The sequence below is a fragment of the Salmo salar genome, chromosome 18, assembly GCF_965601325.2.
Source record: "Salmo salar chromosome 18, fSalSal1, whole genome shotgun sequence".
Taxonomy (NCBI): domain Eukaryota; kingdom Metazoa; phylum Chordata; class Actinopteri; order Salmoniformes; family Salmonidae; genus Salmo; species Salmo salar.
Genome location: NC_138308.1, coordinates 83,314,961 through 83,379,610, shown reverse-complemented (window position 1 = coordinate 83,379,610; position 64,650 = coordinate 83,314,961). Strand labels below are relative to the sequence as shown.

At 43.7% G+C, this 64,650-nt stretch overlaps 2 protein-coding genes across 2 annotated transcripts in view; both read left to right on the top strand.

Moving 5' to 3' along the window:
- Nucleotides 1–4,054, top strand: part of LOC145861698 (Fc receptor-like protein 5) — a 5,482-nt gene extending 1,428 nt beyond the window's left edge. The window contains exons 2-4 of the mRNA XM_082964580.1: nt 1,900–2,181; nt 3,461–3,733; nt 4,047–4,054. Coding sequence (XP_082820706.1) covers nt 1,900–2,181; nt 3,461–3,733; nt 4,047–4,054 — 563 coding nt within the window. The remainder of the gene's footprint in view (nt 1–1,899; nt 2,182–3,460; nt 3,734–4,046) is intronic.
- A 28,347-nt stretch (nt 4,055–32,401) lies between these two features.
- On the top strand, nt 32,402–60,173 carry LOC145861697 (leukocyte immunoglobulin-like receptor subfamily A member 3). The gene is made up of 6 exons (XM_082964579.1): nt 32,402–32,631; nt 58,159–58,203; nt 58,353–58,622; nt 58,743–59,024; nt 59,281–59,562; nt 59,665–60,173. The coding sequence occupies exons 1-6, from the start codon at nt 32,601–32,603 to the stop codon at nt 60,171–60,173; spliced, it is 1,419 nt and encodes a 472-aa protein (XP_082820705.1). The 5' UTR covers nt 32,402–32,600.
- Nucleotides 60,174–64,650: the final 4,477 nt, after the last annotated feature.

Here is a 64,650-nt window from a genome sequence, read left to right as displayed (position 1 = left end):
GTCTGTCTGTCTGTCTGTCTGTCTGTATCCATCTATCTGTGCATAGTGCAACATGAAACAAACTTCTGCACATTCTGATGTCAAACCACAGGCTCTGATCTCATCTCTATTCTGGTTCCATCCTCCTTTCCTCCAATAAAGAGGTTGGGGCCATGTAGCTAATGAAACCAACCATAAAAACAAGTTTCTCAGAAAATAACAGATATACATTTCTGCAGAATCTTGTCTCTCTGTTTCTCTGTGTGACGGTAAAGAAGTGTGATCTAATCAGACTCATCATACAGGAAGTAGAGGGGTTTGTCAGAAGAACTGTAGTTCAGAGATGGTCAGAGGGACAGAATGGAGAACACCTTGCTCTGTGTGCTACTCTGTAAGTACTGACGTAGTATTAGTGTTTGTGTGTTGTCTATGAGCACAATGCACTCTGGGTTATATTACTACTCTATTACTACAGTAGTATACACTACTGTATAACTACTGTACCGTAATGACTTTGTCTTGAAGTGCTGAGTATCCTCATCTACTGTGGACACTGTGGTGAAGATGATGGTAGATATTCATTTATTTGATCAAATCTCCACCTCTATGGGTTGGCGCCCCCCCTTGGGTTGTGCCATGGCGGAGATCGCTGTGGGCTATGCTCGGCCTTGTCTTAGGATGGTAAGTTGGTGGTTGGAGACATCCCTCTAGTGGTGTGGGGGCTGTGCTTTGGCAAAGTGGGTGGGGTTATATCCTCCCTGTTTGGCCCTGTCCGGGGGTATCATCGGATGGGGCCACAGTGTCTTCTGATCCCTCCTGTCTCAGCCTCCAGTATTTATGCTGCAGTAGTTTATGTGTCGGGGGGCTAGGGTCAGTCTGTTACATCTGGAGTATTTCTCTTGTCTTATCCGGTGTCCTGTGTGAATTTAAATATGCTCTCTCTAATTCTCTCTTTCTCTCTTTCTGTCTTTCTCTCGGAGGACCTGAGCCCTAGGACCATGCCTCAGGACTACCTGGCATGATGACACCTTGCTGTCCCCAGTCCACCTGGCCGTGCTGCTGCTCCAGTTTCAACTGTTCTGCCTGCGGCTATGGAACCCTGACCTGTTCACCGGACGTGCTTGTTGCACCCTCGACAACTACTATGATTATTATTATTTGACCATGCTGGTCATTTATGGACATTTTAACATCTTGACCATGTTCTGTTATAATATCCACCCTGCACAGCCAGAAGAGGACTGGCCACCCCTCATAGCCTGGTTCCTCTCTAGGTTTCTTCCTAGGTTTTTGCCTTTCTAGGGAGTTTTTCCTAGGGAGTTTTTCCTAGCCACCGTGCTTCTTTCACCTGCATTGCTTGCTGTTTGGGGTTTTAGGCTGGGTTTCTGTAAAGCACTTTGAGATATCAGCTGATCTACGAAGGGCTATATAAATCAATTTGATTTGATTTGATTTATGTTTCATCCTCTTTGTCTCTGTCACTGCTTTTCCTTTCTCACAGTCATTGTTTTTGATGAAATAGTTGATTTAGTTGAAATAGGTGATTTAGTTGAAATAGATGATTCAGTTGAAATAGGTGATTCGACTGAAATAGGTGATTCAGTGGAAATAGACGATTCAGTTGAAAATAGGTGATTCAAATTCAATAGGTGATTCAGTTGAAATAGGTGATTCAGTTGAAATAAGTGATTCAGTTGAAATAGGTGATTCAGTTAAAATAGGTGATTCAGTTAAAATAGGTGATTCAGTTGAAATAGGTGATTCAATTGAAATAGGTGATTGATACACTATTTATATTGAGTCATTCATGATGTATGTGTCAGTATTCGGTTGTATTTGTATGCTCTGTAAAGAAAGTAAAACAAATGTGTTTTATTTGTCTCCTGATACTGTAACAAGTGTAAGGTTGTGTCTATGCAGAGAAACCTGTTCTGACCATCCAGCCCAACAGCACTCTGTACCCTGGAGAGACAGTTACTCTGACGTGTTCAGTAGAGTCTGACAGTATCTGGAACTATCAGTGGTTCAAAGACAGGAATGATAATGTAGTATCCCAGTCTGTCAGACACACTATAACAGGAGACACTCTCACCATCAGTAGAGCTGCTGAGTCTGACCAGGATCTCTACTGGTGTCAGGGAGAGATCCAGTCCAGATCCATATCATCAATCATCAGTGATCCTGTCACTATCACCCTACATGGTGAGTATTTTTGTAGTGCGTTTTTTTGTCAAACAGATAGAGACTATTTATACTGAGTGAACAAAACATTAAGAACACCAGCTCTTTCCATGACATGGACTGACCAGGTGAATCCAAGTGAAAGCTTTGATCCCTTATTGATGTCACTTGTTAAATCCACTTCAATCAGCGTAGATGAAGGGGATGAGACAGGTTATAGAAGGATTTCTAAGCTTTTGACAATTGAGACAGGAATTGTGTATGTCTGCCATTCAGAAGTTGAATGGGTAAGATACATTATTTAAGTGACTTTTAATGGGGTATGGTAGTAGAAGCCAGGCACACCAGTTTGTGTCAAGAACTGCGAAGCTACTGGGTTTTTCACACTCAACAGTTTCCCGTGTGTATCAAGAACGGTCTACCACCCAAGGGACAACAAGCCAACTTGACACAAATGTGAGAAGCATTGGAGTCAACATGGGCCAGCAGCCCTGTGGAAAACTTCTGACAACTTGTAGAGTCCATGCCCCAACAATTTGATGCTGTTCGGAGAGAAAAAAAGGTGGGGGGTGCAACTCCATATAAGGAAGGTGTCCTTAATGTTTTGTACACTCAGTGTATATTGAGTCAATCATGGTCTGCGTGTCAGTATTCTTAGATAAAATAAAAATAGATTCCTTCATTTTTTTCCAATTTCATAATACAATCACCATCCTTCTTTAATTATTATATTATAATAATTATAATCATGAAATAAATAAATATGGTGATCATATTTTGAAAAGATTCAAACAGTAACTGCATTTGCCTTAATGTTTGTGTTTTTCCACAGCTCTGCCCAGAGCCTCAGTGAGTATCTCTCCTCGGGGTCTCCTCTACTCTGGAGATACAGTCACTCTGCAGTGTGACATACCAGACTACACAGACTGGAGGTATTTCTGGTTCTGAGACAACCAACACCTTCCCAGTCAGACCAGTAACATTGGATTCTCTCACACTATCAGTAGAGCTGGTGTGTCTGACCAGGGTCAGTACTGGTGTGAAGGAAACAGAGCGTCTAGACCCACATCTTCACAACCAAGTAAAACTATTATTTTCACTGTAAAAGGTGAATTACTTTGTTCTGTTCTCTCTCTTGTCATACAGATAGACACTGTTGTTGAGTCAATCATGTAGACATTTTCTGTAGACTATTCTGCCTCACCAAATGTTGATCAGTTATTCATCAAGAGGACATATCACGCAGCAGATCAGATCCATGTTTTCCAGATACATCACAACCTTTTCTTGATTCCAACAGATAGTCATCCGACGGCTACGCTGAGTTCTGATAAAGAGGATGTATTCACAGGAGACAGTGTGACACTGAGCTGTACTGTAGAGTCTTCTGGATGGAAGTTTTACTGGTACAGACACAGACCAGACTCTACACCAGTAACCACAACCTCTGGATACTCCTACACACTCAGCTGGGTCAGTGTCTCTGATGGAGGACAGTACTGGTGCAGAGCTGGGAGAGGAGACCCAGTCTACTACAACCTGTACAGTGACCCAGTACAGATAAACATTACTGGTGAGTCTAAAACAGTTGTATGATAAATGGATGCTATTGTGTGAGTCAGGAGAGTACAGTAATGCTGTCAACATCACAGTGCATGGAGCGTCCGTTGTACAACATTCACAATGTTTTTTACATGTATGTGTATGATATGATTTTCAATTCTGTAACTGAATGTTTGCATCTCATAAAATATCCACCCACTCCAAAAAACAGAACTAACAGTCACTCTTGAATTTTCCCCCCTGCTAGCACTGACTTTGCCGATAGCTAATTTATTTAAGAAAAATGTATTTATATGACTGAGATATGTGGTTGTCCCACCTAGATATCTGAAGACGAATACACTAACTGTAAGTCACTGGATAACAGCATCTGCTAAGTGACTAAAATGTCAATGTAAAAATGTACAAGCTCATAATATGTTGATGTATTGTGAGTGATGAATCCAGATTTACAGTATTATTTATATACTATTGTTGTGACGTTGTATTAGTTAATGTGACGACTGTTGCTCATCGAATGATTAACGGTTTATAATTGCGTGATTAAATGAATTAAGCAATGAATCAAGCAATTATTAACTCATCAACCTGGGGCACCATGGGAACAGTATTTTGATTGAGTTTCTATTTCCCAAATTAACTTAAAGGATATCAGAATATCGATTTTACAACAGTCGCTAAATTAATCAATTTCCTCTACAGTCTCATTCTGAACGTCGCATAATCCGGGAATCTGCACGGACCCGGGCTTCACCAATGAGTTTACCACACCAATCTTAGTTGATTATTTATTTGCTAGCAAGCTAAAATGATGATAAAAATACACATACACAAAACACAGTCTAGCTATTGATTAGGACTTAGTATAACGGGCCAACACACTATGGCGCGTGTTACCCAAAATGGGGATTTAAAAGAGAGAGAAACAAAGGAAGTACACGAGAGAAATATACATTTGGGTTCATTTGTCAGCTATGCTTATTTAAACCTAGCCTTGCCCCGAACTGCCGCTCTTATGGGTCAGAATATAATGATGTAATTACGTGTTGGAGGTCTCAGGTGGGAAGCTCCGCGTGTGTCGTTTAGGCTTCTCAATGACGCACTTCTCCGGCGCAACTCTCTGGTTGTCCTCACGATGTCAGTGTCCTTCTTGGCTAAGTGGTCTGATCCCTCGCCCTTGATCTGAAAGGGGTTTTCTGAGGACAGACAGCTCTGTAGCTCAGAGCTCACAGCTTCGGACTCGAACGGTGTATATACCACGATTCAATGGAGAGTGTGGTTAGGCTTGAATTCACCCGCTTAGACACAGCTACTCGTCCGTTGCTCGTGTAGAAAAAGATTTCTTTGTCTTCAACCTTGTGTTTCGTTTTGGGGTTCGTTGACTTTGTTAGACCTTAGCTGCAGCTTGGGGTCACTTAGTCTCCTATGTTAATTCTTCACTCTCCTGTCTTATAGTCTCGGGTCAGAAGTGGGTGTAACCGCCTTTAGGGCAATTCTCTGGGCGGACCAAGTAAAGGGGCAAGGCCTAGATTTGACTAAAATCCTATTTTAGACACTACCTTCACATCTCATCTTTACCAAAACATTCTCTTTGATTTGGATATTTTCCACACAACGTACAATGTATAAACATCAGGCATATACTGGGAAAACTCTTAAAGGTACAATGTTTTCATAATAACGTCATCTCTTAACCTTTAATAACAATTCAAAAGTTACATATATTTTCATATTCCACCTCTCGTCATGACCACCATTGTGGCTGACGGAAACCATTGTTCCAAAGTCCCTTTATTGCATGTTTTAATGTTCTGAGGCCAGTTCTCCATAGTGAGAGGACAAAGGAATTTCTCAGTGGCCTAAGGTTTATTATGGCGTGAGGGGTCATAAAACCCTCACATCTTCAGACCCCTAGATCTCTCCTCCTCTGTTGGGGTTTTGGGAGATAATCTGTAGGGTGGTGGTCTCCTGTACCCTGACCTGATCAGGACAGTCATGACAGTCCCCCTCTGGTAGGTTCAACTTGGAATGATTCTGCATGTTGCAACCCACCATAAGAATGACCATCGGATGTCCTGGTCTGTGGATCATCAGAGCAGCCCCCCCCCCCCTTTGGTGGTTCACCCTGGTAGGCTTTCCGCAAGCTGTGGATCACCACCAGAATGGACCTAGGAGGTCTGGCAGTGGCTCTGTGTTCCGGCCCGTCATCCGGTTATCCCGGCTAGTGGACCTAGGCAGTAACTTGGCAGACGTTAATAATGCACAACACTCAGGCAATACATCATTACATTTCCTCCCCAAACGAGCGGCGTCTTGGCTCTAAGGCTTCGTAAGTGTCAAAGGTAATGAAACGAAAAATTTGAATAAAAACATAAAAGTATACAAAATATGTCTACCACACCTTAATCATCTAATATGGACTATGTTCTATATATGTCCAAGGTCTAGGCTAAATAGCTCTATCATGGCATTGTCTCTAATGTCATGTCTAGGGTGATCCTACTTGCAGGTGGGTAGTTAAGGCACTTGGAAAAACTTGGCCCCTGAAGGCCAAAGCTTACATTAGGGACATTACTGGGCTGACCTAGCGAGTTCGGGAGAGGAGGCTGGGACTGGGCCCTGTAAGAGGGTTTCCGGATCCATTGCCAACTTTCCAAAAATCGGGATCGCTTCCGTCCCACGGGTGATGCTAGTATAAGACCTCATTAGGTCTTCCATTGCACGTGTGCGCCTGTGTACGTAGTAGGTGCACACGCCAAGGGAAATGAGACCAAGGATCATAGTCACAGTCAGGATACTGTCCGGCACCGTCCAAGAGCGGGCGACAGACCAATCTTTTGGTCTGTAGTCAGTCGGGTCGACTAACAGTGCCTCATCCAGTACGCTAAGATCAACAGTCATGGGTCCCTCGTACTGGATTTGGTATTGAATGGCTTGTGGTAACTCAAGGGAACGTTTAGCAAAAGCGTCCGGCATTTCAATCTCTGTGTCTATCCGGTCGTCGGGAAGGTGGTATAGAGCGAGGTCGTCTACGTGAATAATCGCCCCCTCTGGTACCGTAACAAAAACAGTCTGGTTGGGGAGGTTCAATTGGGTGATGGAGTCATGGCGTTCGTAAGTCATAGTGGCGGACGCGAACGGTGTGTTGACCAACCATCGGTTCCCTACCACCTCCACTTGTGTGGTGGTGGCCCCATCCCTGGCTGCTAGTTTGGCTCTACAGCGTTCTTCGCTGGTGATAGCTTTAATACCACAAAGACGCTCGGTGTTATCCCTGACAAATGGTTGGCTAGGACAAAGGTAGTGGACATCTTTGGTTAGAGTGCACATTAGCAGGTTAGGGGTGAGATAGAAATCTGGGTTGTTTTCCTGTTAAGTTAAGCTACAACTGGGGGCGTGGCAATCTTTACGTGGGTACTGTCGCGCCAAAATCCTACATTGAGAACCGTTTTCAATCTATAGATGTTCTCCAGTTCAACAACCGGCAGCGTCAGTAGAAAACCCACTTCATTACGATCAACATCAACGTGTATTGGGATGGCCGACCCCAGACTATAGGCCAAATGTGACTGTAACGGCCTTATCGTGGTTGAAGTAGCTGAGGTCAATATGTCGTGCACCATTGAGAGGGGCACTAGATATGAGGGGATTCTATTCATGGCCAAGTGGTCCATAGAAGAGCTAACTTCACGGAGAAAATCCTCCAGTAACAATCGAACCAATTGGACATGGGCATAGTCATGGTTCATGACCTCTGCTAGCTTTCCTACAGACAGGATAGTTTTGTTCAGGAGAGTAGCGTGTGTGTTGACCACCAGAATAGTGTCCTGGAGAGACTTTCCCACATGTTGCAACCTAAGGGCCTGTGCCTTCATCTGTTGCTGGATAAGTGGCATTTCTTCAGTAATCTCCCTAACCTTCCTCTTGACTGTGGCTAGACTGACTGCGTTGACGGCAGTGGTACCTAGGGCAAATAGTGACCCTACGGCTGCCCCTATCGATGGTAGCGCCCCGACGAATCGTTTTTCTCGCCTGGGCTCAACTAGTTCTGACTGTGTTACTGTGAACTTTTGGAGTTGGGCCAAAATATGGGCAGTGTCTAGCTGGGCGTGCTTAATTGCCTGGCTGGTCCAGTCAGCCCCGGCCCAACTCAAATGCGCCGCAGGTGGAATGTGTTGGCGGTACACATTCTCTGCATCTAGGCGGACATATACCCTCTGCATGTGTACTCGGCAGTTAGTTATGAGGAGTCCTGGATCGTCGCGGAGAACGATTCCCGTAGGGGGTCCGTTCGTGATTACGTCTGCTGGGTTGGTTTTGACCAGGGCGCAGAGTGTCAGGATCATCCAAAGGAACTCCATCCTACAGAAACGCATAATCAGAGATTGTTGGATTATTTCAGTTATTTGTATTCGTAAACAAAAATTGTTTTGACAACTATTTTTCTGTTTTTCTTATTTTGAATCAGTACAGCGCAGGACGATATCACTAGTGACAACAGATGTATATCTGGTAGCTGGGAAGAGAATAAAAGATATTAGGTGCAACGTACTGGTCTCCTGGAAGGGATCAGCTGAGGGTACTTAAGAATTTTCTTAGTACCTCTGGTTTTGCTAGGGTTTTTATCTATTCGGTGCTGGCTAGCACCCCTTCTATTCCCATGGGGGGAGTGTACAACTTGATTTGGTTCCGGTGGACCCACTTTAATGTGGCGTTTTGTCGATCTTTGCTGATTTTGATCTGGTAAGCTACAGGTGATAGCTTCACCACAATCTCGTGTGGCCCCGTCCAGTGGGGCAGGAACTTTGTTGCGACGCCCGCGGGTTTGGTGTATATGTAGTACCACACCTTATCTCCGACCTCGAACACCTGGTGTGAGGCTTTTTTGTCGTAATAGGTCTTGTCACCTTCTGCACTTCTTTCCAATTGTCCTTGAGCGTACGCAAAGGTAGTCTGGAGATGGTTCCGCAAGTCGGTCACGTATTGATGAGCCGTGTAGGCGGTGGCTGCGGCGACATCTCCCGGTTGGTACAGGAGATGCAGTGGAAGGGTCATTTGCCGGCCCGTCATCATCTCAAAGGGTGTCATTCCCGTAGACCTGTTGCGTGTGGCTCTGATTGCCATCAGTACCAATGGGAGTTTGAGGTCCCAATCTTTGTGGTTGGCTGCCACATATTTCCTCAAGATTCTGACAATTGATTGGTTGCTCCTTTCTACCCCCCCGAGCTCCTAGGGTGGTACGCGATGTGGAGTTTAGCTTTGACTCCCAGGAGTTTCCACAGTTCGGTCATTACAGCTGCCGAAAAGTGGGTTCCTCTGTCACTGTCCACGGTTTCTCCTGGCAGGCCGAAACGACTGAAAACGTGGTTTAGCAAAAGAACGGCAGTGGTTTCCGCTGTGTCATTGGTCGCCGGCAGGCACTCCACCCACTTTGTGAATGCGCAAGTCACTGTGAGGAGGTACTTGTTGCCTCTGGCCGACCTGGCAACTGGGCCGACCCAGTCGATCTGGATCGAGCTCCAGGGGTAAGACACACCCTTGCGCTGCAGGGGTGCTCTGTGAAGTGGCTTGGTGGGTTGAAACTGGCAGCAAACTAGACACCCCCTCACATATCGTGCCACGTCTTGTTCCATGTGAGGCCAGTGGGCCACCTGTCGCAATGTTTCACATGTAGCCTTGACCCCCCTATGGCCTCCACATGGCTCGTCGTGGGCATGAGCTATCATTATCCCCCTCTGTGTTTTAGGAACCACCCACCTTCGAGCGGTGTCAGTTTCTGAAACATACACCAGTAGGTCATCTACAAGTGTGAGGTGCTGTTTAGTTGCGTACAGCGAACGCAAGTCGTGTGAACCTGCCAAAGCCAGTTCGGACACTGGGTGGTTGACAGGATCCGACAGGAATGCCATCAAAGTGGCGAGGGACTCATCTTGGTGTTGCATTGCTACCAGGTCGCCATTCATGAATGAATGCGTTAGCAGCACATTATGTTCGTGCGAAGACGTTTTCCATGGTGCTACATGGCTACGCGTTACCGCAGACACCATAGCTTCCTCAGTGGGTTTCTCGTCTCGAGCATCAAACACCCAAGGGGTGCCGTGAATTGCACCAGATTTCGCCATGCTGTCAGCATGGTCGTTGCCAAGTTTGTCACGACCAGGTGATTTGGAGTGTCCCTTGACTTTCTTCCAATACACCTGTATGTCGTGTTTGGTGATGAGGTCATCACAAGCTAGAACGAGCTCTTTGTTTTTCACCTCTTTACCACTGGAAGTAGTCATGTGCTTTTGTTTCCAAAACGGCAAGTGGCATAAGAAGGTGAGTCTCGCGTAGTTTGAGTCGGTGCAGATCGCCAGTTCTGCCAATTCAAGTTTTACCGCTGTTTGCAGGGTGATCAGCACACCAGCCACTTCTGCAAACTGGCTGGTCTTGTTGCCGAGCTGAAATTGAAGTGTTTTGCACGGAATGTCATTGTGCCATACCAATCCCACCCCAGCTTGCAAGTGGTCTAGATGGCGGTAAGAACAGCCATCTACAAATGCCATCGGCATGTCGAGACACACGTTCTCTTTGGAATAGTGATGGTTCGAAGGCAATGGCGGAGCGATGTCACGCGGGGGTGGTCCGGAGTCGGTTTCATCGTCACCACAGTGTTGACACACCACCAAAGCACTGCCCAAAGGCAGGTTTTTTGCTTTTGCGTAGTTGATTACTACATCATGGCTCTGCAGCGTCATGAGCCAAGCCGCTATCCTGCTGTTGTGTACAGCACCCTCACGGATTCGTTGGCTTTTCAGAAAAGTCACAGGCTGGTGACATGTTTCTATGATCACCTTTTGTCCGCTGACATAACTGGTGAAGTGTTTGATTGCCCAGACTGTCGACAGCAGCGCTTTTTCGCAGTCTGAGTATTTGTGTTCGGCGGGGTTGAGTGTTTTGCTCGCGTAAGCAACCACACGTTTGTCTTGGTCGTATTTTTGGTACAACCCAGCGCTAAGGCAGTGCTCTGAGAAACCGACTTCCAAAAAGAATGTCTTGTCTTTGTTGGGGTATACCAGGCAGGGTGCCTCGCAAAGCAGGTTTTTCAAGGAAGCCACCGCTTCGTTGTGAGTGGCATCCCAAACGAATGGGGTGTCTTTCTGAAGAAGGTGAGTCAACGGTTTTGACAAGTCGGCGTAGTTTTCGATGAATTGACGGGAGTAATTACATATTCCCAAGAAGGTGCGCACCTCGTGAAGGTTTGTAGGTGTTTTGATGTTGCGGACTGCTTGGATTCGGTTAGACTGTGGCAGGATGCCCTCGGCACCCACCAGAAGCCCAACGTAGTTTACCTTGGTCCTGCACCATTGTCCTTTCATGATGGCCAACTTAGCCCCTGCAGTCCCGAGTTGGGTGAGAACGTGGTCCATTTCATTGAGGTGATGTGACCAAGTCTCACTTCTCATGAGAATGTCGTCCAAGTAAATTATCGTCCCCCTAGAGGCTGCGTCTAGCATCGCCTTGTGCAGAAAGATGTTGAACTCTGAGGGGGAGTTCACATACCCGAATGGGCAACGATTGAACGTGAAGAGCTTGTTCGAGAAAGAGAAAGCCAACTTGTGTTGGTCACGCGGGTCGACTGTCATGGACCAGAAACCATTTGCCACGTCGACGGTGGAGAAGTTCTTGGCGTTTGCCACCTTTGGCAACTCTTGGTCGAGCTGTGTCATTGGCCAACGAGACAACGGAACCAGTTTGTTGAGTTGTCTATAGTCAATGGTAAGACGCCATTTACCCGTTGGTTTCAGAACGGGCCACACGGGAGCGCTGTACGTACTGTTACATTCCCTGATTATCCGTTTAGCTAATAAGGAATCGATAATCTCTTGTACTGCTGCGTATGCTGCGAGCGGGATTTTGTATTGTCTAACAAACGTAGGAGTTGCTCCGGGTGGCGTAGGAATACGCACCACATGGATACCCGTAACCCCGCAATCCAGCGAGTCTGTCGACCAGATCTCACTGTGTTTATTAAACAATTCTCTCAACTGATGGCATTCAGTGTCATTGACAAGAGCATCAGCCTCCGACAGTAGTTGTATTACCTGTGCATGGAAACCAGGATATGGTTCGGCGACATTGTACAGGTCTTCATCGGGTGGTGACGGCATGTCACTTTTGGAAGAGTCATCGGTTGTTACCTCACAAGAGTGTACTTCGCATGCCGGAGGAGACGCAATATCATCCTCCGTGACGATGGAGTATATTAACAGGTTGCTGTCAGGATCGACATCCAGCCGGAACGCCGATGTGTCGTCCAGTGGCAATACGGGAGTTAGTGCTATTGCTTTTGACTGACAAGTAAATAGTGTACCTCCCTCGCCATCTAGGTCTAGGGAGGACGGAAGAGGCCCAATCACGGGAACAACTAGTTCAAAATCATGGAAGGCGTAATCGATCAATGTTCCTAGCTGAGTGTGCCGAGGAATGGAAATATCCGCTTGAGTCAGATTTTGTACCAGGAGGTAAGTGGATCTAGCGGTTAGTTCCAACAGTGGGTTGCCATTGATAGTTAGCCCCAAGTCGAATAGTTTTGGAGAGGGTTGGAAGAACGCAGTGGTGCCTTCCATCCGGTATCCGGGCGCCAGGTTCAGTCTTACAGAAACCTCTGTGGTTCTTGCCGGTATCAACATGGCGGACTCAGTTATCGCCTTGCAAGCTTCAGGAATAGTCTGCCCGGAAGCCATTCGCACCGGGTCGAAAGACAAGGCATGTTGGCTTGGCTGCGCCAAAGACCAAAGAACTTGGTGTATGGTATCAAGTTTAGCCTGTTAGGGCTAGGGGGCAGTATTGACACGGCTGGATAAAAAACATACCCGATTTAATCTGGTTACCACTCCTACCCAGTAACTAGAATATGCATATACTTATTACATATGGATAGAAAACACCCTAAAGTTTCTAAAACTGTTTGAATGGTGTCTGTGAGTATAACAGAACTCAAATGGCAGGTCAAAACCTGAGAGATTCCTTTACAGGAAGTGGCCTGTCTGACCATTTCTTGAACTTCTTTTCCATCTCTACCTTTTACTAAGGATCTCTGCTCTAACGTGACACTTCCTACGTCGTCCATAGGCGCTCAGAGCCCAGGAAAAACCTGAATGTCGTCATCCCAGCCCCAGGCTGAAACACTTGATCGCCTTTCTCAAGTGGCCGATCAAGGGACTCTGGGCTTAGGCGCGTGACCCGACCGCCCCCGCCTTTGTGATTTTTTCCTCTGTTTGCCGAAAAGGAGATTCCCTGTCGGAATATTATCGCTTTTCTACGAGAAAAATGGCGTAAAAATTGATTTTAAACAGCGGTTGACATGCTTCGAAGTACGGTAATGGAATATTTAGAATTTTTTTGTCACGAATTGCGCTATGCGCACGACCCTTCTTTACCATTTCGGATAGTGTCTGGAACGCACGAACAAAACGCCGCTATTCGGATATAACGATGGATTATTTTGGACCAAACCAACATTTGTTATTGAAGTAGCAGTCCTGGGAGTGCATTCTGACGAAGACAACAAAAGGTAATCAAACTTTTATAATAGTAAATATGATTATGGTGAGTGCTAAACTTGCCGGGTGTCTAAATAGCTAGCCCGTGATGCCTGGGCTATGTACTTAGAATATTGCAAAATGTGCTTTCACCAAAAAGCTATTTTAAAATCGGACATATCGAGTGCATAGAGGAGGTCTGTATCTATAATTCTTAAAATAATTGTTATGCTTTTTGTGAACGTTTATCGTGAGTAATTTAGTAAAATGTTAGCGAATTCCCCGGAAGTTTGCGGGGGGTATGCTAGTTCTGAACGTCACATGCTAATGTAAAAAGCTGGTTTTTGATATAAATATGAACTTGATTGAACAAAACATGCATGTATTGTATAACATAATGTCCTAGGGTTGTCATCTGATGAAGATCATCAAAGGTTAGTGCTGCATTTAGCTGTCTTCTGGGTTTTTGTGACATTATATGCTAGCTTGAAAAATGGGTGTCTGATTATTTCTGGCTTGGTACTCTGCTGACATAATCTAATGTTTTGCTTTCGTTGTAAAGCCTTTTTGAAATCGGACAGTGTGGTTAGATTAACGAGAGTCTTGTCTTTAAATAGCTGTAAAATAGTCATATGTTTGAGAAATTGAAGTAATAGGATTTTTAAGGTTTTGAAAATTGCGCCACAGGCTGCAAGTGGCTGTTACGTAGGTGGGACGAATTCGTGCCGCCTAGCCCAGAGAGGTTAACACCCAATCTTACCAAGATATCCGCTCCCACATAGACTGTATGTGGGAGGTCCGCGACAACCAGTAGGTAGTGGGATAATTCCTTGGTTCCAATGCGGATCGATAGCGCACACACCCCTATAGCGGTGAGTGTTGTCTGGGGAGTCGTTCCCAGTGGAAATCTAAAAGATTTCGGCACAAGGGGATGGCAGTTAGCTGTTTTCGAAATTTCGTTGAACATTTCCAAACTGATTGCGGATTTTTCTGACCATTTGGCCAGCCTGGTATCCTCAGCCATAGTGCCGTTCAGGCACACGCCCCCTATCAGAGGAGGGCGGTAAGTGTCGGCTGGTGAATCACCCAAGCCGCACAAGAAAACCTTATGTTCGGTTAAGTTCCGAGTCGAACTCACATTGTCATTTGCCACAAATGGCGGGCTCATGGCCAAGTTCACCGGTGTTTGCGTCAGATGCTGACGTCGGACCCACGTCGTTGCACAATGTATGGCAGGTAGCCTTGGAAGAATGCGGCGAAGTCAACGGAGTTGGCATAGGTATTTGTGACCAGATTTGATTGGTTTTCCAATCCATTAGTGGTACCAAACGGTCAATTAAATCACTCCCAATCAGCATCCGTTCGATTTCGATGCTAGTCACATACACGGGGTGTATCAGTGACACGCTTTCGAAGTTGAGTTTAAGTAGGAGACGTTTGGTTAGGGGCGAGGTAGCTTGAGTGAAACCTCGAAGATTCGTATCGCAATGTTCCGTTTTCAACCAACGTTTTGTTGGGTCCACTGCCCTTTTTAGTTCATCCAGCAAGGTTTCGGATATGAGGGAAATTGTCGAACCCGAATCTATCAGAGCGTGACAGGTCACACAGTCCTCCAGGACTGTTCTAAGGTATGGCCTGTTCGAGTTGGTTTTTCTCGTCATATCCCCAACAAAATGGAGTGGGTTGGGAGAACGGAGCGGTTTGTAATCTGCGTCGATTTCCAAGACAGACAAGTCACCTACGTGACCCAGTGGGTCCTCTATCGGAATGGGAGAGGAATCATCTGTTGCAAAGCTGCTTATCTCGTGCATCTCCACCTCCGTGTCCAAGTCTGTAGACAAAACCTGCGGGCTTGTGTCTAGAACGGGCGGTACCTGGACAGGGATTTGAGTGGGGGCGGGGGTAATGGAAATGTTTGCGTCCTCTTGAATTGCATGAATTTCGGCGGAATCGGTTTCCAACGATTTTACGCCTAGTCATGAGGACTTATCCTTGTCCTCTTTCTCAAATTTCTTACGATGCAGTACATCTTTTATCAGAGCTTCTATATCATTTCGGTTAGCGTTTAAATCATTGTTGAACACTTTGTTGCCCTTGTTACGCTTGTTACCCTTGTGTCCTGACCCTTTGTGAGAGTTAGGCGGAGGGGCATGTCGGCTAGGTTGATCTGTACGGGACCTGTTAGATTGGGGACGTTCATCGTAGCTATTGTTACGGCGGTGGTTGTCGGGGTGGTGGTTACTTGGTAGCCACCCCCTTTGATCGTCCTCTTTTACCGCATATGTCCCTGATGCAGCCCCTTCTAATTCGAGTGATGGTTCCCGCCTAAGCTCGAAAGTCGAGGGGTCCGGGCTCTTAGCCCGGCTTGCTTTTGATGCTTCAAAAGCGGTGCTTGCCAGCTCTCGGAGCGTCGAGATTGGCAACCCGACGTGGGCAGTAGGGCCCAAGTAGTTAATGAAGTTGGGAGACATGTTTGACAGAAAAAGTTGTTTGAACGGTAATAGGTCTTCCATTCCTGTTTCAGTGAGCATGCCAAAGTAAGCTGAACGAAGCCGGTGATAGTAGGCTTGTGGGTGTTCATTTCGAGCTTGTCTGATATTGTTAGCCAACGAACTATCGTGTTTGCGAGTCGCAGAACCACTGAATTCTATTTTCAAAACCGTGGCAAGTTTAGCATAGTCGTTTTGCACGTGTTGCTCTTGTAGACGGATGAACCTTGTCACGTGTCTGTTGGACGTTCGCTTCAAAAGATAGGCTCTATCTGCATTCGTAGCGTTTGAGTAGCCATCCAAGGCGTCCTCTATGTCTGCTAAGAATGTCTCAGTGTCGTTTGGCTTTCCCGGAACGGGGTCGAAGAGGCGGAAGTTTTTGACGATTTTGTCAAGGCGATCCCCGCCAAGTGCGCGGGGAGCATCTGCACTCTCCCGTGGAGAATTGTGGGCCGAGAGGCCAAGAGGAAAAGTCAAGCTGTGGTTGTGTTGGCGAGGAGGCCCCAATTCACTGTGGGCCGAATGGCCAAGAGAAACAGGCTGAAATCTCCTGTCATCTACCTTCCCTCGTTCTCTTAGCTCCGGATGTGAGCTAGGTTGCTTGGTTTGGTTGTCCCGCGATAGCGTGTGACTGTTCTGGAGTTCCTCCAGATGATACCTAAGGGTGGTGTTATGCTGCATCGCAGAGTCCACCTGGGAGTTGAGGGTGTTTATTTTCAACACGTAGGTGTCGCCCTTGCTTCGCTCGGCCTCATACTTATCTGTCATGGTTTGCAGGGAGAGGTCGCAAGTGTGGAGTGAGAGATCCAGTGATGCGATGTCCTCCTTTTGTTTAGAGGTCACATTTTCCAACTTTCTCACCTGGTCTTTCTCATCCTTCATTAAATCAGCGACTTCAATGAGTTCTGCTGTTTTGTCCTCCAACTTGGTCATTGTGTTCATTAACTGATCGTCTTTGGTCTGCAGCTTTTGGAATAGAGCATTATTGCTTTGAGTGGTTTCATTCACAACCGCTTGCAGGGCATCAATTTGCTCGCCCCGTTTTCTAGCTAGCTCGTCCGACTCATCTAGTTTCGCGTGGACTTCATCGTATTTAGTTTTAGCTAAACCGAGTTGTTCTTTTAGAATACGGACTTGGTCAAGAGTTTGTTCGCGTTCTTTGTTATAAGTGTTAGACAGATCTTCCAATTTATCTGTTCTCACACACAGTTCCTCGGCTAGCAGTAGCTTATCTTTTTCGGCTTTCGATGCCAGCTCCCTGGTTCTCTCCACCTGTACCCTGAACTCCCTAGCTTCCTGCTCGTGCCTCTGCTGGGCACTGAGGTACTGGTGCACTGTCCATCTCTGCTGGTGGGCATAGTTGAGGGCTAAACTGGAGAGAACCTTCACAAGGCCTCCGCCTGATGGTCTATTTTGAAGAGCGTCTGTCGCAATGTCTGCATTTTTCTCGATTATGGCATTGAAATCTAACATTTTCAGCCCCTCGGCATAGTTAGGATTTGCATCGTTGCTGAGGTCCGCGATCAATCTTTCCATGGGTGAAGGTCCGCTGATTAGAGGGGAAATGGGTGGACACCCATCTGATGGATTGCTCATTATTATGATTGTCAGTTATTTCAATTTACGTAATGTTTGGGTTTTTTAGTTGGAGGCTGCAAACACGATTTAACTCAGTTTGTAAACGTCAATGAATCATCAAGACTGGGTCAGTAATGTGAGTTGGTTATTACCGAACTTGCCAAAACAGGTTTAATTGATTAAATCGATTTTAATGATAAATCTAACCTGTATAGGCTATTTGGGAATTTTAATTTTAATTCACCTGAAAGAGTTGCTATCTCTAAGTTAACGTTGAGAAGTTTAACTATGTCTCATTGGTTAGAACACATTAGTTTGCGTATTATTCCAATAACCAACCTGGAAAGGTAGTGTAGCAATTTAATGTATATTAAATTGAACGAGACAATGATATCCAATCAGTTGAGACTGGTTAGATATCGTACAGCATAACCTGAATTATTTAAAAATAATTACTGGTGATTCTTCACCACCGGAGGTCACTGTTAACACAAGCTAAAATCGACAGGGTACCAGTTAAAATAGAATTTTACAATAGTTAAAAAGTCTACCTAAACACTATTAAGCTGGTAAAACAGCTTTAATCTATTAATCAATTTGAATGATTAGTCAACCCCGTATAGGCTAAAGGAATTAGCTTTAATTAACCTGAATTAGTTGCTATATCTAAGTTAACGTTGAAAAGTTTAACTATGTCTCATTGGTTATGGCACATTCGTGTGTGTATTATTCCCATAACCAACCTGGAAAGGTAGTGTATCAATTTAATGTATGTATAAAATTGAACAAGACAATGATATCTAATCAGTTAAGACTGGTTTGATATCCTACAGCGTAACCTGACTTATTTCACGAGAAATGACTGGCGATTCTTCGCCAGAGGTTACGGCTAGCCCCAGCTGAGATCTCACAGGATTCCTGCCTAACGCGGGAATTCACTATGAACAAAGAGGAAAACAAAAATGGCTGCTCCCCTTTGTTAGCCTAGCATCTGGCGTAATGCTTAGCTTTCCTTGCGCGGGGTTTCCCCCTCGCCGCACAAGGGAAGTTCCCTCCAACAAGGGAACAGGTTTACTTGGTGACGTCTCACGTTCAACCCTTAACCTCTTCCCGTTTACCAAACGCGAGAGGTAGAGAGATAATAACTTCGCTTCGGTCAAACGAATAGATCTACTCTAATTTCCGTAATGGCTGGCTCATATGTCCTCTGCTCTAGGAATTACTTATGACCGAGTCAGATCACTCCTGAAAGCGATCGACAGAAATAACACTACGTTAGGCCCAACTAGTATTATTTCTCAGAATGCCTACATCGGCTGGTACATATGTCCTAGCGCGTAGCATTCAGTAGACCCCCCTTCACACTGGCTTTGGTCAGATATACAACAGGGGTCGTTCTCTTCCGACCAGTATCCGGGTGAAATGGAACGACACACACACTTCTCTCCCGCACTAGTCCTGCCTATAGCTATTAATGGAATGTATATATCTTGCTACGCAATTGATATGGAATAACCCAACAGTGCGGCCTAGTCCTATCTTAGACTCCTCACACGGGGCGCCATATGTTGTGACGTTGTATTAGTTAATGTGACGACTGTTGCTCATCGAATGATTAACGGTTTATAATTGCGTGATTAAATGAATTAAGCAATGAATCAAGCAATTATTAACTCATCAACCTGGGGCACCATGGGAACAGTATTTTGATTGAGTTTCTATTTCCCAAATTAACTCAAAGGATATCAGAATATCGATTTTACAACAGTCGCTAAATTAATCAATTTCCTCTACAGTCTCATTCTGAACGTCGCATAATCCGGGAATCTGCACGGACCCGGGCTTCACCAATGAGTTTACCACACCAATCTTAGTTGATTATATATTTACTAGCAAGCTAAAATGATGATAAAAATACACATACACAAAACACAGTCTAGCTATTGATTAGGACTTAGTATAACGGGCCAACACACTATGGCACGTGTTACCCAAAATGGGGATTTAAAAGAGAGAGAAACAAAGGAAGTACACGAGAGAAATATACATTTGGGTTCATTTGTCAGCTATGCTTATTTAAACCTAGCCTTGCCCCGAACTGCCGCTCTTATGGGTCAGAATATAATGATGTAATTACGTGTTAGAGGTCTCAGGTGGGAAGCTCCGCGTGGGTCGTTTAGGCTTCTCAATGACGCACTTCTCCGGCGCAAGTCTCTGGTTGTCCTCACGATGTCAGTGTCCTTCTTGGCTAAGTGGTCTGATCCCTCGCCCTTGATCTGAAAGGAGTCTTCTGAGGACAGACAGCTCTGTAGCTCAGAGCTCACAGCTTCGGACTCGAACGGTGTAGGTACCACGATTTAATGGAGAGTGGAGGCTGGGTGGTTCGGCTTGAATTCACCCGCTTAGACACAGCTACTCGTCCGTAGCTCTTGTAGAAAAGATTTCTTTGTCTTCAACCTTGTGTTTCGTTTTGGGGTTTGTTGACTTTGTTAGACCTTCGCTGCAGCTTGGGGTCAATTAGTCTCATATGTTAATTCTTCACTCTCCTGTCTTATACCCTAGGGTCAGAAGTGGGCGTAACCGCCTTTAGGGCAATTCTCTGGGCGGACCAAGTTAAGGGGCAAGGCCTAGATTTGACTAAAATCCTATTTTAGACACTACCTTCACATCTCATCTTTACCAAAACATTCTCTTTGATTTGGATATTTTCCACACAACGTACAATGTATAAACATCAGGCATATACTGGGAAAACTCTTAAAGGTACAATGTTTTCATAATAACGTCATCTCTTAACCTTTAATAACAATTCAAAAGTTACATACATTTTCATATTCCACCTCTCGTCATGACCACCATTGTGGCTGACGGAAACCATTGTTCCAAAGTCCCTTTATTGCATGTTTAACCTCTTACATCTAGACGTTCCGCTAGCGGAACACCTGCTCCAATATACAATGATGGGCGTGGCGCGAAATACAAATTCCTCTAAAATCCGAAAACTTCAATTTTTCAAACATATGACTATTTTACACCATTTTAAAGACAAGACTCTCGTTAATCTAACCACACTGTCCGATTTCAAAAAGGCTTTACAACGAAAGCCAAACATTAGATTATGTCAGCAGAGTACCCAGCCAGAAATAATCAGACACCCATTTATCAAGCTAGCATATAATGTCACAAAAAACAAAACCACAGCTAAATGCAGCACTAACCTTTGATGATCTTCATCAGATGACAACCCTAGGACATTATGTTATACAATGCATGCATGTTTTGTTCAATCAAGTTCATATTTATATCAAAAAACAGCTTTTTTACATTAGCATGTGACGTTCAGAACTAGCATACCCCCGCAAACATCCGGTGAATTTACTAAATTACTCACGATAAACGTTCACAAAAAACATAACAATTATTTAAAGAATTATAGATACAGAACTCCTCTATGCACTCGATATGTCCGATTTTAAAATAGCTTTTCGGTGAAAGCACATTTTGCAATATTCTCAGTAGATAGCCCAGCCATCACGGCTAGCCATTTAGACACCGACCAAGTTTAGCCCTGATCAAACTCCGATTTACTATTACAAAAGTTTCATTACCTTTGTTGTCTTCGTCAGAATGCACTCCCAGGACTGCTACTTCAATAACAAATGTTGGTTTGGTCCAAAATAATCCATCGTTATATCCAAATTGCGGCGTTTTGTTCGTGCGTTCCAAGACACTATCCGAAATGGTAAATCAGGGTCGCGAGCATGGCGCAATTCGTGACAAAAGATTTCTAAATATTCCATTACCGTACTTCGAAGCATGTCAACCGCTGTTTAAAATCAATTTTTATGCCATTTTTCTCGTAAAAAAGCGATAATATTCCGACCGGGAATCTCCGTTTAGCTAAACAGAGGAAAGAAAACAAAGCTTTCGGTCGACGCGGGCACGAGCCTGAGTCTCACAGTACTGTAACCAGCCACTATCCAAACGCGCTACTTTGTTTCAGCCAGAGCCTGCAAAGCCACGATTCAGCATTTTGCCGCCTTCTGAGAGTCCATGTGAGCCGTAGAAAGTGTCACGTAACAGCAGAGATCCCCTGTAATAGATAGAGATAATCAACAAGGCCAAGAAATGGTCAGACAGGGTACTTCCTGTACAGAATCTTCTCAGGTTTTGGCCTGCCAAATGAGTTCTGTTATACTCACAGACACCATTCAAACAGTTTTAGAAACTTTGGAGTGTTTTCTATCCCAAGCTAATAATTATATGCATATTCTAGTTTCTGGGCAGGAGTACTAATCAGATTAAATCGGGTACGTTTTTTATCCGACCGTGAAAATACTGCCCCCTAGTCATAACAGGTTAATGTTCTGAGGCCAGTTCTCCATAGTGAGAGGAAAAAGGAATTTCTCAGTGGCCTAAGGTTTATTATGGGCGTGAGGTGTCATAAAACCCCCCCACATCTTCAGACCCCTAGATCTCTCCTCCTCTGTTGGGGGTTTGGGAGATAATCTGTAGGGTGGTGGTCTCCTGTACCCTGACCTGATCAGGACAGTCATGACACTATGTTACACAGATGGTGATGTGATCCTAGAGAGCCCTGTCCATCCCGTGACTGAAGGAGACTAACTCTAACCTGTATATTTAAATATCAGGAAACAAATTCTAACCCCAAGGCTGAGAGATCAGAAGAGCAGTGTGTGTGTTCAAGTATCTTGATGGTAAAACATGTTTTTCTAGTCCCTCCAGGTTCCGTTGTCTCCATCTCTCTGACCAGGCTGCTGTGTTTTCTACTGGTGATGTCTCCATTTCTACTGGTGTCCATCGTGCTGATGGTGAAATGCTGCAGGGCTCGAGGTGAGAACTTTCTTTCAGTGTATTTCCAATCAGCTTATCCAGCTTGATTATCTCCTTTATGTCATGCTCTCTGATGGGTTACATTGTATAGCTGTGTACAGTTGAAAGAGCAGTTGGATCAGTTTAATTAACTCTAGTGCTACTTTCCATCCATTATATTCCTGTAGGTTTGTGTTCAACAGTCACATCTCCTCAAGACCAGATACCATGTGATGATGTCATTGAACAGAATGAATCATCAGTGTGATCATTACAGTATGAACTGTAAGCTGAACAACCATTTTTATGATTGTAAAGTTTTTACCATTGATATATGATAGTGTTAACTGAGTTTAATATCACTGAATGGAATTTCACAAATGCTGAATGTTATGATTTTGTAAGTTGACAATTTCAGCTTTTGGAGGATTGTAAGCTTTCCTTTGTTATTGTTGATTGATATTGATTTTTCTTCAAATATGACACTTATCTGTCTTTATTTCAGTTTGTTAATTGAACAATAGGGTACTTCCTGCTGTATATGTTGTATTTTAAATAATGTCATACTTTTTACATGCAGGTGGATGTAACGGCTGTCTATGGAAGAAGTGGACCAAAATGCGGCGGAGTTAGGGTTCGTCATATTTAATTTACGAACACTATGCATTTCACAAAAACAACAAAAACTGACAGCCAACACAGTCCTGTCAGGTGCAACCACAATGACAAGAACAATTACCCACACCACACAAAGGAAACGTAGGCAACTTATGTGTGACTCCCAATCAACCACAACCCTCTACAGCTGTGCCTGATTGGAAGTCACACGGCCAAAATCAATGAAACAATAAAACTCACCCCCTTCTGCCACGTCCTGACCAGTAGAGGGTGTAGTTGGGTCAGGACGTGGCAGAAGGGGGTGAGTTTTATTGTTTCATTGATTTTGGCCGTGTGACAGTACCCCCCTCTCAAGGTGCAGACCCCGGGATGCACCTAAAAAAGGAAAACACAAGAAAATCCCCAACAAAAAGGAACACCTAAACAATAAGGGAGGGAAGGGAGGGTGGCTGCCGTCACCGACGGCACTGTGCTACACCCTCCCTCCCCAACCCACCTATACTGGAGGTGGCTCAGGTGCAGGCCGTTCCGGGCAGTCGGGCCACTCGGGGCAGTCGGGCCAGTCTGGCAGCTCGGGGCAGTCGGGCAGTTCAGGGCAGTCTGGCCACTCCAGCAGTTCAGGGCAGTCTGGCCAGCAGCTCTGACGACTGTTGACTGGCGGGCAGCTCTGACGACTGTTGACTGGCGGGCAGCTCTGACGACTGTTGACTGGCGGGCAGCTCTGACTACTGTTGACTGGCGGGCAGCTCTGACGACTGTTGACTGGCGGGCAGCTCTGACGACTGTTGACTGGCGGGCAGCTCTGGTGGTTCCGGCTCAGGATTCACCAGGCTGGGGAGATATAACGGAGACCTGGCTCTGGGCGCAGGCCCTGGACTCACCAGTCTGGGAAGACCCGCTGGATGCCTGGTTTGAGGAGGTGGCACAGGAGAGACCAGGGTGGAGAGACCCACTGGAGGACTGGTCCGTGGAGGAGACATGGGCTTGACCAGGATAGGGAGACCCACTGGAGTACTGGTCCGTGTAGGAGACACAGGCTTGACCAGGATAGGGAGACCCACTGGAGTACTGGTCCGTGTAGGAGACACGGGCTTGACCAGGATAGGGAGACCCACTGGAGGACTGGTCCGTGGAGGAGGCACGGGCTTGACCAGGATAGGGAGACCCACTGGAGGACTGGTCCGTGGAGGAGACACGGACTTGACCAGGATAGGGAGACATGCAGGAGGCTTGGTTCTGGGCGTAGGCACAGGACGTGCAGGGCTGGGAAGACATGCACGAGGCCTGTTTCTGGGCGCAGGCACAGTCTTTACCAGACAACCAGCACGCACCTCAGGACGAGTATGGAGAGCTGCCTCAGGTGACATCATTCCCACGACACGCTCATTAGGGCGAATGCCGTTCTTTATGCACCACACTAGCAGCTCTCTCATCTCTCTCTCTCCTAATTTCCCCATTAACCCCGTCACAGTCTCTGTCTCATATCCCTCGCTCACCTCCAATGTCATCCCGACTGGCTCTGGTTCCGACCTCAGCTCCACCGACTGTCCCGTGTGCCCCCCCCAAAAAAAATTCTTGGGGCTGCCTCTCGCGCTCGTTGCGCTCTCTCTCCTCGTAATAGCGCCTCTCCGCTCTCGCCGCTTCAATCTCCCACTGCGGGAGGCGATAATCCCCAGCCTGAGTCCATGGTCCCTCTCCGTCCAGGATCTGTTCCCAAGTCCATTGGTCCATAACGCTGTACTCCTGCTGCTCCTTCCTCTTCCGCCGCTTGGTCCTGGTTTGGTGGGTAATTCTGTACCGGCTGTCTATGGAAGAAGTGGACCAAAATGCGGCGGAGTTAGGGTTCGTCATATTTAATTTACGAACACTATGCATTTCACAAAAACAACAAAAACTGACAGCCAACACAGTCCTGTCAGGTACTACCACAATGACAAGAACAATTACCCACACCACACAAAGGAAACGTAGGCAACTTATGTGTGACTCCCAATCAACCACAACCCTCTACAGCTGTGCCTGATTGGAAGTCACACGGCCAAAATAAATGAAACAATAAAACACTCACTCCCTTCTGCCACGTCCTGACCCAACTACACCCTCTACTGGTCAGGACGTGACAGTGGATATATACAGTACGTGAATCTTTTCAGTTTTTCATTCTAATTTAAAATACTAAAGATGTGTTTATACTTGGTTGGTCGACCTACTATAACAGTTAAGATGGAACACGTAGCTATAGTTTGTTATTAAAAATGTATATTTATATAATGCAGCTTTAATGCTTATTTTTGTATAAAAGGTAGACTCAGCGAAATTACGATGCCAAGAGTAGCACTACAGATATTGAGATGAGCGAGATGCAGGACTTCACTCTCACACAGTCACACACAGTATCTGCCCATATGCACAGGTTCACTTCACGCTGCTCACTGTGTCGTAGCCACAGGATCAAAACAGAGGAAAAGTTGAGTCTCATGCTTCAACGCTCTTAGTTGTTGTGGAAATTGAACCACTATGCAGTTTACTTTCTACATCTACATCAAATCACTGAGTCTACCTTTAAACTCCACTTATTTTTGACTATATTCATTTTGAAATACTGTGTAAGTATTTTGTAAAAAAAAAGGTATATCTGCTGTAAAACATGTCCAACATGTAAGTATTTTGTAAAATGGTTTCAGTAGTTTTTATAGGAGCCAGATGAATGTTCCACTATGGAACTTAAAATGGAGAAGGTATGTTGTGTTTTGTATTAATTCTCTTATATCAAATTAAAAGTGATGATTCCCCACATCATTGATTTGCTTTGAAATATAACTTGATTTAAGTAAATATTTATTTAGTTTCTGTATTTGTCACAAAATCCTTCGTTGTGTTGCAGGGAAGACCAAAATGCAGCGGAGTTGTGGATACTCATATTTTAATTAACAAAAAAAGAGTAAAGCATCCACTTGACAAAACAATAAATGATAACCGCAACACTAAACAGTTTTGCAGGCTCACCAACGCACTGCAAAAACAACTACCCACAAAACAAAGTGACAAACATACTCCTACATATATGACTCCCAATCAGGAACAACGATCCCCAGCTGTTCCTGATCAGGAGTCACAAGACCAACACAGAACAATCACACACACACAGGACTGCCACGTCCTGACCCCAAAACTACAACAACAGCTCCATCTGCTGGTCAGGACGTGACAGAGTTGAAACAATGCATTTACATATTGAATGTTTCTATACATTTCTTATTATGTAAAGCAACACTTTCTAAGAAAATCTATATGCACCATATTGCTGTCAGTCTTCTGTAAATCACATTCAGATTGACTTCTACTAATATGAACCCATACAGAAGTGTTCTGTGTCTGTACTATTGTGATGAGATAGAGAGAGGAAGGAATAAGAGGGCAGACCCAGTAGACTGAGGGCTTATGCTGTTGCTATGTGACCAATGACCATAGTGGTTTCTATATTGTGATCCACTAGAATGTGGAGTTGTTACAGGCCTGTCCCTGAAAGTGGCGATAAGAAACCCCAGATGTTTACCTGGGTATACCCACTAAAGGTGAAGTCTGACTGCTTTTCCCCTGTAACCTTTCTCTCTCGATTTATGTTTGCTCCTTCACATGTTGTATGTGTGTCACACACTACACTCTACAACAATACACGTTCATACACTTAGAGGTAAATTGTTGGAAAAAATTGGGAAACGCTAAAATGTTTTTATTCATGTACCCAGTTTCCCAGCTTTGAAACTCCTCCCATCTCTGGTTTGTGGTAATGCATGTGTATGCCTCTGACGTATACACACACACACACACACACACACACACCACACACACACACACACACACACACACACACACACACACACACACACACACACACACACACACACACACACACACACACACACACTAAACAGCACATGCAAAATACATGAACAATTACCCTGATACACATCACATAAACAACACAATAACAAAGACATATCTATGTGGTTAGTATTTAACTAAACATATCCTTCAGAACCATCTGAGTAATGATGGAGTTAGCTAGCTGACTGTGGTTTTGACACATGCTACTACATATCAGTAGTGTGTGTGAAGAGAGGGGTTGAGGAGGAGGAAGGAGGTGGGGGTGAAGATATCTATTTGTGGGCTGAGGAACAACTGAGGTCAGCACCCTAGGCTTGTAGGGAGGCCTACACTCAGTAAGGGATATCTATCTATCTATCTATCTATCTATCTATCTATCTATCTATCTATCTATCTATCTATCTATCTATCTATCTATCTATCTATCTATCTATCTATCTATCTATCTATCTATCTATCTATCTATCTATCTATCTATCTATCTATCTATCTATCTATCTATCTATCTATCTATCTATCTATCTATCTATCTATCTATCTATCTATCTTTCTGTGCATTGTGGGTGCAAAAATTAAACAACCATCTGCACATTCTGATATCAAACTACAAGCTCTGATCTCATCTCAGGTATCTATTCTCATTTCATCCTCCTTCTATCCAATAAAGAGGAAGGAACCAGTGTGAGGTCATGTAGCTAATCATAAGAAGTTAGTCAGAAAATAAACTCACCAGCAACTGTTACTCTTTTTTCTCACAGTCTTTGTACATTTCTGTAGAATGCTTCTCTCTATTTCTCTGTGTGACGGTAAAGAGGCGTGAACTAATCCATCTGTCATCATATAGGAAGTAGAGGGGTTTGTCAGAAGAACTGTAGTTCAGAGATCATCGTCAGGACAGAATGGAGCCCACCTTGCTCTGTGTGTTACTCTGTAAGTACTGAGTGAGTGTGTTTGTGTATGAACACTAATTACCTGATTTACTAAACCTTTGATGGAAAAAAGGAATAACACAATGTAAATGAAGACAGATTCAATGCTTTAGATGTTGTGTGTGTTTTATCCCTAATTGATAAACCAGTGCAAATGCTCATTAATAAATGGTACTAAAGTGGGATTTCAGCAAATATAGTATAGGTCTACAGATGTAGGATCTTAATTTAATCACTCTTTTGTTGCTAAGATTTGTCCTGCACCACAGGAAATGCAGATAAGCTTTGTAACTTACATAAATTAAATGAAATCTAAATTAACGGTATTGCACTTTTCATGTAGCCTACTTTTGGCCAGCTAATACCCTAACCACCAATCAAGCAACATTATGGACTAAATGTTTAAATCCAGTTGCTGAGGATTATTTTGCTGTGACAATATAGTTAAGATCATATATCTGTATATGAGGTGGGGGTGAATGACCACCCTACATTGAAGTAGCATCTCTATGAGAACCTTGTATAGCAGATGGTGTGGTGTTGTGGTGTGCATTTAACCAGGTCACCACTCAGGAACTAAAGAGTAGTGCTAACTCAGTGGTTGCTAAATGTGCTGTCAATGACAATGAATGAAAAATGCTATATTTGTTGGATGTGTTCTAGTATCAAGTTGTGATTATTGTAAATGGTTGAGAGTTCCGTCGCTACAGTTATAGTAAACTGTACTAAGAGATTAATGAGTGGTGTTTTGGTTATTTTGGTCCCTGTACTCTGTGTACAGAACATTTGAAATGTATGAACATTTACGAAAGCTTCAGTCCCTAATTCAAACTATCACAAAACGTTCACCCTTCCACTTGTTGTAGTATATGCCTGAGGGCTAGGGAAATTCATTAATCTACGTTGTTTACAATAATTGCAATAAAATAACCGTATATTTTAGGTTCTCTTTCAATGATTCGTTTCAGTAACTCTAAATGGGATTTTATAGGAACGCCTACTCTCAGAAGAACCTATCAAGCGTCTGTTGGAGACAGACAGTTAGAGTGGCGAATTTGAATGAAATGATCTGCCGAAATTGTTGCAACCCCTATTACTAGCCTGTTCAACCTCTCTTTCGTATCGTCTGAGATTCCCAAAGATTGGAAAGCTGCCGCGGTCATCCCCCTCTTCAAAGGGGGTGACACTCTAGACCTAAACTGCTATAGGCCTATATCTATCCTACCCTATCTTTCTAAGTTCTTCGAAAGCCAAGTTAACAAACAGATTACCAACCATTTCTAATCCCACCGTACCTTCTCCGCTATGCAATCTGGTTTCAGAGCTGGTCAATGGTGCACCTCAGCCACGGTCAAGGTCCTAAACGATATCATAACCGCCATCGATAAGAGACATTACCGTGCAGCCATATTCATCGACCTGGCCAAGACTTTCGACTCTGTCAATCACCACATTCTTATTGGCAGACTCGACAGCCTTGGTTTCTCAAATAATTGCCTCGCCTGGTTCACAAACTACTTATCTGATAGAGTTCAGTGTGTCAAATCGGAGGGCCTGTTGTCCGGACCTCTGGCAGTCTCTATGGGGGTGCCACAGGGTTCAATTCTCGGGCAGACTCTCTCCTCTGTATATATCAATGAAGTCGCTCTTGCTGCTGGTGATTCTGTGATCCACCTCTACGCAGACGACACCATTCTGTATACTTCTGGCCCCTCTTTGGACACGGTGTTAACTAACCTCCAGACGAGCTTCAATGCCATGCAACTCTCCTTCCGTGGACTCCGACTGCTCTTAAATGCAAGTAAAACTAAATGCATGTAATTAAATCGTTCACTGCCCACACCTGCCCGCCCGTCCAGCATCACTGCTCTGGACAGCTCTGACTTAGAATACGTGGATAACTACAAATACCTAGGTGTCTGGTTAGACTGTAAACTCTCCTTCCAGACTCACATTAAGCATCCCCAATCCAAAATTAAATCTAGAATCGGCTTCCTATATCGCAACAAAGCATCCTTCACTCATGCTGCCAAACATACCCTGACCATCCTACCGATCCTCGACTTCGGCGATGTCATCTATAAAATAGCCCCAACACTCTACTCAACAAATTGGATGCAGTCTATCACAGTGCCATCCGTTTTGTCACCAAAGCCCCATACACTACCCACCACTGCGACCTGTACGCTCTCGTTGGTTGGCCCTCGCTTCATACTCGCCGCCAAACCCACTACAGGTTATCTACAAGTCTCTGCTAGGTAAAGCCCCACCTTATCTCAGCTCACTGGTCACCATAGCAGCACCCACTCGTAGCATGCGCTCCAGCAGGAATATCTCACTGATATCCCCCAAAGCCAATTCCTACTTTGGTCGCCTTTCCTTCCAGTTCTCTGCTGCCAATGAATGGAACGAACTGCAAAAATCTCTGAAGCTGGAGACTCATATCTCCCTCACTAGCTTTAAGCAACAGCTGTCAGAGCAGCTTACAGATAACTGCACCTGTACATAGCCCATCTGTAAACAGCCCATCTATTCTACCTCATCCCCATAGTGTATTTATTTATTTATTTATCTTGCTCCTTTGCACCCCAGTATCTCTACTTGCACATTCATCTTCTGCACATCTACCATTCCAGTGTTTAATTGCTATATTTTAATTACTTCGCCACCATGACCTTTATTGCCTTAACTCCCTTATCTTACCTCATTTGCACTCACTGTACATAGACTTTTTGTTTTATTTTTTTCTCCCGCCCTCTGACTTTTTTTCTGACTTTTTATTACGAAGAGCATTACTCTCAAGCTCTCCTCAGATTGACTGGATCCCTGTTTATTGCAACCCCCTAGAGTCGATTGACTAACCAGTGCATCAATCTAAGACAAAACCCAATTCTCTGTGCAGGAACTGACTTTAGTGGCTGTGTTGTGCTCACATCAGAAAATGGAGGACACACACTTTTTGTTCCCCCCGAACGCCCAACTCCCTCAGGCTCTCCCCCTGGCACTTTCTCATGTTTTCAGCCAGGGGTGGATTCAGCATGTCAGCCCTCTCTCCAGTCTCACCAACACACAGAGCAGGAGGGCAATATGCCTTTCACCTTTCACCATGGCCCTTTTTGCCTCTAACTGTTGGCGCAAACAATCACAGTCAAGGGGCTTCTTTGTCATTTGCAGAACTGAACACATTCAACTGAAATGTGGCTTCCGCATTGAGCCCAAACCCTCTGAATCAGAGGGTGAGGGGGACTGCCTTAATTGACATCCATGTCTTCTGCGCCCGGGGAACAGTTGTTGTGGGGGTTAACTGCCTTGCTCAAGGGCAGAACGGCAGATTTATCCACCTTGACGGCTCAGGGATTCAAACAACCAACCTTTCAGTTACTGTCCCAATGCTGTAACCACTAGGCTACCTGCCGCCCCTCCGTTTTCCTATCAGAGGGTGCTGCTACTCTATACAACAAGGCAGGTGAAACCATATTGGCTTCCCTGTTCTACGGGAGAACAGGTTTCCAGCTTTCACTGTTAAAGCCCCTCAGCCCTTTTAAGGATTCTGAGATATTTTTTTGGCAAAGGCGACTTGACGCTGTTATGGATAACACTCTCCTTTGAGCTAAAGATAAGTCAGTATAGTAATTTCTTAATTTACTTCTGGGTCTTAGGGAAGAAGGGGGGGGTCGTGGTTTACTTCACCCTCATTAGGCGGCAGAGCCACAGACAGCTATCTGGTACTCCCCTAGAGAAAGAAGCGAGTTCAGATTAGTCAGCGTCATGGTGGGACCATTAACGCAGCGAAAGCGGCTAGCTTCTAGCCCAACCAGTTCAAAAGACCCATATTAACAACATTTTTTATCTCCCTATAGAGAATCGCCGGAACCACATTCTATATTCATATACCATGTCGTGAGCCGTTCTAAAACTACTCTCCTGTCATTAACCATTTGTTTACACTTTGTTCAGTCACCTGACATTTTAAAGAGACAGTGTACAATTTTCAATGTAATGCATCTCAACAGGAAAATAGTGCCTTTACATATTTTAGAATCCTAATATCCACAAATTACTGTAATTTCAATGACAGGTATTTGTATACACATTTTAGCTTTTATGATAAACAAATGTCTTTACAGTGTTACATATTAGTTTCTAGGGCACAACATGTGCTTCAAAAGTAACTAGAATTCATATAGGCCCAATATAGGCTGTATCTCAATCAATATAAAAATGTGGTGCTCCTAACTTAAAACATTTGGGAGCACTGTTACCAGTGAAATGTCTTATTTTAGAGCCCTGCAATAGGTCCTGGCAGCTATCATCATGCATGGTTTATAACCTAGCGAACAAAGCAATTCTCTATGGTGTGTGTATGTGCAGGTGCGTGCACAGGCATGTGTGTTTGCTATAAAAACAACTTTATTTAACTAGGCAAGTCAGTTAAGAACAAATTCTTATTTACATTGATTGCCTACCCGAGCCAAACCCAAACGACGCTGGGCCAATTGTGCGGCACCCTATGGGACTCCCAATCACGGCCGGTTGTGAAACAGCCTGGAATCAAACCAGGGTCTGTAGTGACGCCTCTAGCACTGAGATGCAGTGCCTTAGACCGCTGCGCCACTCAGGAGCCCTGTTAAGTTAGGGGGTGGCTGAAGTTGTTATATTTCCTGTGTGGGCAGTGGAACAACTGAAGTTAGCTGGCTAGGCTTGCTACTTGACAACTTAGCAAAGGGCCTACAAGCATCTATTCTATTCTCGTTCCATCCTCCTTTCCTCCAATAAAGAGGAAGGAACCAGTGTGACATCATGCAGTGTGGGGCCATACAGAGAAGTTGGTCAGAAAATAAACACGGCTTTAACCGCTACTATTTTTTCTCACAGTCTTTGTACATTTATGTAGAATGGATCTCTCTCTATTTCTCTGTGTGACGGTGAAGAGACGTGAACTAATCCATCTGTCATCATATAGGAAGTAGAGGGGTTTGTCAGAAGAACTGTAGTTCAGAGATCGTCGGCAGGACAGAATGGAGCCCACCTTGCTCTGTGTGTTACTCTGTAAGTACTGAGTGAGTGTGTTTGTGTATGAACACTAATTACCTGATTTACTAAACCTTTGATGGAAAAAAGGAATAATACATTCATGTAAATTAAGACAGTTTTATGCTTTAGCTTTTTTGTGTTTTATTCCTTATTGATAAAACAGTGCAAATGCTTATTAGTAAATGGTACTAAAATGGGATTGCAGGACATGGTAAGTCTCTGGTCTCTTAAAGCTGCAGTCCGTAATTGAAACTACCACAAAACGGCCACCCTGCCACTTGTTGTGGTATACAGCTGAGGAATGTTGCTAGGGGAATTAATTCATGTACATTGTTTGTTTACACTGATATTGTTAACAAACATTGTCATAAAATAACAGTATATTTTGTGTTATATTTTGAATTTATATAGCACTTTTTTACCAACTGAGGTACTCAAAGCGCTTTACATAGTAGAGGGAAACTCACCTCATCCACCAGAAATGTGTTGCACCCACCTGGGTGATGCAAGGTGACCATTTGTGTGTCAGAACGCTCACCACACATCAGCTATTAGGTGGAGAGGTGAAGAGTGATAGAGTGCCTAAAGAAAGTATTCATACCCCTTGACTAATTTCACATTTTGTTGTGCTACAGCCTGGATTCAAAATGTATTAAAATGGTTTACTTTTCTCACCCATCTACACACAATACCAATAATGACAAAGTGAAAAACGTTTTTAGAAATGTTTGCAAATGTATTGAAAATGAAACACAGAAATATCTTAATTACATAATTATTCACACCCCTGAGTCATTACTTTATAGAATCAACTTTGACAGCGATTACAGCTTTGAGTTTTTCTTGGTATGTCTCTAAGAGCTTTCCACACCTGGACTGTGCAATATTTGCCCATTATTATTTTTTAAATGATTCAAGCTCTGTCAAATTGGTTGTTGATCATTGCTAGAAAACAATTTTCAGGTCTTGCCATAGATTTTCAAATAAAGTCAGAACTGTATCTCAGCCACTCAAGAACATTGACTATCTTCGTGGTAAGCAACTCTATTGTAGATTTGGCCTTGTGTTTTAGGTTATTGTCCTGCTGAAAGGTGAATTCATCTCCAGGGTCTGGTGGAAAGCAGACAACCAGGTTTTCTCTAGGATTTTGCCTGTGTTAATTTTTTATCCTGAAAAATTCCCCAGTCCTCGATTGCAAGCATACCCATAACATAATGCAGTCACCACTTGAAAATATGAAGAGTGGTACTCATTATTAATGTATTGTATTTGCTCCAACCAGTACACTCTGTATTCAGCACAAAAAACGGTATTGCTTTGCCACATTTTTTTCAGTATTACTTTAGTGCGTTGTTGCAAACAGGATGCATGTTGTGGAATATTTGTATTCTGTACAGGCTTCCTTCTTTTCACTCTGTCAATTAGGTTAGTATTGTGGAGTAACTACAATGTTGTTGATCGATCCTCAGTTTTCTCCTATCATGTCCATTTAACTCTAACTCTTTTAAAAAGTCACCATTGGCCTCATGGTGAAATCCCTGAGAAGTTTCCTTCCTCTCCGGCAAGTTAGTGAGGAAGGACAACTGTATCTTTCTAGTGACTGGGTGTATTGATACACCATCCAAAGTGTAATTACCAACTTCACCATGTTCAAATGGATATTCAAGTCTGCTTTTTTATATTGTGCCCATCTACCAATAGGTGCCCATCTTTGAGACGCATTGGAAAACCTTGTCTTGTGGTTGAATCTGTGTTTGAAATTCACATCTCAACTGATGGACCTAAGAGATAATTGTCTGTGTGGGGTACAGAGATGAGGTAGTCATTCAAAAATCATGTTAAACACTATCATTGCACACATAGTGAGTCCATGCAACTTATTATGTGACTGATTGTGAAGCATAATTCACTTCTGAACTTATTTAGGCTTGCCATAACAAAGGGGTTGAATACTTATTGACTCAAGAAATGTCTGCTTTTCATTTTTAATTAACTATGGGGTATTGTGTGTAGGCCAGTGATAATGCATCTCAATCTAATCAATTTGAAATTCAGGCTGTAACACAACAAAATGTGGAAAATGTCAAGGGATGTGAATACTTTCTGAAGACACTGTATTTTGCCAATTAGTAATGAGGGGGATGATTAGGTGGCTATGATGGAAGGGGGCCAGGTTGGGAATGTTGCCATGACACCAGGGTTAACATCCCTAGTCTTACAATAAGTGCCTTGGGATTTTTAATAACCACAGAGAGTCAGGACAACCGTTTAACTTCCTATCAAAAAGACCCCTAAACAGGGACATGTCACCTAGACTGCCCTGGGATCTCCTTAGACCAGAGAGAAGAATGGCCCCTACTGACCCTGCAACACCACTTCCAGCAATCTCCCATCCAGAGACAGTCCAGGGCCAACCCTGCTTAGCTTCAGAGGCAAGCTAGCAGTGGGATGAAGGGTGGTATGCTGCTGGTACTGTATGTGACAGCATGAAAAGTGACATGTGATAACATTAAACTACACATGTGAAAAAAATCTTGTGAAATAAATGTGACAACATGGGGATACACAATCAATATCAATGTGATACCATGAAACTAAACGTGATAACGTTTACACAACTAAAACAGCAAATTTCGATTTTCAAATGTTACATTTTTTCACGTGAAAATGCAATTCTACAGAGAGTTAGGTTTTCCCATGTGAAAGCTATTCACACGTGAAATTGTTGCAGTTCACATGTGAGGTGGAAACGTAATTTTTCTCTCGTGAAAAGATGGTGTTAATATGAATTTAATACATGTGAACATATGGTTTCAACATTTACCTCACGTCTCTTGTTTTCACATGTGAAATGTCAACTCAACATGTGAAAACAGCTATTTCACATGTGAAAATGCAATTTTCATGTGAAACCGCAGTCTTTTTTGCAAGGGATGTAATTAAATGGTGTAGGAGTTTTAAGGCGAGTGACATCCTGTACATTTGACATGATCACTTCAATATGACCCCACCCAGGATTTGAAACTCACAACCTCTAAATTTGGGGTACGCTGATCTTTCTGCTGCGCTAAAAAGTCTGTACTCCTGCATTCTGTCGTGTCTTTGGGGGTACCATTAAACTGAAGATATGTTTATCAATTAGCTCCCTGTAATTATTATCACACGATTAAACTGATTAATCGTTTAATTGTAATTAACTAGGAGGTCGGGGCACCAAGGAGAATATTCAGATTACAAAGCTATAATTTTCCTAATATAACTTTCCTGTACTATATTATTATATTCTATTATAGTATAGGTCGATTATCTTCTTAAGTTTAAATGGTGTATTTACCTCTAGTTCAGTCTCATTCCAAAACGACGTAAATTGTTGTATCTGCACGAACCCAGTCTTTACTAAAATCATCCATACATCAATTGTCTTAAAATCATTTATTTACTACACCTAAGTAATTAACAGAAAAACATACAAACAGTAATTATTGTCACAAAGGATTGGTATCGGAATGTGCCCTTGTGGGCTAAACAGGCTGGTCGGCCTGTTGAACAATGGGTCATAAATGGTCAGCTGAGAAGTTTACACAGAGTTCATTAATATTACAATTGACAATTGAAGGCTCACTCATTCGGGAACAATTGCAATCAATATATATTTACGCTCAGTGTGTCGTCGTTCTTTGTTGGAGAGTTCGGTTCTGTTGGAGAGTTTTGTCCGCGTTCTCTCTCTCTCTCACTCTCTCAGAATGGATCTTTCAGAGCGACATTCATTAATGTCGTCATAGAATGGTGGTTTCGTTGGTCTTCGCGTTCGATGATATAATTTACTTAGCTGCAGACTAATAATTAATATCAAAGACTTGTTCTTATTCTGTCAGTATCAATAGTCTAAAAGTGAACCACGTGGTATGGTTCACTTTCAGTAGAGGAATTGGATGGTCAAACCTCTGGCCATAGAGTGTAGGCCTGGTCTGTCGAAATGTAAATCAGGGAGTGTTTTATAGTGCCCATCGAACAGGCTGGTCAAATGACGCCTGGTCCTGTATATGTCCCTGGGGCGTGCCTATGACTGAGTTAGATTTGGTTACAGAAATACAATTCTATCACATTACATCAGTACATAGCATCTCAATGTCTTACAAAAGCTTTATCCTTATTAATACATTCCATACACCCATATGAGGCAAGTCTTAAACTGAGTCTATTATATAAACAGTTTTATGGTAATATGGCTATATTGTCTCTTCTGAGTATCACAAAATTGTACCAAAAGAGGCCAACGTCATGACATACCCCCCCTGGTGGTTTGGATCTTGTTTATCCTGCAAGTTACAAATCAACATAAAATCATGACCACGTGATGTCCCATTGGTAGATCATCGTTGCAGTCCTCTCTGGTGGTTGAACTTGGTAGGCTCCCTGAAAGCGGAGCCGTCCACCACAAGGATGGGCAGTTGATGTCTGGTTGGTGATCGCCGTTGCGGTCTCCTCAATTGGTGTACCTTGGTAGGTTCCCTGGAAGCTGTAAAGTACCCCAGGAAGGGCCAGGGGATGTCCTGGTTGGTGATCGCCGTTGCGGTCCCTCCCTCTGGTGGTTTACCTTGGTAGTCTCTCTGACAGCGGGCATGCCGCCACAAGGATAGGCTGTGGGTGTCCGGATTTGGGGTCGCCGTTCCGGACCCGTCGTCCAGACTGGAAGATCTGGGCAGTAACTTAGGCAGATGTTAACAATGCACACACACTCATGAAATATATATAATTACATTCATTCCCCAATGAGCGGCGTTGTGGCACTAAGTGATGGTTGTATGGGGACTTTGTTTATGGCTCTATCACTTCCTAAGTGTCAAAGGAACTGAACCGAAAAGGAATGAAAGCATAAACAAAACAAAAATATACAAAATATAGTTCACACAAAAAAATCATCTAATTGGACTGTATTCTATATATGTCCAATGTTCTGGCAAAATGATTATCATGGCATTGTCTCTAATGCCATATCTAGGGTTTTCCTACTTGGTGTGTTGCTTAGGCGCTATCCTAAGTTGATAACTATATGATAAGTCTACAGCTGTAATTCACTAGTTTTGGGCAGTCTACAGGTATGACCTACGGACTTCTGGGAAGAAAACTGGTGAGTGCTGTAGAGTCAAAGGCCTAGAAGTAAATGTTCAACTTTACTAAGGCTGGTATATTGCTTGGGCCCTTAAGTGGTCCTAGCATAAATCATAATTGGATGTTCCGTTGTGCATGTGCGTTTATGCTTACACAAGCGCGCATGTCAAGGGAAGAAAACCAAGTATCCGGGCAGATTACAACTTGTTCAGAATGAGTCTGACGTAGTCAAGTAATTTTCAGGTCAATGCCTGGAGGTCAGTCAGAATTGGTGTCAAGGGAGTCTGTAGTAGTTTTCTACAAGTCACTGTCTTCCACTATTGTAGTGGCGATAGGTATGAAGTCTATTTCATAGCTATGTTATCCACGGAGGAGCTAACCTCACGACGGAAGTACTCTTTAAGTATTGGACCAGTCATACGTGGTGTGATCAAGGTTCATGACTTCTAATAATTTTACTCCTGAATGGAGGGTCCTATTTATTAGTGACATGTGTGTTAACCATTGGAAGAGTGCACTGGAGATTCCCCTCCACGTGTTACACTCTGAGTGACTCCTATGTCGCTGTTGTCAATGGTAATTTGATTTGTTAAGTCTCTAACCTTCTTACTGATTGTAGCTGGTATTGGTACTGGTACTCAAGGGGACCAGTTATCCTACCGATTTATTCTGAAATATTATCTACCGGAACACATGATTGGAGCATTTTACTAGTTGTATTGTAGTTGAACCTACACATGGCAAAGAACGATTATTGTTGCCATTTGTTTTGGAGGTGGACAAGTCCACTGGACAAGTCCACTGGACTTCCTTTACGACCAGTGTGGTACACCTCAGTACTATTTTAGATGTCTTCTAAGATAATCCCCATCTAGGGGCCTGTCTGCTCCTCACTGTTCTCATAGGAGAGTTTACAACTAGATTTGATTTATGCTCTGGCGGCCTCGTACAGCGTTGTCCGTAGTCTCGACCCCCCCACCGGCCTCGATGAGGCTCATCATGCGTCTGGGCTACTATTCCCCCCCTTTGTGCCTCGGAACCCCCCAACCAGCGGGTGGTGTTGGTGTCCGATGCGCAAATGAAAAGGTCGGACCCTATGTACGAGTTGTCAGCGGCCGCGTTTTTATGAGAGTGGCTGTAACCTTTCAACCAAATCTCCTGGTGTTTGTGCTTCAAAACGCTCAGTGGCTGTCGAGGCATGTCAGTCACCACCGCGTCCACGTGTGGCAACCTCTTCATTACCTGTGAACTGAGACGAGGATATCGGTCTGTGATATCGCAAAGTGTTTCACAAGTGGGAGTCATCGGGTCAGTTGCTGGACTGACGCCATTAGTGTCATAGTAAGGGGTGACAGTCCCCAACAAAGCGGAAGGTGTATCATCGGAAGCAGAGTATACTCTGCGCATCAAAGTTTTTCTTGCTGGGACGGCCGCAGTGCTTGCGGAAGTGTCCAAAGGGAAAGAAAAGTTCATCTCAACTACCGTATTACATGACTGCAAGGAGGAGGGAAGTTGCTTATTCACAGAGACAGCTGGCTCGAAATCATGAAAAGAATGGTCAATCAGGTTGGCTGATGGAATGTGTCGAGATATCGTACTATCTCCGTGGATCGGATTTTGTACCAAGAGGTTTCTAAACGTCTTTTTCTCAAGGGGTGCTTTCGACAGATACCCCTCGTGAAGGACTGCGTTGCAGCTAGCGTTAGGGGAAGACGGTGTGGTCAGTGGAGAAGGCACTGTGGCCTGTGACCATACCTGGTTGGTTTTCCAATCCATCAATGGGAGTAACCGATCCATCAAGTCTGCTCCAAGTAGCAGGGTTACAGTTTCGAGGCTGGTAACATACACAGGGTGAACGAGCGATACGTCCTGGAAGTGTAGTTTCAGCATGACTCTCAATGTGAGAGGCGAGGTAGTCTGAGTGACCCCTCGAAGTTTAGTGTCGCATCGTTCCACTTTTAACCAACGTTTAGTTGGTTTCAAAGCCCTTTTGAGATCATCAAACAATGTTTGAGAGATGAGTGATATTGTCGCACCCGAATCAATTAGCGCATGACAAGCTAAGCAGTCCTCCAGGACTGTTTCCAGGTATGGCCGTTTAGATTCGTGGTTAGTGGACATATTCCCCAAAAAGTGGAGTGGTCGTTCGCAACGACGTGATGTGCCATGTCTGTTCAAGATGGAAGCAGATTGACTTTTCTGATTTGGAGTGGGCTTGGCTTTAACGAAGCGTTTGACCTTTTTCTTCGCAACTTTTGTATCAGAGTCTATGGACAGAGCCCGGGGGCTTGTTTCTTGATCAAGCGGGCCCTGGATAGGGTCTTGAATGAGAGCGGGAGAAATTTGAACTTTAACGTCCATGCTATGGGTGTTAATTCCTGCGGACCTGGTGTCCGGTAATTCCCCGTCTAGTCCTTGTGACTTATCTTTTACCCTTTTATCAAATTGTTCTCGCTTAAGTTCTTCCCGTAGTGGGACTTCTGGAGAACATTGGTCTACGTTTGGTCGTCCTTCAACCCTTTGTTACCCTTGTGCTCTGACACTTTTGGTGGGTTGGGTGCAGGAACGTAGCGAACGGGTCGATTGTAGCGGTAGTCATGTTGATGGCTACGTATTTTACAGTTATTTCGACCGCGGAGGTTATTGGAATCAGGGTTTCGTGGTAGAAACTGTTGTTGTGCGTCATCTCTCGACGCTCCAATACCTGTTAATGCACCCTCTAACTGGAGTGAGTGCTCCTGGTTAAACTTCAAAACTGAGTGGTCAGGGCTCTTAGCGTTGTGAACTTTTGATGCCTCAAAAGCTGTGCTTGCAAGCTCTCTGAGTTGTAAGATAGGCAAGCCAACGTGGGCGGCAGGGCCCAAGTAGGTAATGAAGGTGGGATACATGTTCGACAGAAACATTTGTTTGAATGGTAACAGCTCTTCCATTCCTGTTTCTGTGAGTAGGCCAAAGTAAGCTGAACGAAGCCTATGATAGAAAGCTTGTGGGTGTTCGTTCCGAGCTTGTTTGACGGTGTTAGCCAGTGAGCTATCGTGTTTGCGAGTCGCAGAACCACTGAATTCTAATTTCAAAGCTGTGGCAAGTTTAGCATAGTCATTTAGCACGTGTTGCTGTTGTAGACGAATGAACCTCGTCACGTGTCTATTCGACGTTCGCTTCAACAGGTAAACCCTGTCAGAAACCGTAGCGTCCGGGTAGCCACCCAACGCGTCCTCTATGTCAGCTAGGAACGTCTCAGTATCGTTTGGCTGACCTGGAACGGGGTCAAAGGTGGGGAAATTCTTGACGAGTTTGTCAAGGTATTCTGCGCCAAGCAGGCGGAGAGGGTTGGCTTCATCCTGTGGAGAGATTGGGGCCGAAAGGCCAAGAGAAGAAGCCAAGCCTTGTTGTTGTTGGCCAAGAGGCACCATATTACTCAGTGCCGAAGGGCCAAGAGGAGAAGACTGAGGGACACATGAGGGAGGCAAGGTCTGAAACCTATTGTCTTCACTCCTGTGAGTACAGGGCTCCAGTTGCTTGGATGGGAAGTCGCGCTGTAGAGCGTGACCATTCTGGATTTCCTCCAGATGGTACCTAAGGGTGGAATTCTGCTGCATTGCAGAGTCCACTTGAGCGCTTAGAGTACTGATTTTGGACACGTGAGTGTCACACCTGCTCCTTTCGGTCTCAAACTTATGTGTCATGGTTTGCAGATAGAGGTCTTGAGTACGGAGCGAGAGATTCAGTGATGATATTTCCTCTGCTTGCTTAGAAATCAATATTTCCAACCTCATCACCTGAGTTCTCTCATCATTCATTTGGTCAGCGACTTCAATAAGTTCTGCTGATTTATCATCCAACTTTGTCATTGTGTTCATTAACTGATCGTCTTTGGTCTGCAGCGCTTTGAGGAGCACCGTGTTATTTTGAGTAACATTCAACAAAACAGCATGCATGTTGTCAAGTTGAGCGCTCCTGTTTGTAGATAACTCTTCAGATTTATCTAGTTTGGCATGGACATCATCGTATTAATTTTGGCTAAATCGAGTTGTTCCTGTAGAAAACGATTTTGTTGAAGAGCTTGTGCTTGTTCATCGTCATACGTTTTTGCAATTACATTTAATTGTTCAGTTTTCGAACGCAGTTCCATAGCTAGCAGAATTTTTCCCCTTTCTGCATTTGTGATTGGTTTCCCGGTTCTCTCCACCTGTCCCTTTATGTCTACCGTTACCTGCTCGTGCTTCAGCTGTGCACTACGGTATTGGACAGATGGCAATCTCGGATGGCAAGACATCAGAGCTAGACTGGAGAGAACCTTTACGAGGCCTGCGCCCGATGGTTGATTTTGGAAAACATTGTTGTCTGCTTTTCCACTAATGGCATAATTAGGGTTGTTATCGCTGCTGAGGTTAGAGATCAATCCATTTACGGGTGGAGGTTCACTAATTAGCGGGCGAGTGGGAACCACCCCCTCTGATAGCTTGCACATTATTAGAACATTTGAAAGGAAAAATTGTTTTTCCTAATTTTCCAAAATGTGGTTTTGGAATGTGGAAAACTGCAAAGACGATTTTAATCTATTTATAGACGTTAATGAACCATCAGTACTGTACAGTACTGTGGAAGTTGGACGTGAATGAATTTGCAAAAGCAAATTGAATTAATCAATGCCAATGATTAGTCCTACCTGGGTAGGCTATCTGGGTATTAAACTTGAATTACCTGAGAGGTTGCTTCATCCAGGTTAATATGCAAAGTTTAAGTTGTCTCATTTAATTGGAAGAACCTAGAAAGGTATGTTCGACAATTTAACTTATTAAATTGAATGAGACGATAATCCATACAATCTCCATTGATTGGATATCATAAGTGTAAACCGTAGTTCAAATGTTGGGACCCTTCACCACTAGGGTACGATCCTACCTGGGGCTGAACGTCAGTAAAGGGGTTTTACTGACTGTGCCTTGCTAAAGCAGATTTTACTGATTCATCTATTTATGATGTATCAAACCTGTATAGGCTATCTGGGAATTAACTTTCAATTAACCTGAGAGCATTGCTTCATCTAAGTTAAGTTTGGAAAAAGTTAATCATGTCTCATTGTAGACGCCCAATCAATTTTGGATATTATTTGAAAGATCCACTTGAAAAGGTAAATCTGGCAATTTCACTTGTTAGTTAAATTGAATGAGACGTGCTCCACGTTTGAATTTCCCCTAGAGATGTACTGGCAATTCTTCACCACCAGGGTGCAGAATGCTGAAATTAAAACGGAAGTACAAAGGTCGGACTTCCGTCGCGCTAGCGGAGAAATTTTAAACGTGTCACGGTGGAGGGTAAAATGTTCCCTCTCTGTTAGCTTACCCGTAATGCTAAGCTATTGCTACTTGGTTCAGGAGTATCCTTCCAAGCACCAAAATAGGAAAGGGTGGGTTTTCTAGTGACGTCTCACCTTAACCCCATTCAGCATACTCTGCTAGCGTTTATGTTGACCGGAGCGACACGGTACTTAACTACAAATACGCATACGGTCTGCCCACAGTCCTAGTGCGGTAGGCAAACCACTCGGCTCGGTTCCCGGACAGCTAACCTCTAACTTCTAACCTTACTCTAGAAGTTAATATTTACCGACAGAAATAGTACCGTTTGGCCTAACGGACTAAATCTGGAAATTAATCCTCACTGCTATCGACATAAGACCGGAGCTATTCTAAATAGCTTCTCTCAATGGAAAATGCACAATCACTTTGTTTACATAGCAGGCTGTTTGTACAATTCTGTTTGCACAATTGATATATAGAATTTCACAGCAAAGTCCAATTCTATCCTAGATTCCTCGCACGGGGGCTCCAAAATGTCGTGTCTTTGGGGGTACCATTAAACTGAAGATATGTTTATCAATTAGCTCCCTGTAATTATTATCACGCGATTAAACTGATTAATCGTTTAATTGTAATTAACTAGGAGGTCGGGGCACCAAGGAGAATATTCAGATTACAAAGCTATAATTTTCCTAATATAACTTTCCTGTACTATAATATTATATTCTATTATAGTATAGGTCGATTATCTTCTTAAGTTTAAATGGTGTATTTACCTCTAGTTCAGTCTCATTCCAAAACGTCGTAAATTGTTGTATCTGCACGAACCCAGTCTTTACTAAAATCATCCATACATCAATTGTCTTAAAATCATTTATTTACTACACTAAGTAATTAACAGAAAAACATACAAACAGTAATTATTGTCACAAAGGATTGGTATCGGAATGTGCCCTTGTGGGCTAAACAGGCTGGTCGGCCTGTTGAACAATGGGTCATAAATGGTCAGCTGAGAAGTTTACACAGAGTTCATTAATATTACAATTGAAGGCTCACTCATTCGGGAACAATTGCAATCAATATATATTTACGCTCAGTGTGTCGTCGTTCTTTGTTGGAGAGTTCGGTTCTGTTGGAGAGTTTTGTCCGCGTTCTCTCTCTCTCTCTCTCTCTCAGAATTGATCTTTCAGAGCGACATTCATTAATGTCGTCATAGAATGGTGGTTTCGTTGGTCTTCGCGTTCGATGATATAATTTACTTAGCTGCAGACTAATAATTAATATCAAAGACTTGTTCTTATTCTGTCAGTATCAATAGTCTAAAAGTGAACCACGTGGTATGGTTCACTTTCAGTAGAGGAATTGGATGGTCAAACCTCTGGCCATAGAGTGTAGGCCTGGTCTGTCGAAATGTAAATCAGGGAGTGTTTTATAGTGCCCATCGAACAGGCTGGTCAAATGACGCCTGGTCCTGTATATGTCCCTGGGGCGTGCCTATGACTGAGTTAGATTTGGTTACAGAAATACAATTCTATCACATTACATCAGTACATAGCATCTCAATGTCTTACAAAAGCTTTATCCTTATTAATACATTCCATACACCCATATGAGGCAAGTCTTAAACTGAGTCTATTATATAAACAGTTTTATGGTAATATGGCTATATTGTCTCTTCTGAGTATCACAAAATTGTACCAAAAGAGGCCAACGTCATGACAATTCTCAGAAGTAACCCACAGATGATTTACCTATACTTCTCTGCACTTTGCAAAATAATGCCATTGCACTGCTATTTTAGTTATCAGTCAATCTGACTATTCTGTCATCATTGATTTAATTTAATTACTTCAGTAATTTGAGGGTTTTCTGTAAAATTGTCTAATGTTGGTGGGGCATATTATTCTGTTTTAATGTTACTCCTGAATAACTATGATAAATATAATAGGTTTGATTGAGTGTATTTTAAACAAAGCTGAGATTTACAGTAAAGTTCAACATTTAGGAAGTCAGTTATTGACACAGAAACGGTGTCGTGGAAGATTGGAATGCCATGAACCAAGAGATTGTTATTTTCAATCAAATCACATTTTATTGGTCACGTACACATATTTAGCAGATGTTATTGCGGGTGTGGCGAAATGCTTGTGAGGACATGTTGCATTTAGATTAGATTAGTTGTTTATTTAGTCACATGCATAAGGTCACAGATGTAATTGCAGTGTACAGTGAAATACTTAAGCTCTGAGATCCAACAGTTCAGGTGTAAGTGAAACAATAATAAAACATCAAAAAATAATATATACATATTTACAACTGTGACAATGAAAAATACAAATGTCCATTAGGGTGTGGGCAGGGTAATTGTCGGTATCAGGCTGTGATGCAGTTGATATACTAGGCTGTAATGCAGCCCGACAGCATGCTCTTGATGGTGCTCCTGTAGAATACTGTGAGGCCCCTTGGGAAAAGAAAGAATTTCATCAGCCTCCGAGGTTAAAGAGTTGCTGTCGAGCCCTCCTCACCACGGTGTCCATGTGGTTTGACCATTTCAACTCCTCTAAGATATGTACACCAAGGAACTTTACGTTTTTGACCGCCTCCACGGCGACCCCGTTGATGAGGATGTGGCATGTCCAACCTGGTTCCTCCTGAGGTCTGCAATCAACTCCTTTGTTTTGCTGAAGGTGAGGGAGTGGTTGTTTACCTGGCACCACACCGGCAGAGTGCCTACCTCCTCAATGTATGGTGTCTCGCCGCATTTGGTAATCAGGCCTACTACTGTTGTGTCGCCAGTGAACTTGATGATGGAGTTGGAACTGTGTGTGGCCATGCAGTTGTGTTATTACAGGTAGTACAGCAGTTGACTGAGGATGCACCCTTGTGGGGCCCCTGTGTTGAGAATCTGTGTTGATGAGGTAATGTTGCCTATCTTCACCACCTGAGGGCTGCCCGTCAGAAAGTCCAGGACCTATTGCATAGGGAGGAGTTCAGGCCCAGGGCTGTGAGTTTTCTGGTGAGCTTAGAGAGCACTATGGTATTGACGGCTGAGCTGTAGTCAATGAACAGCATCCTCACATATGCATTCCTCTTGTCCAGGTGGGTGAGGGCTGCTTGCAGTGAAATGGCGATTGTGTTGTCCGTGGATCTGTCGGGGCAGTAGGGGAATTGGAGAGGGTCGTGTGTGTCGGGGAGGGAGGATGTGATGTAGTCTTTGACAAGCCCCTCAAAGTATTTCATAATGATGGAAGTGAGTGCAATGGGTCGGTAGTCATTCAGTTAAGTTACTATTGCTCTGACGCACAATTGGCCCAGCGTCGTCGGGGTTAGGGAGGATTTGGCCGGCAGGGATATCCTTGTCTCATCGCGCACTAGCGACTCCTGTGGCGGGCCGGGCGCAGTGCACGCTGACCAGGTCGCCAGGTGTACGGTGTTTCCTCCAACACATTGGTGCGGCTGGCTTCCGTGTTGGATGTGTATTGTGTCAAGAAGCAGTGCGGCTTGGTTGGGTTGTATTTCGGAGGACACATGGCTCTTGACCTTCGCCTCTCCCGAGTTCATACGGGAGTTGCAGCGATGAGACAAGACTATAACTACTACCAATTGGATACCACGAAATTGGGGAGAAAAAGGGGTAAAAAAAAAAGTTACTATCTCTTTCTTGGTCAAGTGAATATCTTGAATAATAATAACAGTATAAATAAACAATCACAATGTAATTACATTTACATTTACGTCATTTAGCAGACGCTCTTATCTAGAGCGACTTACAAATTGGTGCATTCACCTTATGATATCCAGTGGAACAACCACTTTACAATAGTACATCTATATCTTTTTTTTTTGGGGGGGGGGGGATGGGGTTAGAAGGATTACTATATCCTATCCCAGGTATTCCTTAACCTGTTATGGCTAGGGGGCAGTATTTTCACGGCTGGATAAATAACGTACCCTATTTAATCTGGTTACTACTCCTGCCCAGTAACTAGAATATGCATATAATTATTGTCTTTGGATAGAAAACACTCCAAAGTTTCTAAAACTGTTTGAATGGTGTCTGTGAGTATAACATAACTCAAATGGCAGGTCAAAACCTGAGAGATTCCTTTACAGGAAGTGGCCTGTCTCACCATTTATTGTCTTTCTTTGACATCTCATTCAATTACAAAGGATCTCTGCGGTAACGTGACACTTCCCACGGCTCCAAAAGGCTCTCAGAGCCCGGGAAAAACCTGAATGTCGTCATTCCAGCCCCAGGCTGAAACACATTATCGCCTTTCTCAAGTGGCCGATCAAGGGACTGTGGGCTTAGGCGTGTGCACAGGCCGCCCCCGTCTTTGTGTTTTTTCCTCTGTTTGCCGAAAAGGAGATTCCCGGTCGGAATATTATCGCTTTTTTACAAGATAAATTGCATAAAAATTGATTTTAAACAGCAGTCGACATGCTTGGAAGTACGGTAATGGAATATTTAGAATTTTTTTGTCACGAAATGCGCCATGCGCACGACCCTGATTTACCATTTCAGATAGTTTCTGGAACGCACGAACAAAACGCCGCTATTCGGATATAACGATGGATTATTTTTGACCAAACCAACATTTGTTATTGAAGTAGCACTCCTGGGAGTGCATTCTGACGAAGACAACAAAAGGTAATCAAACTTTTGTAATAGTAAATCTGATTTTGGTGAAGGCTAAACTTGCCGGGTGTCTAAATAGCTAGCCCGTGATGGCTGGGCTATGTACTTAGAATTACATTTACATTACATTACATTTAAGTCATTTAGCAGACGCTCTTATCCAGAGCGACTTACAAAATGGTGCATTCACCTTATGATATCCAGTGGAACAACCACTTTACAATAGTGCATCTAAATCTTTTAAGGGGGGGGGGGGGGTTAGAAGGATTACTTTATCCTATCCTAGGTATTCCTTAAAGAGGTGGGGTTTCAGGTGTCTCCGGAAGGTGGTGATTGACTCCGCTGTCCTGGCGTCGTGAGGGAGCTTGTTCCACCATTGGGGTGCCAGAGCAGCGAACAGTTTTGACTGGGCTGAGCGGGAACTGTGCTTCCTCAGAGGTAGGGGGGCCAGCAGGCCAGTGGTGGATGAACGCAGTGCCCTTGTTAGGGTGTAGGGCCTGATCAGAGCCTGAAGGTATGGAGGTGCCGTTCCCTTCACAGCTCCGTAGGCAATCACCATGGTCTTGTAGCGGATGCGAGCTTCAACTGGAAGCCAGTGGAGAGAGCGGAGGAGCGGGGTGATGTGAGAGAACTTGGGAAGGTTGAACACCAGACGGTCTGCGGCGTTCTGGATGAGTTGTAGGGGTTTAATGGCACAGGCAGGGAGCCCAGCCAACAGCGAGTTGCAGTAATCCAGACGGGAGATGACAAGTGCCTGGATTAGGACCTGCGCCGCTTCCTGTGTGAGGCAGGGTCGTACTCTGTGAATGTTGTAGAGCATGAACCTACAGGATCGTGTCACCGCCTTGATGTTAGTGGAGAACGACAGGGTGTTGTCCAGGATCACGCCAAGGTTCTTAGCACTCTGGGAGGAGGACACAAGGGAGTTGTCAACCGTGATGGCGAGATCATGGAACGGGCAGTCCTTCCCCGGGAGGAAGAGCAGTTCCGTCTTGCCGAGGTTCAGCTTGAGCTGGTGATCCGTCATCCACACTGATATGTCTGACAGACATACAGAGATGCGATTCGCCGCCTGGTTATCAGAAGGGGGAAAGGAGAAGATTAATTGTGTGTCGTCTGCATAGCAATGATAGGAGAGACCATGTGAGGATATGACAGAGCCAAGTGACTTGGTGTATAGCGAGAATAGGAGAGGGCCTAGAACAGAGCCCTGGGGGACACCAGTGGTGAGAGCGCATGGTGCGGAGACAGATTCTCGCCACGCCACCTGGTAGGAGCGACCTGTCAGGTAGGACACAATCCAAGCGTGGGCCGCGCCGGAGATGCCCAACTCGGAGAGGGTGGAGAGGAGGATCTGATGGTTCACAGTATCAAAGGCAGCAGATAGGTCTAGAAGGATGAGAGCAGAGGAGAGAGAGTTAGCTTTAGCAGTGCGGAGAGCCTCCGTGACACAGAGAAGAGCAGTCTCAGTTGAATGCCCAGTCTTGAAACCTGACTGATTAGGATCAAGAAGGTCATTCTGAGAGAGATAGCAGGAGAGCTGGCCAAGGACGGCACGTTCAAGAGTTTTGGAGAGAAAAGAAAGAAGGGATACTGGTCTGTAGTTGTTGACATCGGAGGGATCGAGTGTAGGTTTTTTCAGAAGGGGTGCAACTCTCGCTCTCTTGAAGACGGAAGGGACGTAGCCAGCGGTCAAGGATGAGTTGATGAGCGAGGTGAGGAAGGGGAGAAGGTCTCCGGAAATGGTCTGGAGAAGAGAGGAGGGGATAGGGTCAAGTGGGCAGGTTGTTGGGCGGCCGGCCGTCACAAGACGCGAGATTTCATCTGGAGAGAGAGGGGAGAAAGAGGTCAAAGCACAGGGTAGGGCAGTGTGAGCAGGACCAGCGGTGTCGTTTGAATTAGCAAACGAGGATCGGATATCGTCAACCTTCTTTTCAAAATGGTTGACGAAGTCATCCGCAGAGAGGGAGGAGGGGGGGGAGGGGGAGGAGGATTCAGGAGGGAGGAGAAGGTAGCAAAGAGCTTCCTAGGGTTAGAGGCAGATGCTTGGAATTTAGAGTGGTAGAAAGTGGCTTTAGCAGCAGAGACAGAAGAGGAGAATGTAGAGAGGAGTGAGTGAAAGGATGCCAGGTCCGCAGGGAGGCGAGTTTTCCTCCATTTCCGCTCGGCTGCCCGGAGCCTTGTTCTGTGAGCTCGTAGTGAGTCGTCGAGCCACGGAGCAGGAGGGGAGGACCGAGCCGGCCTGGAGGATAGGGGACAGAGAAAATCAAAGGATGCAGAAAGGGAGGAGAGGAGGGTTGAGGAGGCAGAATCAGGAGATAGGTTGGAGAAGGTTTGAGCAGAGGGAAGAGATGATAGGATGGAAGAGGAGAGAGTAGCGGGAGAGAGAGAGCGAAGGTTGGGACGGCGCAATACCATCCGAGTAGGGGCAGAGTGAGAAGTGTTGGATGAGAGCAAGAGGGAAAAGGATACAAGGTAGTGGTCGGAGATTTGGAGGGGAGTTGCAATGAGATTAGTGGAAGAACAGCATCTAGTAAAGATGAGGTCAAGCGTATTGCCTGCCTTGTGAGTAGGGGGGGAAGGTGAGAGGGTGAGGTCAAAAGAGGAGAGGAGTGGAAAGAAGGAGGCAGAGAGGAATGAGTCAAAGGTAGACGTGGGGAGGTTAAAGTCACCCAGAACTGTGAGAGGTGAGCCATCCTCAGGAAAGGAACTTATCAAGGCGTCAAGCTCATTGATGAACTCTCCAAGGGAACCTGGAGGGCGATAAATGATAAGGATGTTAACCTCTATGGGCTAGGTGGGACGCTGGCGTGCCACCCGTGGTGCACTCCATCAACAGCAGGTGCATTTCAAGAGCGGCAAATTTGAATCCAAATAAATGTCAAAATTCAAATTTTTCAAACATACAACTATTTTACACCCTTTGAAAGATAAACATCTCCTTAATCTAACCACGTTTTACGATTTCAAAAAGGTTTTACGGCGAAAGCATAAATTTAGAGTATGTTAGGACAGTACATTTACAAGAGTTGTGTGTAATGTTTTGTCAAGTCAAAGACAGGGTCACCAAAACCATAAAACCAGCTAAAATGATGCACTAACCTTTTACAATCTCCATCAGATGACACTCCTAGGACATTATGTTAGACAATGCATGCATTTTTAGTTCTATCAAGTTCATATTTATATCCAAAAACAGCGTTTTACTATGGCATTGATGTTGAGGAAATCGTTTCCCTCCAATAACCGGCAGTCAAGTCAGCGTCACAAATTAAATAATTAAAATTAGAAAACATTGGTAAAATATTATATTGTCATTTAAAGAATTATAGATTTACATCTCTTGAACGCAATCAACTTGCCAGATTTAAAAATAACCTTACTGGGAAATCACACTTTGCAATAATCTGAGCACTGCGCCCAGAAAAATACGCGTTGCGATACAGACTAGACGTCATGTTGGGGAGATCTAAAATCGAAAATACTATGTAAATAATCCATTACCTTTGATTCTCTTCATCAGATGTCACTTCCAGGTATCACAGGTCCATAACGAATGTAGTTTTGTTCAAAAAAGCTCATCATTTATGTCCAAAAATCTCCGTCTTGTTAGCACATGATCTAAGCCAGCCGGACTTCTCGTCATGAACGAGGGGAAAAAATATATTTACGTTCGTTCAAACATGTCAAACGTTGTATAGCATAAATCATTAGGGCCTTTTTTAACCAGAACATGAATAATATTCAAGGTGGACGAATGCATACTCTTTTATAACGTATTGGAACGAGGGTACCCAACATGAACTCGCGCGCCAGGTGTCTAATGGGACATCATCGTTCCATGGCTCTTGTTCGGTCAGATCTCCCTCCAGAAGACTCAAAACACTTTGTAAAGGCTGGTGACATCTAGTGGAAGCAATAGGAAGTGCCAAAATATTCCTCAGCCCCTGTGTTTTTCAATGGGATAGGTTTAAAGTCAATACAACACATCAGGTATCCACTTCCTGTCAGAAAATGTCTCAGGGTTTTGCCTGCCAAATGAGTTCTGTTATACTCACAGACACCATTCAAACAGTTTTAGAAACTTTAGAGTGTTTTCTATCCATATATAATAAGTATATGCATATTCTAGTTACTGGGTAGGATTAGTAACCAGATTAAATTGGGTACATTTTTTTTATCCAGACGTGCAAATGCTGCCCCCTAGCCCTAACAGGTTAAGCTTGAAAGGGCTGGTAACTGTGACAGCATGGAATTCAAATGAGGAGATAGACAGATGGGTCAGGGGAGAAAGAGAGAATGTCCACTTGGGAGAGATGAGGATTCCAGTGCCACCACCCCGCTGGCTCGATGCTCTAGGGGTATGCGAGAACACGTGGGCAGACGAAGAGAGAGCAGTAGGAGTAGCAGTGTTATCTGTGGTAATCCATGTTTCCGTCAGCGCCAGGAAGTCAAGGGACTGGAGGGTAGCATAGGCTGAGATGAACTCAGCCTTGTTGGCTGCAGACCGGCAGTTCCAGAAGCTGCCGGAGACCTGGAACTCCACGTGGGTCGTGCGCGCTGGGACCACCAGGTTAGAGTGGCAGCGGCCACGCGGTGTGAAGCGTTTGTATGGCCTGTGCAGAGAGGAGAGAACAGGGATAGACAGACACATAGTTGACAAGCTACAGAAGTGTTGTTTCTTGTATTATTGTCTCCTGTGTCTTTAGAGAACTGTTTCACTTTGATATCCTTTTTCTTCTGTCCTGATTTTCTCTTTCTTTTCTTCTGTTAGATATATATATAATAGAATATTGCAAAATGTGCTTTCACCAAAAAGCTATTTTAAAATCAGACATATCGAGTGCATAGAGGAGTTCTGTATCTATAATTCTTAAAATAATTGTTATGCTTTTTGTGAACGTTTATCGTGAGTAATTTAGTAAATTTTTAGTAAATTCCCCAGAAGTTTGCGGGGGGTATGCTAGTTCTGAACGTCACATGCTAATGTAAAAAGCTGTTTTTTGATATAAATATGAACTTGATTGAACAAAACATGCATGTATTGTATAACATATGTATAACAACATTCCAACAGCGGCGTTTTGTTCGTGCCTTCAAGACACTATCCGAATGGTAAATAAGGGTCACGCGCACGGCGCATTTCGTGACAAAAGATTTCTAAATATTTCATTACCGTACTTCGAAGCATGTCAACCGCTGTTTAAAATCAATTTTATGCAATTTTTCTCGTAAAAACGCGATAATATTCCGACCGGGAATCTGCAATTAAGTAAACAGACGAAAGAAAATACAGCATGGGGTCGACTCGGGCACGCGCCTAAGCCCTTTGTCCTCTGATCGGCCACTTGGCAAAGGCGATAATGTGTTTCAGCCTGGGGCTGCCTCGATATCGTTCAGCTTTTTCCCGGGCTCTGAGAGCCTATGGGATCCGTAGGAAGTGTCACGTTACAGCTAAGATCCTAAATGTTCAATAAACAGAGCCAAGAACAACAACACCTTGTCAGACAGGCCACTTCCTGCATGAAATCTTCTCAGGTTTTTGCCTGCCATATGAGTTCTGTTATAATCACAGACACCATTCAAACAGTTTTAGAAACTTTAGGGTGTTTTCTATCCAAAGCCAATAATTATATGCATATTCTAGTTACTGGGCAGGAGTAGTAACCAGATTAAATCGGGTACGTTTTTTATCCGGCCGTGTAAATACTGCCTCCTAGCCCTAACAGGTTAACGAGTTATTACATTTAAATGACTCTGTTTTATCTTCAATAACGTACCTGAAAAAGGGGAGAAATAATCACGAGCGTGATACGGTATCGTTTCCTCAATAACCTTTAGTGCAATGAGGAAAAACCCGCGATTTCCCCACAAACTTGGGTGGAGACCAGAGCAATCGATCTCAGGCTCATAGATTAAGAGCATTTAGTAGATCACAGATTAACACCTTTCCCCTTCAATTAGGCACCACAAAATAAAGTAGTCAATATAATGTTTACACACTCCTTTTACAATTCTTACCCTTTGTACGCTTGACGGATTTTTACTTTTTAACACAATTATATGAATGTTATCAATCTCTATCAACTAATATAGAATACATGATCTTTTTAACCTTAGATGTTTTAAGATCCTCACATACTATGAACTTACTAATACTTTTTAATGTATAACAGGCTATGAGTATTTCCTTTAACCTGTCACATACACAGCTCTCACCCACCTGGAAAGAGGAATGTATATGTGAGGATCGGCAGGACAGAGAAGCTATGTCTTGTAAGACGAGAGGCGGGGATGTGTGTCCGTTTGTAAATTACAGCTGGTGCACGATTTCCAATTTTAAAGAAGTCTCGAGGTTTTGTTCACCTGAGGTAGAGTACCTCATGATAATCTGTAGACCACACTACCTACCAAGAGAGTTCTCATCTATATCATTCATAGCCATCTATTTACCACCACAAACTGATGCTGGCACTAAGACCGTACTCAACGAGCTGTATAAGGCCATAAGCAAAAATGGCAATGCGCATCCAGAAGCGGTGCACCTAGTAGCCGGGGACTTTAATGCAGGCAAACTTAAATCAGTTTTACCAACTTTCTACCAGCATGTCACATGTGCAACCAGACAGAAAAAAACTCTAGACCACCTTTACTCCACACACAGAGATTGATACAAAGCTGTCCCTCGCCCTCCATTTGGCAAATCTGACAATAATTCTATCCTACTGACTGATGCTTACAAGCAAAAACTAAAGCAGGAAGTACCAGTGACTGCTCAATATGGAAGTGGTCAGATGACCAATGACATTGAGGAGTATACCACCTCAGTCACCATCTACATCAATAAGTGCATTGACGACGTCGTCCCCACAGTGACCGTACATACAGATCCCAACCCGAAGCCATGGATTACAGCGAACATCCGCACTGAGCTAAAGGCTAGAGCTGCCGCTTTCATGGAGCGGTACACTAATCCGGACACATATAAGAAATCTCGCTATGCCCTCAGACGAACCATCAAATAGGCAAAGCGTATAGGGAGGAGGTCAGAGACCTGGAAGAGTGGTGCCAGGTCAGAGACCTGGCAGTGTGGTGCCTGTTTCCAGGATTTCCGGGATGATGGTGTTGATGTGAGCCATGACACAAGATGGCGCCGGAGAAGAACGCTGAAGTTTTATGTCTTCCTAACCAATTGTGTTTTTTTGTTCGTTTCATTGCATTGTTTGTAACTTATTTTTTAACTTATTTTGTACATAATGTTGCAGCTCTTATAACTGAAAATAACTTCTGGACATCAAAACTGCAATTACTCACCACGAACTGGCATACTCCTTTTTATCCTTTGAGCCCGACGTGAATGACATACTGCTTTCCCGGGAACAGGCCCAGATCCCCGTCATTTGTGTGAAGAGAAGGCAGAGAAAAAGGGTCCGGAGGGCAGGCTGCCTTCTGAGAATTTGTAGGCTATCGAATAAACCCCCACTGTCTTCCATTCTGCTAGCAAACGTGCAAACGTTGGAAAGTAAATCGATGATCTACACGGAAGATTAAACTACCAGCAAGACATTCAAAACTGTAATATCTTATGCTTCACGGAGTCATGGCTGAACGACGACATTATAAACATACAGTACAGCTGGCTGGTTATACGCTGTATCGGGAGGATAGAACAGAAGCATCTGGTAAGACAAGGGGCGGCAGACTATGTATTTTTGTAAATAACAGCTGGTGCGCGATATCTAAGGAAGTCTCGAGGTTTTGCTCGCCTGAGGTAGAGTATCTCATGATAAACAGTAAACCACACTATCTACCTAGAGAATTTTCCTCTGTATATTTCGTAGATGTCTACATACCACCACAGACTGATGCTGGCACTAAGACCGTACTCAATGAGCTGTATTCCGCCATAAGCAAACAGGAAAACGCTCACCCAGAAGCGAAGCTCCTAGTGGACAGGGACATTAATGCAGGGAAACTTAAATCCATCTTACCAAATTTCTATCAGCATGTTAAATGTGCAACGAGAGGGGAAAAAACTCTGGACCACCTTTACTCCACACACAGAGATGCATACAAAGCTCTCCCTCTCCCTCCATTTGGCAAATCTGACCATAATTCTATCCTTCTGATTCCTGCTTACAAGCAAATATTAAAGCAGGAAGCACCAGTGACTCGATCAATAAAGAAGTGGTCAGATGAAGCAGATGCTAAGCTACAGGACTGTTTTGCTAGCACAGACTGGAAAATGTACCGGGATTCCTCTGATGGCTTTGAGGAGTACACCACATCAGTCATTGGCTTCATCAATAAGTGCATCAATGATGTCATCCCCACAGTGACCATACGTACATACCCCCAACCGGAAGCCATGGATTACAGGCAAAATCCGAGTTAAAGGCTTTAGCTGCCGCTTTCAAGGAGCAGGACTCTAACCCGGAAACTTATGAGAAATCCCGCTATGCCCTCCGACGAACCATCAAACAGGCAAGCGTCAATACAGGACTAAGATCGAATCGTACTACACCGGCTCGTACTACACCGGCTCTTTACGTTCGTCAGATTTGGCAGGGCTTGCAAACCATTACAGTCTACAAAGGGAAGCACAGCCGAGAGCTGCCCAGTGACACGAGCGTACCAGACGAGCTAAACTACTTCTACGCTTGATTTGAGGAAAATAACACTGAAACATGCATGACAGCACCAGCTGTTCCGGAAGACTGTGTGATCTCGCTCTCCGCAGCCGATGTGAGTAAGACTTTAAAACAGGTCAACATTCACAAGGCCACAGGGCCAGGCGGATTACCAGGACGTATACTGCGAGCATGCGCTGACCAACTGGCAAGTGTCTTCATGACATTTTCAAACTCTCCCTGTCCGACCCTGTCTGAAATACCAACATGTTTTAAGCAGACTACCATAGTCCCTGTGCACAAGAACACTAAGGTAACCTGCCTAAATGACAACTGATCAGTAGCACTCAGTAGTCTGTAGCCATGAAGTGATTTGAAAGGCTGGTCATGTCTCACATCAATGCCATTATCCCAGAAACCCTAGACCCACTCCAATTTGCATACCACCCTAACAGATCCACAGATAATGCAATCTCTATTGCACTCCACACTGCCCTTTCCCACCTGGACAAAAGGAACACCTATGTGAGAATGCTATTCATTGACTACATCTCAGTGTTCAACACCACAGTGCCCTCAAAGACCATCACCAAGCTAAGGACCCTGTGACTAAACACCTCCCTCTGCAACTGGATCCTGGACTTCCTGACGGGTTGCCCTCAGGTGGTAAGGGTGGGTAACAACACATCTGCCACGCTGATCCTCGACACAGGCGTCCCTCAGCGGTGCGTGCTCAGTCTCCTCCTGTACTCACTGTTCACTCATGACTTCACCACATCTGCAGTCCTCATGCATCCTTGCAGCATGCCTAAGGCACGTTCCCGCAGATGAGCATGGACTTTGGGCATATTTCTTTTGGTGTTTTTCAGAGTCAGTTGAAAGGCCTCTTTTGTTTCCTAAGTTTTCATAACTGTGACCTTAATTGCCTACCCTCTGTAAGCTGCATGTTCATTAATTGTTTATGGTTCGTTAAACAAGCATGGGGAACAGTGTTTAAACCCTTTACAATGAAGATCTGTGAAGTTATTTGGATTTTTACGAATTATCTTTGAAAGACAGTGTCCTGAAAAAGGGATTTCTTTTTTTGCTGTGTTTATGTACTATGCGGTGTCAGAGGAAGGCCCAAAAAATTGTCAAAGACTCCAGTCACCCAAGTCATAGATTATTCTCTCTGCTATCGCACGGCAAGCGGTACCCGAGAGCCAAGTCTAGGACCAAAAGGCTCCTTAACAGCTTCTAACCCCAAGCCATAAGACTGCTGAACAATTAATGAAATTGGCATCCGGACATTTTACATTGACATGCCCCCCCTATCATTGTTTTTACACTGCTGCTACTCAATGTGTGTTATCTATGCATAGTCACTTTACCCCTACCTACATGTACAAAATAACTCTACTACCATTCCCCCACATATTGACTTGGTACCCATACCCCCTGTATATAGCCTCATTATCGTTATTTTTATTGTGTTACTTTTTATTTTAATTTGATTATTTATTACTTTAGTTTATTAAGTAAATATTTTCTTAACTCTTTCTTGAACTGCATTGTTGGTTAAGGGCTTGTAAGTAAGCATTTCACTGTAAGGTCTGTTGTATTTGGTGCATGTGACAAATACAATTTGATTTGATGTGGAATCGTGCTTTTTCCTAATGAAGCAATTAAAAGTTATACTTTTTCAGAATGAATGGCTATTATTTATTTAAAAGTGCAAAAATCGATGCGGAAATTGCAAATTGCACCTTTAAAATAAAGTCCAGTAAGTATAAAGTATTTGGTAATCAGTAACCTGTATATGGCATGTTGTTGTTTATTTCAAGCTAATATTGGTGCAATGTGACTTTCTTTGTTGTAGTGCTGAATACACACATCAACTCTGGACACTCTGAAGATGATGATGGTAGATATTTGTTCACTTCATCAAGCCTCCTTCTCTTAATGCTTCATCCTGATTTTTAAAGTTGATTTTGGCAGGACATATTTCTAGTTTTTGTTTCTCGAAACAACATTTGTAAGGCAAGTGTTTCATGCTGGTTTGATTTTGTGCAGGAGTGGCAAAGGCTGTCCTGACCATACACCCCAACAGCTCCCAGATATTCAGTGGAGAGTCTGTCACTCTCAGATGTGACATACAGGGGGGAGGAGTCACTGACTGGGAGTACAGATGGTTAACACCCAGTCCAGATCAATGTCCACAGAAAGAACATGAATGTATTATCGGTGCAGCTGAGTTTTCCCACAGTGGTGACTACAGTTGTCTGGGTTCACATCAGCAGCAGGATTCTAAATGGAGTGATGCAGTCAGACTGACAGTGACACGTACGTCATCTTATCTCTCATTCACATCTGTGCCTCCATTCTTATAACCACTTGACATTGGGCAATATTTTAAGGATGCTGTTTAGTTGTTTTAAATACATATGTTGTGTGTTTCTGCAGCTCTGCCCAAAGCTACACTGACTGTAGAGCCAAACCCTGTGTTCCCTGGAGAGACAGTTACTCTGATGTGTTCAGTAGGGTCTGACAGTAGCTGGAGCTATAAGTGGTACAAAGACAGGAATGATAATGTAGTATCCCAGTCTGTCAGACACACTATAACAGGAGACACCCTCACCATCAGTGGATCAACAGTGAATGAGGGTCCCTACTGGTGTCAGGGAAAAAGAGAGTCCAGACCCACTTCTTCATCCATCAGTGACCCTGTCACTATCACTGTCAATGGTGAGTAGTGTCATACAGATAGACACTATTTACATTAAGTCAATCATGATCTGTGTGTCAGTATTCATAGTTATGATAGAAAAACATAGACATGTTTAATTAAAGAAGTATGGTGATCATACTTTGGAAAGATTGGTGCTCTAACTACATTTAATCATGATAGAGCAGATTCTATGTATGAATCAACTAACTACATTTAATCATGATAGAGCAGATTCTATGTATGAATCAACTAACTACATGTGTCTTTCTACAGCTCTGCCTGTGGCCTCAGTGAGTGTCTCTCCTCAGGGTCTCCTCTACTCTGGAGAGACAGTCAGTCTCCAGTGTGTCATACCAGACTACACAGACTGGACGTACTACTGGTCCAGAGACAACCAATACCTTCCCAGTCAGACCAGTAAAGTCATAAATATCACCATCCCCATCACTCTGACTGGTCAGACTGGTCAGACTGGTCAGTATAGATGTGAGGGGCTGAGGACAGATCGGCCCCAGAGGTCAATACCCAGTGATGACATCACCATCAGTGTCACTGGTAAGTTCACTATAGTCAGTATCACTATAACAGTGTCATTTGAAATAGCTACTCATGTATCCAGTTTAGGTAATATGTCTAATCTGTGATATGTTTTCACAGCTCTGGCCAAAGCTAAACTGACTGTAGAACCAAACCCTGTGTTCCCTGGAGAGACAGTTACTCTGACGTGTTCAACACGGTCTTACAGTAGCTGGAACTATCAGTGGTACAAAGACAGGAATGATAATGTAGTATCCCAGTCTGGTTACAGTAACATTAGAGTCTCTCACACCATCAGTAGAGCTGCTGAGTCTGACCAGGGTCGGTACTGGTGTGAAGGGAACAGAGTGTCTAGACCCACATCTTCACTACCAAGTGATCCTGTCACTCTCACTGTAAAAGGTGAGTTACTTTGTTGTGCTTTATTGATGTTGTTGATTATTTATATTGAGTCAATCATGGTCTGCGTGTCAGAATTCTTAGTTACAGTGAGCTCTAAAATTATTGGGACAGTGAAATATTTTCTGTTGTTCTGTGAATCAATAACAAACACATTGTTAATTTATTATAGTACAGAGTCATTGTTTATACACCTATTTCTATTGAGAGGAGTCTGTCCTGTACACTGACTCCTAAACTTCATGTTTGAACATAAAGGAAAACATTTATATAGAGGTTTCATCTTTGTACCTGTGCCATTATGGTGTCTGTTACAACACGGGCAGCACATCTACATGTTAATGTTGCATGGTCCATGTTCTACCAACTGTGTTACAGAGGACCACCATGTGGGTAGTGGACACTTCAGGAAAAAGAGTAGAGTATTGAGATGAATAGCCAACAGGGGGGCTCCAACCCTCTAAGACCCCAAACATTGACATCTATTTGACCAAAACACTACTACCACTATATACTACTCTACTGTACTGTTGTACTCTATTGTACTGTGCTCTACTGAACTGTACCCTACTCTACTGTACTGTACCCTACTGTACTATACCCTATTCTATTGTACTGTGCTCTACTTAACTTTACCCTGCTCTATTGTACTGTACTCTACTGAACTGTACCCTACTCTACTGTACTGTACCCTACTCTATTACAGTGTGCTCTACTGAACTTTACCCTGCTCTATTGTACTGTACTCTACTTAACTATATTCTACTCTATTGTAGTGTGCTCTACTGAACTCTACCCTACTCTATTGCACTGTGCTCTACTGCACTGTACCCTACTACATTGTACTGTGCTCTACCGCACTGTACCCTACTCCATTGTACTGTGCTCTACTGAACTGTACCCTACTCCATTGTATTGTGCTCTACTGTACTGTACCCTACTCTATTGTACTGTGCTCTACTGAACTGTACCCTACTCTACTGTACTGTACCCTACTGTACTATACCCTATTCTATTGTACTGTGCTCTACTTAACTTTACCCTGCTCTATTGTACTGTAGTCTACTGAACTGTACCCTACTCTACTGTACTGTACCCTACTCTATTACAGTGTGCTCTACTGAACTTTACCCTGCTCTATTGTACTGTACTCTACTTAACTATATTCTACTCTATTGTAGTGTGCTCTACTGAACTCTACCCTACTCTATTGCACTGTGCTCTACTGCACTGTACCCTACTACATTGTACTGTGCTCTACCGCACTGTACCCTACTCCATTGTACTGTGCTCTACTGAACTGTACCCTACTCCATTGTATTGTGCTTTACTGTACTGTACCCTACTCTATTGTACTGTGCTCTACTGAACTGTACCCTACTCTACTGTACTGTACCCTACTCTATTACAGTGTGCTCTACTGAACTTTACCCTGCTCTATTGTACTGTACTCTACTTAACTATATTCTACTCTATTGTAGTGTGCTCTACTGAACTCTACCCTACTCTATTGCACTGTGCTCTACTGCACTGTACCCTACTACATTGTACTGTGCTCTACCGCACTGTACCCTACTCCATTGTACTGTGCTCTACTGAACTGTACCCTACTCCATTGTATTGTGCTCTACTGTACTGTACCCTACTCTATTGTACTGTGCTCTACTGAACTGTACCCTACTCTACTGTACAGTGCTCTACTGAACTGTATCCTGCCCTATTGTATTGGCTATCTTAGGCTTGTGTGCGGCTTCTCGGCCATGGAAACCCATTTCATGAAGCTCCCGACGAACATTTATCTTGCTGAGTTTACTTCTGGAGGAAGTTTAGAACACAGTAGTTAGTGTTTCAACCGAAGACAGACAATTTTTACGCGCTCCGCACTTCAGCACTCGGCGGTCCTGTTCTGTGCGCTTGTGTGGCCTACCACATTCCAGCTGAGCCGTTGTTGCTCCTAGACGTTTCCACTTCACAATATCAGCACTTACAGTTGACCGGGTCAACTCTAGCATGGCAGAAATTTGACAAACTGACGTTAGAAAAGTGGCATCCTATGACGGTGTCACGTTGAAAGTCACTGAGCTCTTCAGTAAGGCCATTCTACTGCCAATGTTTGTCTATGGAGATTGCATGGCTGTGTGCTTGATTTTATACACATGTCAGCAACGGGTGAGGCTGAAAAAGCCGAATCCACTAATTTGAAAGGGTATCCACATACTTTTGCATATATAGTTTATATATCTAAAATAATAGTTACCGTACTACTTACTGAAGTCAGATCATACTTTGGAAAGATTGTTGCTCTGACTGCATCTGACAGTAGCTGGAGCTATAAGTGGTACAAAGACAGGAATGATAATGTAGTATCCCAGTCTGGTTACAGTAACATTAGAGTCTCTCACACCATCAGTAGAGCTGCTGAGTCTGACCAGGTTCTCTACTGGTGTGAAGGGAGCAGAGTGTCTAGACCCACATCTTCACAACCAAGTGGTCCTGTCACTCTCACTGTAAAAGGTGAGTTACTTTGTATTTTTCTCATGAAGATGCCCACTATATTTATACTGTGTCAGAAATCTTAGTTAAAGTATAGGGACAGTATTGGGACAGTGTTGTTCTGTGAAGTCTCCAAAGCAATAACAAACATATTGTTAAAATAGTATAGTACAGAGTAATTGTTTATACACCTATTTCTATTGAGAGGAGTCTGTCCTGTACACTGACTCCTAAACTTCATGTTTGAACATAAAGGAAAACATTTATAGAGGTTTCATCTTTGTATCTGTGCCATTATGGTGTCTGTTACAACACGGGCAGCACATCTACATGTTAATGTTGCATGGTCCATGTTCTACCAACTGTGTTACAGAGGACCACCATGTGGGTAGTGGACACTTCAGGAAAAAGAGTAGAGTATTGAGATGAATAGCCAACAGGGGGCTCCAACCTGCTAAGAACCCAAACACTGACATCTATTTGACCAAAACAGTAATACTACTATATACTATTCCACTGAACTGTCCCCTACTCTATTGTACTGGTCTCTACTGAACTGTACCCTACTCTATTGTACTATACCCTACTCTATTGTAGTGTGCTCTTCTGAACACTACCCTACTGTTGTTCTGTGTTCTACTGAACTGTACCTTACTCTATTGTACTGTACTCTACTGAACTGTACCCTACTGTACTGTGCTCTACTGAACTGTACCCTACTCTATTGTACTGTGCTCTACTGAACTGTACCCAACTATTGTGCTGTACTGTACTGTACCCTACTCTACTGAACTATTCCCTACTCTATTGTGCTGTACTTTACTGTACTCTACTCTACTGTACTCTACTGTACTGCACCCTGCTCTATTGTACTGTGCTCTACTGAACTGTACCCTACTCTACTGTACTCTACTGTACTGTACCCCACTATATTGTACTGTACTCTATTGTACTCTACCCTACTCTATTGTACTGTACCCTACTCTAAAGTACTGTAGTCTACTGTACTGTACCCTACTCTTTTGTACTGTACTCTATTGTACTGTACAATACTGTACTGTCCACTTCTCTATTGTACTGTACACTACTGAACTGTACCCTACTCTATTGTATTGTGCTCTACTGAACTGTACCCTACTCTTTTGTTCTGTACTCTACTGAACTGTAACCTACTCTATTGTACTGTGCTCTTTTGTACTGTACCCTACTCTACTGTACCCTACTCTATTGTACTGTGCTCTACTGAACTGTACCCTACTCTTTTGTACTGGACTCTACTGAACTGTACCCTACTCTACTTTCCTGTACTCTACTGTGCTCAACTGTACTGTGTTCTACTGTACTGTACTCAAGTTTAATCTACTTGAGTTTCTTACGATTGAAGAAAGGGCCCATGGACTCGGGATCTAGTGGTCTTGGTCTTGAGACCACTCGGGATCTAGTGGTCTTGGTCTTTAACTTGTTATGGTCTCAATTCACTGGTTCTGGAAATTGGGACCAATGTTCTGGTCTTAAACTTTGTTTACAAACCATAGGCAACCCATGGACTTAGATAGACATTGTCTACCTGTATGTCCCATTATGGCATCTATGAGAGCATGGGCAGCTTCATTGAGGCCATCTCCATTTAGAAATCATCAACTGTCTTCTACTACTTCTATGAGTTGGCAAACAAATTGAAAGGGTGTACACTGCCACCTAGTGTGTTTGGACATGGATAAAGTCAAGGTTGGTGATTTACTGCCAGCTGCAGTTATGAAATGTTTTTCTCACGATTATAATTAATTGGGTATCCCCCCCTGATGACCTGTATGGAATTATGTGATCCTTTCGTAACCCATAGGAAGTCCAACCCAGTTGAATACTTATAAATTGTGAAAGTCCTCAATAGTGCTGCCCATGCTAAAACATGCTTTTGGGCACTAGAGTCCTCTATCTTTCTCTGAGGCAACCCAAGTGCTGGAAGACAATACTCTCTGATCATTGGCTGATAACTCCCAAACCATAGAAATCCCCACCCAGTTGACTTCTTTAAATGGTGGAAGTCATCAATGGCAATGTTTATAGCAAAATTAGTTTTATACATCTAGCTTTCGCTATTTTTGAAACCTTACATCGAAACACCTGCTATTTTGCCAAAATAATGATAGGAAAAGTGATAATTAAACATCTAACAACATAATTAATTAGATGCATAAGTATATAAATCAATCA

What these genes read in the sequence shown, in the direction of transcription:
- LOC145861697 (XM_082964579.1), top strand. Translation starts at nt 32,601, where the DNA reads ATGGAGCCCACCTTGCTCTGTGTGTTACTCT. An exon ending in CTTGCTCTGTGTGTTACTCT is followed by an intron (nt 32,632 to 58,158) that starts GTAAGTACTGAG and finishes TCTTTGTTGTAG; the next exon opens with TGCTGAATACACACATCAAC. An exon ending in CATCACCATCAGTGTCACTG is followed by an intron (nt 59,563 to 59,664) that starts GTAAGTTCACTA and finishes ATGTTTTCACAG; the next exon opens with CTCTGGCCAAAGCTAAACTG.